Source organism: Amblyomma americanum, chromosome 8 (genome assembly GCF_052857255.1).
Source record: "Amblyomma americanum isolate KBUSLIRL-KWMA chromosome 8, ASM5285725v1, whole genome shotgun sequence".
Classification (NCBI taxonomy): domain Eukaryota; kingdom Metazoa; phylum Arthropoda; class Arachnida; order Ixodida; family Ixodidae; genus Amblyomma; species Amblyomma americanum.
In genome coordinates, this window is record NC_135504.1 from 94,670,344 (window position 1) to 94,742,432 (window position 72,089).

Genomic DNA, 72,089 nt, shown 5'->3' on the forward strand with positions numbered 1-72,089 from the left:
TGTTAGTTTTGTGTTATAGTGTGCGCGTCAAGTAGGGTGTATTAGATGTGCGTTTGTGTGGGTACACCCGTCGCCTAGTCCATTCTTTCGGTCCGAGTGTTCTCCGGAGAGATCCGTGACATAGACTTCCAGCGATGGTTTAGCAGCTATGGCGTTCAGCTCCTTGGCGCAGGAACTCGGGTTAAGTTTCTATCAGCGGTGGCAGCATTTTGATGGAAGCGAATTAATTAAACACCCGTGTGGTATGCAATGGGAGGGGCCGTTCAAAAATGCCGCGTGGCAGAAATTATCTGGAGACCTCCACGAGGTCGTGCTCCAAATCGCATGTAGAGCATTTTAGTGCTAATCCCCGCATACTCCCATATAACCACAAGCTAAGTTCAGACGCTTTACTTGTGTTCTAAAGCGTATATTAGTGGCAAGGCCAGGTATTCCACATATCTGGTGGTGGCCCGCAGGTGCACGTAAGTGACAGGTTATGCATCCACCCACTTTCAGTGGGCGAGCCAAACGGTTGAACGTAGCTGCAACTATGGCGCATTATCATCACTGCCGAAATTTGCTTCTGAACTTAGAAACAGCAGGACAACAAAGCATAGAAGCATAGAAGAAAAAACTTTACGGTGCTGGCCGTCCAGGAAAGTAACAAGATGTTGCACATGTAAGCATTCCGAAAATGATAAATTTCAGTCGCCTTGTTCTCCATCCCGTACAGGCTTCGCAGTTTAAAAAAAAACCTGCAGAAAGCTGCAAAACAAATACACACTGCGAGAGAAACAGCAAGCGTGAATTATTCTAAATATATGTATTGTTTTCTCCTGCAAACAGCATCACTCGTAGCCGTCGACGCACAGAATAGGTAACTTAAGTGTCAGCCGTACACCCGTCGCACCGCTTCGCTTGAAACTGCGGCTAGGGTGTGCGCTTCTGTAGCGAGGGGGGCGGTAGGGAACTGTGTGAACATTGATCTCTTTCTCAGGTACATTCCTTTCATTGTCATCGCTTATCTCCCTTCTCAAAAGTGCGCTCTGTGTGCCTGGTTGTTCTTGGAATAAGTATGAGCTTTCGAAGGGTGGCGCAATACCTTTTCGCAGTATGCATATAGAGTGCATCATAATACGCAAATTTGCGACCATATAATATAAGCGATGCAGCGATGGCGTAGAGGTAGAACATCCGCCTCGCGTGCAAGAGGACCGGGGCTCAAATCCTGGTGCCGCGCAATTCTCCACCGGGTTTAAAAAAAATAAAGTCCGCGTGTCGATGGAATTGCATAACCAGGCCTGGAGTGCGGCCTTATCTCGGTGACCAGAACCAACAACGCACTCTCTCACCAGAGCAGGATTTGGCCACCCTGGTGTAGTACCTGGCCACAACCTTCTATGATCAAATCAATTAACCCTCGGCCATCAGTTTCCAGCAGCTGCAGAGCAACTGACCACGGCGGCGGTCAGACCTGTGACGCAGCGGAGGGTGCTAAGAATCTCTGGCTCCGGACAGGCCGCCATTGGAATCTGAACCTGGCAACGTTTAACGCTAGAACTTTAGCTAGTGAGGCTAGCCTAGCAGTGCTGTTTGAGGAACTAGCGGGAATTAAATGGGATGTGATAGGGCTTAGCGAAGTTAGGAGGACAGGTGAGGCGTATACAGTACTAATGGACGGACACATACTGTGCTATCGCGGGTTAGAGGATAGACAAGAAATAGGTGTGGGATTCCTCATTATAAGGATATAGCTGGCAACGTAGATGAGCTCTACAGTATTAACGAGAGGGTAGCAGCTATAGTAATTAGGCTGAATAGGAGGTACAAGCTGAAAGCGGTGCAGGCCTACGCACCCACATCCAGTCATGACGACCAGACCGTTGAAAGTTTCTATGAGGACGTAGAATCAGCAATGAATAAAGTAAAATCGCAGTACACTGTACTGATGGGCGACTTCAATGCGAAGGTGGGCAAGAAGCAGGCTGACGACCACGCGGTAGGTGACTATGGGATAGGCTCTAGAAATAGCAGGGGAGAGTTATTAGTTGAATTCCCGGATAGCAATAATTTACGGATCATGAATACCTTCTTCCGCAAACGAGAAAAGAGGAAGTGGACCTGGAAGAGCCCCAATGGTGAGATTAAAAATGAAATCGACTTTATACTATGCGCGAAACCTGGCATCATTCAGGATGTGGCCGTCCTCGGAAAGGTGCGTTGTAGCGACCACAGAATGGTAAGGTCTAGAATTAGCTTAGACTTGAAGAGGGAACGGAAGAAGCTAGCGAAGAAGATGACCATTAACGAGTTAGCCGTAAGAGGGAAAACACAGGAGTTTAGGATAGCGCTGCAGAACAGATATTCGGCTTAAACTGAGGAAGACGATCTTGATGTTCATTCAATGCACAATAATCTGACATCAATAATTACGGAGTGCGCAGTAGAATTAGGCGGTAGGACAGTTCGAGAGGATACCGGGAAGCTATCTTAGGTGACGAAAGATCTGATTAAGAAGCGCCAGAACATGAGGGCATCTAACCCTACCGATAGAACAGAACTAACGGAGCTATCAAAGTTAATAAATAAGCGCAAGGTAGCCGACATAAGGAATTTCAATATGGAGAGAATCGAGCATGCTATAAAGAACGGAGGTAGCCTAAAAACAGTGAAGAGGAAACTAGGCATAGGTAAAAACGAGATGTATGCATTAAGAGACAACCAGGGCAATGTCATTAGCAATATGGATAACATAGTTAACGTAGCCGGAGAGTTCTACACAGACCTGTACAGTAGCCAATGTAATCAGAGCGTTAATGAGAAAGACAGCAGTGCACAGCAATGCGTCATCCCGCCAGTAACGAAAGATGAAGTAAAGAAAGCCTTAGAAGCAATGAAAAGGGGAAAAGCAGCTGGGGAGGATCAGGTAACAGCAGATCTGTTAAAGGATGGAGCGGACATCGTGCTAGAGAAACTAGCCACGCTGTATACACAATGCCTTATGACCTCGACTGTACCAGAAGCTTGGAACAATGCAAACATTATCTTAATTCATAAGAAGGGAGACGCCAAGAACTTGAAAAATTACAGGCCGATCAGCTTACTATCCGTTGCCTACAAAGTATTTACTAAGGTAATCGCTAATAGAATCAGGGCAACGTTAGACTTTAATCAACCAAATGATCAGGCAGGCTTTCGTAAAGGATATTCCACAATAGATCATATGCACACTATCAATCAGGTGATAGAGAAATGCGCGGAATATAACCAACCTCTATATATAGCTTTCATTGATTACGAGAAAGCATTCGACTCAGTGGAAACCTCAGCAGTCATACAGGCATTGCGTAATCAGGGGGTAGAAGAGCCTTATGTCAAAATACTGGAAGATATATATAGCAGCTGCACAGCTACTATAGTCCTCCATAAAGTCAGAAATAAAATTCCAATAAGGAAGGGCGTCAGGCAAGGAGACACTATCTCGCCAATGCTGTTCACCGCATGTTTGCAGGAGGTATTTCGAGGTCTGAATTGGGAACAGTTGGGTATAAGAATAAATAGAGAATACCTAAATAATCTGCGATTTGCTGATGACATTGCCTTGCTGAGTCACTCAGGAGGTGAACTGCAAATCATGATCAGTGAGTTATACAGGCAGAGCAGATCGACGGGTCTAAAAATTAGCATGCAGAAAACCAAGATAATGTTCAACAGCCTAGCAAGGGAACAACAGTTCACAATTGGCATCGAGAGCCTAGAAATTGTGACGGAATACGTCTACTTAGGGCAGGTAGTGACAGCTGATCCGGATCATGAGAGGGAGATAACTAGAAGGATAAGAATGGAGTGGAGCGCATATGGCAAATTCTCGCAGATCATGAGTGGCAGTTTGCCAATTTCCCTCAAGAGGAAAGTGCACAACAGCATAATCTTACCGGTACTCACCTACGGGGCAGAAACGTGGAGGCTAACGAAAAGAGTTCAGCTTAAGTTAAGGACAACGCAGCGAGCCATGGAAAGAAAATGATAGGTGTAACGTTAAGAGATCGGAAGCGGGCAGAGTGGGTGAGGGAACAAACACGGGTTAATGACATCCTAGTCGAAATCAAGAGAAAGAAAAGGGCTTGGGCAGGGCATGTAATGCGAAGGCAAGATAACCGCTGGTCCTTAAGGGTAACGGAGTGGGTTCCAAGAGAAAGTAAGCGTAGCAGTGGGCGGCAGAAGGTTAGGTGGGCGGATGAGATTAAGAAGTTTGCAGGCAAAGGGTGGATGCAGCTGGCAAAGGATAGGGTTAATTGGAGAGACATGGGAGAGGCCTGATGATGATGATAATGATGATGATGATGATGATATATGCGAACTTATTAATATCATACCTATGGTGACCCCTATAGAAGAAAAGCTGAAAAAGGTAGTTTGAAGATGAATTTTCTATATATTTATATTTGAGCCAAAGTAATCGCTCCGGTTATCGTGGTGTGGGTTTCTCCTATCAGAACACTTTTCTTTATTAATAGTTCGCAGGTGCATGACTGACAGTGTGAGTGCGGCAAGCGATCTCGGCCACTTTTCTTGTTGCGAGCATTGTCTTCGAGTCTATAATTAACACATCAACCTGGTTGACTGAAATGGTGGTTATCGCATGGGAATTAAGCGCATTCGGTAGAACTCTAGTTAATAGCTTATAGCTTATTGACCTCATTTTTTTAAATGTTGCGCTAAAGGGCTACAAAAAAGAACCAACATGAAGCTTTCATAGCTTTGCCCTATTTTCACAAGAGAGAAGCAAGAGTGTTGCTCCAAAAAGCAAACAAGAAAATACCTTTTGCGCTCATCAGGTTCTTCCCCGATGTCTACCTTACCGACAACTGGGCGACAAATGATGACGGCGACATCTAGGTGCGTCCTTATTTCTCGGTGCCAGCACAGGATTTGAAACATTAAGGACCGTGCTACGACATAAAAAAAAACCACTCATAAGGACGGAAAACTCTAAAAAAGGGCATACAACGATGTTCAGTTGGGTACGTTGCTTATTTTGTCCATCTTTCTGACGGGCTTCCCTCTAATAAGCCTGTATAAACTGGCGCAGATTTCGACTGGGTCGTGCTACGAATAGTATTTCTTTTTTGATCATGCGTTACAATTACCGACCACTTTTCCACAAAATATCAATGCTATCCCTTAAGAAAACGTCTAATGACTTTGTAGAAACTTAAACTTTTGAAATTATGCTCATATACCTTTCTCATCACTTTGTGTTGCCTATTATTGATGTATTCCATATGGCTTTCAAAAACAATTTGGCCACCGTGGCTCTAGTGTGTTCCTAATTAATGCTTTTGTGATGACTGGTTCTTGACTTTCTGATGTCTTACTGGCCGTTGCAAATCATGGAACAAATATTTAGATGAACAGCACAAAATAAGAGGCAAATTTAAAAATCACCGCACAAACAAAAAGAATTCGTTGCAGGGATTCGAACCAGCCACATTATGATTCCTAACCCACTCTGCCAACCACTGCACGACACCACCAGCCGATAAGCAAGACGTTTTTTGGCATTATATGTAGGGCTGCAGTAAGTTCCTGCCCTTTCCATTACGTGTAAATGCAGCAGCAGCAGCTATACGCGTGCACGTTAGAACAACGCAGTTTAGCAGCTCCTTTCAGGCCCGTTGGGAGTGCAACATATTCCGAGGATTGACGTGCAGCGCACTTGCCGTATCGAGCCTCTAGGAAAATTACAAGTCTCCGAACAAACCTAATGTCCGTCTTATTCTTTAAGGGCTAATAATCCTTGCTACCGACCACGGCTTATTCTTACACCCTAGAACAGACAGCATTGCGGGGCAATAATTACTGGAACAATGCGCTATAGCAGCGTCACAACCTACGAGCATGGCAGAGACACACATCCTTCGCATCCAGATAAACATTCCAAAAATGTAAACACATGTATGCGACTGAAGATCGAGAGACTGTGAAAAAGGGAAAAAAGAATAAAAAGTAATTATAGATAGGTGCTGCCTTCTGGTTTATTTTTTGTCTTGCACATTGGTACAACTCATGTTTGTCACTTTCTGGTTGCGTTCTTCCTTGCACTGTTTTTCAGAGTTAAAATGTTCGCAGAGGCGTGGACTTACGCTCGCTGTTTGAACCTCGATTGAGCGAGCCTTATTTAGCTATTGATTGCTGTAGGTACCTTAGTGTGATCGAGCCTATATTTTGCACTTTGCCGTAAAAAGCCTGAGTTCTTGCTTACACTCTTGCTGGTAACACGTTTGTTAGCCACTCATATGAACGCCACCGTGGGCTACGTTCACGGCGCCGGATAAAGATCAGTGGTAAGAGCGCAATCATCTGGAAACTAAAGAACAAAAATAATGGAAACACTAAGCCCCATATCGCTAACATCATGACTGGGGAAACTACGAACGGCTAATACAGAAAACACTACAGAGCTACATCGAGGACAGCCACCTTTTCCACCCATTTGTGATTGGCTTCAGAGCGCTCTTGCCCACAGAAGACGCCTTCCTTCTCCTAAAGGAAGAAGTCTTAAACAACCTTCCAAAAGGCTGGGTTGAACTTTCCGTGTAATCTACAAAAAAAAACTATCCTCAAATAATGTTTGTTTTTTCCAGAAAACCTTCACTGGTCAATGCCACACCTCAGACTACCCTCAGTGTCACAAAAAGATACAGCCCATCACCCTCCTCCTCACTATGCCTTGACGCTTGGTCAATTTCATTCATCCATTCCCTTGTACGTACCAAAAAGGATGCATGAAAAAACGACTTTTTTATGTTTAATGACATGAGAGATTCATGTAAAGTGGCATCTGAGTCTTTTGTGGTGTATTTCTGCATGGGGGTTATTTCTGAGAAAAGTCACTCGAGTGGTTGATCGCCAATGACATAAGGAAGCCTTCTGCATCATTGCAAAGAGTCTCTGCTGAGTTTTTAATGTTAAGAGACATCAATACCTGACTTCCTGGGGACTCTGTAATGTGTCACAATAAATGCATGAGCATGACACCTTTAACTCAAGGCTCATTTTTGTAAGGGTGAACCAGCTAGAACAAGAAAAACATAAGCATTGATTGTTACCAACAATGATCCCGTTTCGTTTACGTCGACCGCGAAAGTGTGCATAAAATGCGTGATTCTGGCCAGAAAACGCGCAGCATGTTTCAGGAATAGAACGTCGGGCTAGGGTATTATTGCTAACATTGAGCCTTCTTTTACACTTTTGATAATAAGTTACAAGCTCTGCGCTACCGCGGAGACGTAGAAAACCACCCTATTTTTCTTAAGAACCATGAGTTACAATGCCGAAATGTCTTCTGCCTAACTTCTGACCTAAGCAAATACTCCTTGTCCGGCCTAGAGACAGTATACAAAAGAAAATAGGCAAAATAAGGCACATACAGACCAGTAAAATAAACTTTGTTAACTTCAGGCAACTTCCCCTGCAGAAGAATGAACTGGCCTTCTTTGTAAGAGCAACCTTAAACATTATTCATGTGATTTTGCGTGTCGCCGGCTCTATATTGTCACGTAGAGGTGACTGCAGTCCAGCGAGGAGGAAGACAGCGAAAATGGCCACTAAACAAAACTCTTTATTTGGGCTTACTTGCGTGCAAAATGGACAAACACTTGCCGGCGGCGTAGCAGCAAGCGTGCTTCGAAGCGGTCGTCGAACAGAGTGCCCGACGCTCTCTGCCGTGCTCAATTTAAAGCTGACAGCGAACTTTCGAGATAAGGCGTGAAAAATTACATCTTTCTGGAACAACTTAGAATCGGCTCCGCCTGGATGCGATCAATCAAGATCAATCTGGTGGCATCTTGCATTGCAACCAAAGCTATAAAGTGGCGTGCCGGCAGCTTTGAAGAATGAATAAACACTGCAAAATTTTGCGGCATTCCTCCCCTCTCAAAGAAGCGTCCACCCGGTGCTTTATCGTACGCGGCATCGCTGGAATGCAGTGATTTCGTCCGGGACGACTTTGTAGCTTGTAGCGACTGGAGTTGGTTCGCTGCTGCTTTTGATCCGTAATCGGGCAAGTCTTCGATCTTCTGCGCGTTGAAGGTAAGCGACGAAGTTGAGGTTATGTTCTTGGGCAACGTTGGGCAAAATTGCGCCTAAATTTGTCGTGGCCTCCCTGCCATGGACGAGCCGCAATTGCGTCATGTGGGTGGTCTCCTGCACTGCGGTGTTTTAGGCGTAGACGACGTAAGGAAGGATGACGTCCCAGGTGTTGCGTTCAGCATCGACATGTATAGGGAGCGTATCGGCGGTTGTTTTGTTCAGGCACTCGGATCAGTCCGCTGGTCTCCGGATAGTATGCAGTTGTCCTACGGTGGTTGGTTTGGCTGTAACGCAGGATGGCTTGCGTCAGTTCTGCCCTGAGCGCCCTTCCTCTGCCCAAGATGCACACATAGGGGGCGCCGCATCATAGAAGAATGCACTCCGAGAAAAATTTTGCGCCTTCTGCTGCTGTTCAGTTAGGCAGGGCTTTTCCCTCGGCGTAGTGGGCCAGGTAGTCGGTCGCTATGATGATGCACTTATTTCTACGGGGTTCAACGGGGTTGAGAAATCCTGCTGGTCGGGTGGGAGGGGTCTTTCGTCGCTAATATACTGGGCAGGTTTTCACATAATGCGCGACATCTGCAGACAGTTGGAGCCAGTAATACTTGTCTTGGATGCGATGGACGGTGCGAGAAAACTCGATACATCCTGCTGTCGGCTCGTCGTGTGAAGCCTATTGAACTTTTTCGCGCTTTGCCCTAAATATCGTTTTCCGCAGGGCAAGGGGATATTATATACGACGTCTTTTTTGGCACTTGCCGGGTCTATTTCTGTGTTTCTTGGTTCCGGCACTGCTGTTTCCGCTGTCACCGTTCATGATACGGCACAACCTGCCCAGTTTATTGGGTGCCGTCAACACCACCGAGACACCATTTTTTTGTCCTCACCTTTTTGAGCCGGTGTGACAACCCGTGCAGGTGCGGTACATCTGCCCGCATCTTGTTGGGCTCACACCTAGCAACGCCGCTAGAACGGTCCCCCTTTATTACCAAAATTAAGAGGCCTTCGGCAACAGATTCAATCAGTTCATTCGGGTATATGGACTTACCCAGCCTGGTCACCTGCTTTTTAAAGCTGTCGAGGACCTTGTGGGGCCAAGACTTCGTCAGGGCACCACGCATGCCGTTTCGCACTATGCCTCTTTTCACTAATTTTGAGTGGGCCGAATGAAAAGGTAAAATATCTTTTTTGGTTCTGGGCTGATCTATCCAGCACACATGAGGCCTAGAGAGGGATATTCACATATCCAAGAACTGCAAACGTTCATCAAGGGGAAGTTCATACGTGAACTTCAGCCCTAGCGCCCCTTCACGGAAAACATCCAGTACGCTCTCCACTGCTACCGTCACCGGCTTCTCTGGAATCGATTGAAACGATATCAAATAGTCATCAACGTATCTAAACACCTTGACAACCCTGATGTCGCGAACTCCTTCTAAGCCCTTCGCGATACGCCTGTCACAACATGCTAGATAAATCTCACTCAGCAAGGGTGCGATGCACGAACCTATGCACACACCATTGTTCTGTGCATCAGTCACACCATCGTTCTGCACAAGTTAGCATTGTAACGAACATAGGTGGACTGAAGATAACACCCTACCATAGCTATAAAATTGTCAACAGACATGCCACTAGCATTCTGGAAGCCGAACGGATCTGACTCTTCAATCCTTTTTATGTTTAACTTTTAGATCCTCCTCGTTTTTCGTTTCTTTTTCGCGCCACATTAAAGCACCCTATCAATTTAGATTCCACTTATCTTCTATTCCTAGATGTCTTCGGGGTGCTCCCGAGTGCATGTGCCTTGTTCATTTTGTTCCATCAAGCTTCATTTTCTTCATCGTCACTTGACGCGACGGCAACTGATAGGTGGTGCTGGTGGCTCAGAAGGAAAGTGTATAAATACTGTGTTTCAAGTAAAAGATCCAGTTGCAAGTCTAGCGTGTGTCCTGTCTCTTACTCTTGCTTTGGTCCCTGTATGTGTTTGTGCTAGTCAATATATTTCACTGATAGCGAAGGCATCGCGAACGTCGGTTTGTTCGTCGAGGAAGGCAATCGCCGTTCCTTTCAGAACGTGCTGGTATTCTTGGATGAAGTTCTTCAGCTGCATTTCAGCTCGTCCATTGCACAAACATGCAATGCCTTTTGTGATGCCGATTCCTCGCTCTAGAAGCAACGCCCTCTTCCACTCGATGAGAGCTTCCATGTTCGTGGCATCCATGGCACCTACGGTAACCATGACGCTTGATCGAGGTGGGACGATCACTTGTTCATCCAGGACACTCAGAACAAGATGCTGCTCCACGGTCATTATTAAAGGGATGGCTTTGTCCGTGGAAAGCGCGACGAGCTTGAAATGCAGGTCGGTGATCGCCTGTTGATCATTGAGGAAATCGATGCCGAGTGTCAAGTCCCGGGAACATTGTTGTAGTGCTACGAAGGTTGCAGGATAAATATGTCCCTTGACGATCACTCCCACTGCGCATCTCCCCGATGGCATAATGAGGCGGCCTCCGGTGGTGCGAATTTGTGGGCCGTCCCAGGCGGTCGTGAGTTTTCTAAAATGCGCTTCGAATGTTACATTCATCACCGAATAATAGGCGCCCGTGTCGACTAGAGCGGTAACTTTCCGGCTGTTGATAGTCACTTCGAAATCGTATGTCCTGGCTATTGTATTGCACGTCGTCCTTAGCGTTTGGTCGCGGTTTCGTCGCTTATGTGAATCGTAGGTGGGCGTGTCGTCAAAGCTTTTCTGGGTGGCGGCCTAGTTTTGAAGGCGGTTTGCATCATGATCGAGGTTGTCTTTGTGTCCGGCGTCAGTGTAGTGGGTGCCGCGTCTTCATGCAGCGTGGTCGGTGGAGAATCTTCGTCGTTTCGCTGGTGAGCAACCTCAGCTCCTAAAGGGGCTTTCTTTAGTTTTCCCTGTTGCGGGGGTGGGAGATCTTCCGCGACGAGCCGCTGCGGAGCTGCGCCTCGACAACGCAAAGCTTGGCGTGGACGTTGACGGTGACCGGGAGAGACAGCTAGATGACACGTACTCCTCTCGACGCAGGTACTCGTCGATATCTCGTGGTCTTCGGGCGGGGCGGGGTCGTGGGGCATCAATTGAGAAGCCACGCCAGCTCATTATTTTGTAGGGACAGTGCCGAAGAATATGGCCTAGTTCCCCGCAATGAAAGCAGAGAGGGCGGCGATGGTCAGGGGTCCTCCAGAGGTCCGATTTTCTTGTGTAAGCTTGCAACTGATCTGGGCGGGTGGGTGACTGGGATCTTTGAGGCGGTGTATACGACTCCTGGCGGTGAGTGGGAGGATGCATTTGGCTGCGCACTGTGGCGGTGTAAGTAATGACCTGCGGTTGTGTAGCCGTGGAGGAAGCGGTGCCAAGTGGCTGTTGCACTTCTCGCACAAGATCCATGAGGGTCGCTGCTTGAGGCTGTGGGGAAGTTGGCAGCAGTCGTCACAGCTCTTCGCTGACGATTTCGCGGATAACTTCTCGCAAGTTGTCGCTGGTGGTGGTGGTCACATCCGAACGAATTACAGAGAAATACGCAGGGCGGTTGTACTGCCGAGCCTTGACGTCGGCGGTCTTCTTGCTCGTGCATGCCTCTTGCATAAATTCCTCCACGGTTTTTGCCGGCTGGCCAAAGATGCTGGTTCAGACTTGTTCTTTTACGCCGTGCATTAAAAACTAAACTTTCTTTTCCTCGGTCACCACGGGGTCGGCGCAGCGAAAGAGGCGCTTGATTTCTTCCACGTAATCGCGTACGGGCTCGTTCGTAAGCTGAACCGTGGACTCGAGGAGTCCTTCGGATCTTTCTTTTCTCACTACACGGGTGAACACCTTAAAATGTTCCGTCTTGATTAGATCCACATCGTCAGGGGCCACTCGTGATTTTCGTACCACGTACGTGCTGAGCACTCCAATGAGAAAAAATACATGTCCAATACATGTCTTGCCGCATCACCCCAATTGTTGAATTATGCGACGCGCTCAAATTCGTACAACTATTGTTCGGGGTCTTCGCCAAGAGATCGATGTAAAGTTGGCGGCACCCGCGGCTCCTGCAGTATGATCGGGGTCGACATCTTTGGTGAAGCTGTGGTGCTCGCAGCAGCGTCTTTTCGTTCCCTGGTCGGGTCTGGCACGTTCGCGATCTCAGGCGGCTCTCCCTAGAGATTTTGACTGGTTCGGTGAACTGGTGGCCTGTCCTCTGGTGCGAAGCGCAAAGGACTGGCGTCACGATTTGAATGATGTGTCTGGTGCATTGACGGCCACCTCGCACATCCACCAGATGTCATGAAGTGGTGACTGCATTCCGGAGAGCAAAAAGACAGCGAAAATAGCGTCTAAACAAAACTCTTTATTTGGGCTGACTTGCGCCCTCAATGGACAGGAACACTCGCCGGCGGCGTAGCAGCAAGCGTGCTCGGCGGTCGTCGAACAGAATGCCCGCTGCTCTCGGCCGAGCTGTATTTAAAGCTGGTAGCGACCTTTCGAGATAAGGCGTGCAAAGTTACTACAACATTCTGGAACAACGCAGAATCGGCTCCACCAGGATGCGATCAGTGTAGAGAAATCTGGTGGCGTATTGCATCGCAAACAAAGCGATGAGTGACGTGCCGGTAGCTGTGAAGAATGAACAAACAAAACTACAAAGATTCGCGGCAATATAATGTTTAAGGAAGTCCTCAAACACCAGTTAGTATCCACCGCCCTCCATATTTTATGTTTCTTGCCCCTCGTCCCTTTGAGCGCTTGTTTTCCACAGGTCCGTAGGCTCTGCCTTTTTGGGAGCTCCGCAATAGTTAACCGCATGTGTTGAACGCGATATGATGCGGGGAAGATAAGCAGCAGAAAAAAAAGAACCTGTGAGTAATCAAACCAGTTATTGAAGATGTTTAGAATACACGAGCTATGGTAACGTGAATCAGGAGACAAACTAGGACTAGACTCCGTTTCATACATCAGGTGCAATGCTGTGAAGGGTATGGAAGTAGTGCGCATGAAAACATAAAGCCGAGAGTGTTACTCCGCGCTTGTTCTGTGGCCAAGTGGTCTGGGACATGTCAAAGCGACAGTGTGTCATCAGCCATAGGAGCACATTTATTCACCATCATGAGAATTATCTCATGCACTAAACCTGCAGGCACAAGATTTACTGTTTTTCGCTCCGCACTAGGAAGGTACTACTTTTTGGTTATGCATGCTGCAGCGCAGACAAGAGCACTAGCTTTGATAGTGCCGCGAATATTTGCAGTGTTTGTTCGGTTTTTCAAATCTGCCGCCACACCACTTTATCGCTTTGTTTGCGACGCGAGACACGACTAGATTTATCTCGATTGATCGCAGTCAGGCAGAGTAACTCTTTGGCAGCCTCGTCCGCCAGCCGCCAAAAACAGTAGAGGAATTCATGCAAGAAGCCTGCACGATTAAGAAGACCCTCGACGTCCGAGCTCGGTAGTACAATCGCCCTTCCTCTGCCTGTGCAATCCATTCGGACACGCCGGCCACCGCCGGCAACAGCTTGCGGGAAGTTATCCGCGAAATCGTCCGAGAGGAGCTACGCCGATTACTGCCATCCTCCCCACAGCCACAAGCAGTGGCTCTGAAGATGTGATACGGGAAGAAGTGCAACAGGCACTTGGCACCCCGACGGCCACAGAACCCAAGGCCATGACGTACGACGCTGCAGTAAGGCCTGCCCAGCCCCAACGACAACCCCCACGTTTTCCCCGAGATGAGCCACTTGTTCCACAACGCCGCCTCCCAACCCCCGCCCGCCCAGCCTATGACCGACGCTCAAGCCCCAGGAAATGCGACGCCTGGAGGACTTCTGACAACCGGCCGTTGTGCTTCCATATCGGTGAGGCCGGCCATATTCTTCGTCACTCCCCGTACCGACGTATCGGTCTTCGAGGATTTGCCGTTAATGCCCCACAACCACGCTTCGGACAACGACCGCAGGAAATCGGCGAGTACCTGCGTCGAGACGAGTACACGCCGAACCGATTTCGCGCTCACCATCGCCGTCAACCTCGCGCTTTGCGTCACCACGCCGCAGCTACACAGCCGAGGTACGAGGAAGGTCTCCCAGCCGCCGTAAGGGAAACTAAAGGCAGCGACCTCTGGAGGTGAGGTTGCTCACGAGCGAAACGCCGAAGATCCTCCAACGACCACGCCCCATGAAGATGCTGCACCCGCGACGCCGCATGAAGAACCGACACTCGCTGTACCGACGCCGCCACCCAGAAGAGCTTCGACAACACGGCCCACCCGCGACTCGCATACGCGACGAAGCTGTGACCCGACGCCGAAAGCGACATGCAATGCAAGAGCCAGGACCTCCGACTTAGAAGTGACTATCGCCGTCCGGAAAGTTACCGCTCTAGTCGACACAGGAGCCGATTACTCGGTGATGAATGGAACATTAACTGCGCAGCTGAGAACAGTCACAACGGCTTGGGACGGCCCACAGATTCGCACCGCAGCGGGCCACCTCATTACACCATCAAGACGATGCACAGCGCAAGTGACTGTCAAAGGACACACCTATCCTGCGACCTTTGTTGTGCTACCGCAATGCTCCCGCGAAGTGATCTTGGGTATGGAGTTCCTTAATGAGCATCAGGCGACCATCGACCTGTTATCCAAGCTGATCACGCTTTCGACGGGCGAAGCCATCGCTTCGATGAAAACTAGGAAAAATCACGTTGCCATGAGTATCCTGGAAAAAGAAGTAAGCGTCTCATCCCGTTCAAGCGTTATCGTGACCGTAGGCGCCACGAAAGCCATTAACGCTGAAACCATCATCGTGGACAACATGCCGTTGCTTCTAGACCGAGTAATCAGCATCGCAAGAGGCATCGCACATTTCCGCAATGGCCAGGCCGAAGTACTGCTGACTAACTTCGGCGAAGAATACCGACACATTAACCGAGAAACGAAGATTGCTTTCTTCGACGAAATATCCGACGTACGAGACTCCTTCGCCCTCTCCTACCCCTCCGCAGAAGATTCGCCTGACCAGGAGAACTCGCCCACTTTCGACTTCAACCGAGCCCTGCACCGGAACAAACAAGACAAGATCCGAAATCTGCTACAAAGCTACAGTGAGTGTTTTTCGACATCGCCAAAGGTGCTACAAACGCCAATTGCCAAGCATCGCATTATAACGGACCAAAACGTCCGACCTCTCCGTCAGAGCCCCTACCGTCTGTCACCGCGAGAACGGAAAGGCATCCGGGACCAAGTCTAGAAATGCTTCGCGACGACGTCGTCCCGCCTTCAAGCAGCCCTTGGGCGGCACCGGTTGTTCTAGTGAGAAAGAAAGACGGCGCACTTCGATTCTGGGTGGATTACCGACGCTTGAACAACATAACAAAGAAGGATGTCTACCCCCTCCCACGCATCGACGACACTGGACCGCCTCTGCAACGCCAAATATTTCTCATCGATGGACCTCAAGAGCGGCTACTGGCAAATTGAGGTTGACGTAAAATATCGCGAGAAGACAGCATTCATCACTTTGGAAGGGCTGTTTGAATTCAAGGTGATGCCATTTGGTCTCTGTTCCGCACCAGTGACGTTTCAGCGAGTGATTGATACAGTGCTGGCAGGCCTGAAGTGGCAAATTTGTCTAGTATATTTAGATGACGTCGTTGTCTTCGCCTCGAACTTTGACGAGCACCTCAAAAGACTTCGAACCGTTCTAGACGCCATCAAGTCGTCTGGCCTAACCTTGAAGGCAGAGAAGTGCCACTTTGCCTACGAAGAGCTGCTGTTTCTAGGTCACATCGTTAGCAAGGAGGGGGTACGCCCGGACCCGCATAAAAAAGCTGCTATTGAACAGTTTCCACCGCCGGCCGATAAGAAAGCAGTGCGCAGATTTCTCGGACTGTGCGCATATTACCGACGATTTGTGGAAAACTTTTCGCGCAGCGCCGAGCCCCAGACCCAACTGACGAAAACAGACGTGCCGTTTAAATGGGAAGTGCCGCAAGCAGAAGCCTTCAAGGAACTTCAGCGTCGTTTACGGTCCCCACCGATCCTCGCGCATTTTGATGAAAACGCCGATACTGAAGTTCATACCGACGCAAGCAGCGTGGGCCTAGGTGCCGTTCTTGTTCAAAAAAGCGACGGGCTGGAGAAGGTCATCGCATACGCTAGCCGTTCCCTTTCCAAGGCCGAGGCTAACTATTCGACAACTGAAAAGGAGTGCCTTGTCATTATCTGGGCCACGTCAAAATTCCGCCCCTATCTGTATGGATGACCATTAAAGGTGGTCAGCGATCACCACGCGCTGTGCTGGCTCGCCAATTTGAAGGACCCCTCTGGCCGACTCGCTCGATGGAGTCTGCCTCTCCAGGAGTTTGACATCACCGTCGTTTACAAGTCCAGACGCAAGCACTCTGACGCCGATTGCCTCTCACGAGCTCCTGTAGATACACCGCCGCCGGACGACGATGAGGACGCCTTCCTGGGACCCATCAGCCCCAGCTCTTTTGCCCAGCAGCAACGCTCGGACCCCGACCTAAAATGCCTCATCGAGTACCTGGAAGGTAAGGCTTCTTCACCCCCCGCTTCATTCAAGCGAGGACTGCCTTCCTTATGTGTGCAGAATGAGCTACTCGTGAAGAAGAACTTTGCAGCGAGCAAAACAGCCTACCTCCTTCTTGTACCTGCTTTTCTCTGCGAATAAGTTCTACAGGCTTCACACGACGAGCCGACAGCTGCACATCTCGGGTTTACTCGCACTCTCCGCCGCATTCCAGACAAGTATTACTGGCCCCGACTGTCTGCCGATGTCGCACACTATGTGAAATCCTGCCGAGATTTTCAGCGACGAAAGACCCCTCCCACACGACCAGCAGGATTTCTGAACCCAATTGAACCTCCCTCAAGACCCTTTCAGCAGATTGGCATGGACTTGCGTGGCCCTTTTCCAACGTCAACATCTGGAAATAAGTGGATCATCATAGCGACCGACTACCTGACCCGCTACGCCGAGGCGAAAGCCCTACCGACAGGAGCAGCAGCACAAGTCGCCAAATTTTTCGTGGAATGCATTCCTCTTCGACACGGCGCCCCCGATGTGCTCCTCACGGACAGAGGAACAGCATTCACGGCGGAACTAACGCAAGCCATCCTGCGTTAAAACCAAACCAGCCACCGGAGGACAACTGCATACCATCCGCAGACCAACGGACTGACCGAGCGCCTGGACAAAACCATCGCCGATATGCTCGCCATGTACGTCGATGCCGAACACAAAACCTGGGCTGTCATCCTGCCTTACGTCGTCTTCGCCTACAACACCGCAGTGCAGTAGACCACCCAGATGACGCCTTTTAGGCTCGTCCATGGCAGGGAGGCCACGACCACTCTAGACGCCATGCTGTCCAACGTTACAGAAGAAGAGAATGTCGACGTTGCCGCCTACCTTCAACGCGCAGAAGAAGCTCGAAGGCTTCCCGATTACGGATCAAAGATCAGCATCGGTCCGACGCCAGACGCTACAACCTACGAAGACGCAACGCGGAATACAAGCCAGGAGACCAAGTGTGGGTGTGGACGCCCATTCGCCGCCGTGGATTGAGTGAAAAGCTTTTGCGCCGCTATTTCGGTCCGCACAAGGTTCTTCGTCGGCTAGGTGAACAGGATTATGAAGTCATCTCTGACGCAATGGTTGCCTCCCAGCGACGGCGCGTACGACCAGAAGTTATTCATGTAGCCCGTCTGAAGCTGTTATATGCGCGCTAAAGACCGCTGCATTTCCATGCTGTATTTTCGCAAGATCCGGTTTTTTCTCTTACTAGTCGCATTATTTGTATTAATGCATCGGCCGGGTCGATGCTTCTTTGAGAGGGGAGTAATGCCGCGAATATTAGCAGTGTTCGTTTTTCAAATCTGCCGCCACACCAATTAATCGTTTTGTTTGCGACGTAAGACGCCACTAGATTATCTCGATTGATCGCAGCCAGGCAGAGCTGATTCTACATTGTTCCGGAATGTTCTAGTAACTTTGCACGCTTTATCTCGAAAGTTCGCCATCAGCTTTAAATAGAGCACGGCCGACAGCGGCGGGCATTCTGTTCGACGAACGCCGAGCACGCTTGTCGCTTCGCCGCTGCCGAGTGATTCAGTCCATTTTGGGTGCAAGTCACCCCAATAAACTGTTTTCAGTTAGAAGACACTTTTGTCTGTCTTCATCGGTGCTTCGACTGCCGTCACCGCTACGTGACAATAGCGTTGCACCTCACCTATGAAACGAATTGAAGGTGTGAAGGCCTTGACCAATAGGTATACAGCTGACGCAGAAAAATTCTGCCGCCTTAACGAGAGGTTGGCAGGTATCATCATTAGAGCGAATATCAAATAAAACAGGAGGCGGCGCGGTCATACGCGCTTACACCCAGTCATGATGAACACTTAACCGAAAGCTTCCATGAAGGCTTGGTATTACCCATGCGTAAAGTAAGAACACAGTACCCAGCTGATGGGCAACTTACTTTCAAGGTAGGCAAGAATCAGGCTAGAGAACAGGCAGGTGGTGTCTGCGGCATGGGTTGTACAAATGGCAGAGGGCAGTTGGCCGACCAAAATAATAATAATTAACGCATCACGAATACCCTCCTCAGCAGACGAGTGAGCCTGAAGTTGACGTGGAAGGACCTCAATGCCGCGACTAAAAATAAATTCAACTGTATACTGTGTGGGCATTCTGGCATTGTGTATAATCCGGAAGGGACCGTAGGCTGGAAAGGTTCAGAATTAGCCAAGGCTTGAAGAATGACGCAGGAAACATGTAAAGAAGAAGCCCATCATCCAGCTAACACCAAAGAGAAAGTGGGGGACAATAATGACGGAGGCAGCAGTGTAGGCTAACTGGACATAGTGCGGTAAGGAAACAGTACACGTAAGCGATTTTCGCACGCTAGCTAGATCTCTGCTTTTCATTAAATGATTTTTTGCTCTCTCTCCTTACAGGCGATCAGGTAACTGCATATCTTTTGAAGGAGGGGACGAGTGCCAAAGCATGACCAATTACCTATAGGGCTAAAGCAGAATATTCCGTATAAATGTTCACATGCAGTAAACCAAACTAACGTCAACTGACCCTAAAGGAAACCCTTGTTTACGACAGGCAGTGAAGCGGCGGCAGTGGTTAATGAATACCTTTGTTTAGGGCAGGCAGTGACCGCATATTGGGAGGCCGAGATTGAAATAGCCAGGCGAATAACAGCTGTTTTTATGTGCACTCAACAATTGGAAGCTAACGGAAAAAAATTGAATTCAAAATTGGTTTTTGGAGAAAGAAAATGGCGCAGTACCTGTCGCATATCGGCGGACACCTGAACCGCGCCATAAGGATAGGGATAAAGAAGGCACAACGAGAAGAAAGGAACAAATAGGTGCCGTAGTGGAGGGCTATGGAATTATTTTTTACCACCTGTGGATCTTTACCGTGCACTGACATCGCACCGCTCACTGGCGCCTTAGCGTTTCGCCTGCATCGAAACGCGGTCGCCGCGGTCGGGTTCGAACCCGGGTACTACGTACCAGTACCTGAGCACCCTAACAAAAAGAGCTGAAATGGAATCGGGGACAGCGCAGCGAGTTATGGAAAGGATATTGGTAGGTGAAACGTTACAATTGGAAATTAGCGCCAGGGAAGAAATGCGAGCTAATAACATCACAGTCGAAAGAAATAAGTGGAAATGAACATTGCAAGGGCATGTAAAAAAATAACTGATCGCCTTTTAGGGTCCCTGAGCGTATTCCAACAGAACGCAAGTGTAGCAGGGGTGGCATAAAAACAGGTGGTTGGATAATATTAGGAATTTAAGAGGGAACAGGTGGGTGCCGTATGCACAGGAAAGCGTTTTCTTTAGATATATGGGTGAGGCCTAGCACTGTGGCTGTATTTAGGTTGTTGAAGATAGTTTCCAGGAAGCAGCTGGGAGTACAAAAAATCTCGAGTACTGGGGGACACCATGACAGCTGCCTCTTTTTCCGCATTTATTTCTACTAAGCGAAGCTGGTGAGAGAATTTTGATAAGCATCAGTAAATATATAAGTGACCACCGGAGAAAAATAGCCTCAGGCGCAGAAGAATACACAAAGAAGTTAGTGGAAGGATAGATGTGGAATCCGCGATCAAAAATACGCGGCCCACGGCTCTCGTGCAAGGAGCGGCCGCGGGGCCGCACCGCGGCGCTGCTACCTCCGTAGGGCGCTCGCTGCGAGGGTGCACACAGTGACGACAAAGCTTCGCCCTCACTCTCCCCTGTGTCCGCCACACGGCTAATGAATGTCAAGTGCGACGTTCAGCTGTTTCGCGGCTGACGGTCAGTATGAAGGGGCGCGTCTCCGCTTTGCGTCGTTTGCCAGCCGTAATGAAGGGGAGTGCGCGCGGTTCGCCGTTGCCGCCTCGATACTGCTTCGCTCTCGTATGCCCCGCGCGCCCATGCGTCGTGAGCCTTCGTGCACGGGCATTACGGTGCTCAGTAAATAGGGCAGAACAAGTTATTGTCGCGTCAGAACCTCGGTTAGTGAACTCGGTGAAGCCCTGTTTTGTTTCTGGTAGTGAGTTACTCGTAATTTCGTTGCAACAGGAACGCGCTTACTTTTTTTTTAGCTTGAAATTAACGATTTTAAGGGAGCAATCTCCAGCTACTAATTAGGGTTAACCCGACCAAGCGCCGGGCGCTGGAGTGCGGCGTACACGAACGCTAGACCCGAGTAAGTATGGCATGCGAACCGAACTCGGACGCTTCGCAGGCAGATGCGCTTAGTCGAACTGCCAAACGCGCGCCTGTCGTAGCCGATCTGTGTATAGGGAAGATGAGATATTCGAGTAGGCGCTGAAAGTCATACGCAGCACGCATTACAGAGCCCTCTTTCGTACTGGCCGCCAGCCGCGAAACAGCTGAACGCTGCACTTGACATTTATCAGCCGTGTGGCGGCTCAGGGGAGAGTGAGGTCGAAGCTTTGTCGTCACTGTGTGCACCCTCGCAACGAGCGCCCGACGCAGGAAGCAGCGCCGCGGTGCTGCCCCGCAGCCGCTCCTTGCACCGGAGCCGTGGGCCGCGTATTTTTGATCGCGGCTGTACGTTGGAGTGAAGCGACGCATAATGAGCGAATTTCTCACTAAGACTGCTGCTGTTATCAATATGCCTAATTTTCTAAGTGCCATCAGCTTGATGCAGGCTAACGTACGAGTAAGGCAGCGCAGAGATTGCTCCTAAATGTTCAGATGTTGTATTGGGGCTTCACAGAGAGCATTGGAATCTGCGAAACTTGAGGTAACCACGCAAGTGGAAAGGTAGTGGTTATGGACAGGAAACAATGCTGATGTAGTGGCGGCGCGATACGTAGTTAAAACATATTGCAATTGTGCTCTCAGGTTAGCGGTGGAGCAAAGAGAGTTTTTCATTCACCTTAGAATTAAGAAGCCGGTATTGTGCTTAAATATGCAAATACAACCATAATATTTACGTTTCCGATTTGGTAAAATAGTTCTTCTTACTGATCGAAAACAATTCAGCTTTCTATATTTGAGATATATTTGGAAAAATAAGGAAACCGAATAGATTGCGTACACTGTTAGGTTTACTAAGGGATTGCTCACATTTAACACCTTGAATTTGAGACATCCTGCAGAGATAGGGCAAAAATATTTCAAAATATAGCTGCGCAAGAAACTCCGTATAAGCATAAACTACTTGCTGCAAAAGATTGACGCTTCATTAAAATCCTGAATAAAGCTTCACATGTCAAGTATTTGAAAATAGCTTCCTATTGAAGCGCTCTACTGAACAGCCAGTGTTACGCTTTCTGCACATTTCGCTGATAGCTCCATTACATATGAGCGTCCACCAGAGCTGCCTTTGCGCTAAGCTGTCGACTTCGGGCAGATTAGAGTAAGCATTTTTGGCTCCGTCTGGATTTCTGAGGTGTGCGGGATGCTTTCAGTGCACTAGCACTTATAGTGGCCATTCCCACATTAGAACGTTTTTTTTTTTTTTGGCGATTTGTTTTTGGCGAAGTGTGCCATGAGGCATAAGTTGAGCAAAGGGAAAGAATTGCAGGAGATATAAAGTTAAAAGAAGGATTGAAGACCGGTTGCGCTGAGGTAGTCGCAAAGGTAGCCGATGAAATGATTGTTCAGAGTCCACTTCACATAGTCGCGTTCGCGCTTCCACCGCAGACCCACATCCCAGAGGAGCCGTTTTCTAATAGCAGCCATCTGTTTGTGTGAAGCCGGTTTTGTGGCAGGCTTCTCATCTGGCCACCGTGTGGTGGGCAACCTGACCACAGTGTCAGGTCTGGAGAGCTTGCTACGAAAGAGCAACCTGGGTCTCTGCCCAACCCAAGCTCAACTGCCGTAGAACCTGTTTTGTGCCACTGAGCCACTGTTCCCGTGCCTACCCAGTGCTTACTTGACAAGGTAGAGCTCGTGGTCACCTTGCAAGAACGTGCTGCGCCACTGCTGTGACGCCCACCGGGCGCCTTACTTGTCACGCTGTAGCCGGTGGGCAGGTGAGCAGTGGCGCAATGGCAAAAGGCAGGTGCTATTGCTGGTGTTGCCATGCCCTCCTTTTCTTTTTCACTAACATATGGATGGGGACACTAACATAACCCCATCTGGCCTAATACCCAAATCAACTGAGTTTTTCATTTTTATTTTTTTTTGGGCCGCATCTAGCTGTCTATGTAGTAGAGATGTTAACTTCCGCGATCAAAAACACACCTACTTAAGCTCACCAACGTGATGCCTTTCTCGTTTCCCTGCTGAAACGTACCATATGGGCCGATCGTATGGAATTATGGGAATATGGAGTCTATAAATTATGAAACAAACATATGGAAGTCCATATCTTGTCCCTACGGTGTCGTTTAACATTACACATAACTTCTATACGATTTATATGCAGTGTGCTTGACGTCTTATGTAGGCCGTAAATTTCTATACGTACTTCAATGCAATACCGGATCTCAATGCTCCATGCTAACTCCATAAAATTTCTTATGAAAGCGTGTAGATTTATGGAACTCGACGCATGGAAATTTTCAGTAAAGTTCTTAGCTGTGGTTTGCCTTTCTTATGTTACATCTGCGAATGGGAGTTCTTATGCTATCTTAACTTAGGCATGAGCATTCCGCTAAAGTTATAACAAACCTATGTTCCTAGCCTAGTTGGTTGGCAATCATTCTGAGAAAGGCAGCACTGGTGGTCAACGGAGAAGGACAAGAAGTGCACATCTTGTCCGTCGTCCACCAGTGTTGAAAATTGAAAATCGGTTTTGTGGAAAATAAATGGTGCAGTAACTGTCTCACATATCCCGGTGGACACCGGAAACGCCCCGTAAGGTAAGGGATAAACGAAGGAGTGAAAGAAGAAAGGAAAGAACAAGTGCAGTAGTGGGGGTCTCCGGAATAATTTCCACCACCTGGGGATCCTTAACGTGCACTGACACTGTTGCTTTCTTAGTTTTAGAAAGCACAGTTAGGCGCGAGCCCAAATGCACTGGAAATTTAAAACAGGCTCCGACGAAAAGAAAACCTCCGAATGCGCCGATTTATGTGCACATTTATTGCGCCATCGGGAAAGGCATGAAGGAGGTAGTAATAGAAGAAAACGAAACGGCACCGGAGTGGCGGACTGCGACTAAATTTCGTCCATCTGAAGTTCTTTGATGCGCGCTGACATGTTACAGCACGCGAGCTTGATCTGCATTTCGTCGGTTTTAAAATACAAGTATTGAGACCTAGAATAATGTCACTGGCTATATGTTACGTCAGTGTGCAAACACGGGAAAGGAAGCCTGGAAAGGGTCCCTGTCGATTTTGGTTGGGGTTCTTGGTGGCCGCCGATCGGACAGGCTGAACTGGGTCGGGATTGTCTGTCAACTGCTGGCAGAAGCAGTGCTATGATCCCGATTTGAGGACGCGACGTTTTGGGTTTTGGCTCATAGGTAGTAAGCTATGCCGACAAGAGATATTTTATTCCGTCTATTGTCACGAAAAAAGTGGATTATAAATCCTTCTCCAAAGTCTTTGAAGAGCCTGTCTCTTCTTCAAAGATGCGCACTAGCCCTCCAGAAAGTACAGGTTAGTCACGAATTCACTCATGCGCATCGTTTCCGGTAGTTATGGCTAGAGTTTTGACTTCCAGAGCTTCAGCTCATCGCCAGGAGTAGGAAACTACCACAATCATTGTCCACCTAATGTCGACGTCAGTGCCAATTCTTCCCATAGCAGCTGGAGGAAAGCCAGCTACAGCGTCGTGCCATTGGGATGGCAATGGTATCAAGCAGAAAACACTTCATGCCTGAATGAGATTCGAACCACTGAGTGCGAAAACAGGGCCACACCGCTTTCCGGCGTTTTCAGACATTCGCCCACTTCTGGTCTCCCTGGTCCTGCTTGCATTCAGAGGAAATATTCATCTTTAGCCATCAGCTCTCCTTGATTCAACAGGGTGTGCTGATGTGTTTGAAACAGGAACTGCCCGGAGTTTCCTACCCCGGTCTTGGACGCTGTGGAGACATCATCACACAGTTGTGACGGCTGAGGCATTAACTTTAAGAACCGACAAAACAAGCTTGCTTTATTTGTATAAGTTATGTTGTCCCAGGGAACGTGAAGGAGGTTTGAACACTTGCTTGAAGTTTGATATATTGCCACAAGACTTTTCGTACACCTTCAAACAATTTTTCGGTCTTCCGTTCTGCAGCGATTGAGGAGTGGCAAGTACCCGGCATCCATTTTCTGAAGAAAAAAAAAACGTATGCGCCAACCCTATTGTAAAACAATCCGATGTTGATTTCATTACAGTATACGAGCGCAGCGAGTGCAATTGTAGTCTACTAGGCGTGTGCAAGTAGTAATAACAATATTACTCATGTTTATTTCAGCCCAGTGTGGCACAAAGCGTGAGGGAGCGCAGTAGAAAAGCTGTAGTAATAACGCCTTCAAAAGTCCGCTGGACCCCGCAGAATTGCAACGGCAGCTTCACATTATCAGTGCAATATTAAAACAATCCCAAAAATTATATTCTAAAATCAACAAGAATTTGCAGCAGACAACATGAGGTTCCCCACAAGGGTGGAAAAATATTCTGAAATTTTTTTTTCAGCAAAAATCGTGACCCTTATAATGCGTGGGTCAAATGCACATAAAGTGCCGGTGCCCCGAAAGTAAAACGGATCATTAGCCAACCTTGCCTGCGCAGTTGATAATGTGAGGATAATTATACCAGTACTCGTCGGAAAGATTAACTGCATGCGCCCATGATGTATTCAATCAATCTGCCGCTGCAGCTCACGGCAATCGGAGTTTGTGCACTCGTGCTCCGTTTTAATTTGGAGTACCTATGTCAGCGACGTAACCCCGTAATTCAGTAAGGAGGACAGACTCTTGTAAAATTTTTGATCTCTGATATCCAATGGGTACAATAAATGGAATCCATAATTTGAGTATTTGTTTTCCTCATAATCTCACGCATACCATTTTCGCTTACTAGTGCTCAATTTTTTTTCCTTGTCTATCGACGGGTATTCAATTTAAATAAAAGTTGCTTTCATTTTATTTCCCCACCGCACCAAACAGTGTACACCCACATATTAGTAAAGAGATAAGCGAAACTAATCTCCCCACATACAACATTTCCTGTAGCTAAGAAACCAACGTGTGTGGCTATGAGCTAAGTTGGAAAGAAACTTCTGTCGCAAAAAGCTGAGATTTTTGAAATTTAATCAGGGCTGACAATTTGTTTTTCATCTTTTCAGTTAACATATATTTTTTATAGGTTTGCCAAACGCATAATGTTTTTTACGCTTTCGTTTAAAATGTGTGGCATTGAAGAGGGCCTGATCCGTTGTGATCACTGCCAATTCTTGTATTGCGCTCAGAAATTCTGTCTCTTATTGAGATGTCTCGGTTCTCATTCCATATATTTTTCGTGGGAGGCATGGTTACAAGATAGTACATGTATAGTTGCAGGCTGCGCTCACATTCAAAAGAAAACTTCAAAGAAATTAGCCCATAATATCATTTTAGATTTGTGGCAGCTGCCAAAAGCAACATCTGCAGGCATGACAACTGGCTAAGCCCTTGTCTTTTGGATGCAGCATTAAAGAAAATTTAAAGAGAAAGAACTGTAGAAGGAATTAGAGACCACCCGTGAAGCTTTCTGTGCGTGTATTTTGTAAAGTTTGATCCTGTTTAATCCTAGAATATCTGAAACGCGTTCCAGAGAATTTTAAATCGTTGTCCTCAAAAGCTGCCTTTTGAGTTGTACCTTTCCTAAAGCAATATATGCTGTACCGCTTTGAATTTCTTGCTTAAACACAGCAGTGACTTCAACAAAACTCACTGAATTGCAGAGTTTAACGATAATTGCTTTCTATTAGTTAGTCAAAAAGGGGCAAGATTGCCAACAGTTATGAAAAAGTTATCATTCTCACTCCAAACATGCGTGATAGGTGCGCGCTTCTCACAGTCTGAAACTTTTGCACACAAGCCATTTTAGGCAAATAGTTGCAAACATTTTTAGATAAAAAATACCCAAGTAAATTGACAATTCTTCTTCGTCTAATTTGAAGATTCTTTGTAAGAATTAATTCAGCGAAATTATTGTGTCATATTTTATCGCGCACAATTAACCGATAAAATTATTGCTCAAACGTACTTCGTTACGAGTTACAAAGTTTCTCCCGATTTAGACGGTAGAGGACCAAAAATGTTAGCCTTGTTAGTGCAGGAAGAAGGTTTTGTGCAGAAATATGCAACGTTCGTGGTTTTGTTGTAATTCTAAATTATTGCCGAGCTTTGAAAATGCGCTTTGGTTTAATCTTTTTGGTGTAAGTTGTCGAAAAATTCATTTCACAGTTAATTTTCTGCGCAATAAACAGTGCAACAATACACTGAAGCTATGTCTTTTTATTGCGTAGAAATCAAACAAACTATTTCATTCCATTACTTTGGTATGATTGGCTTTGCGGTTGTCAGAATATCATATTTATGCTTTCACAGCAGATTCGCACCATCTCTATAACTGAGCGCCACCCTCGCTCTGCTGTATTAAAATTTCATTGTAAACCAAAGTGCAACCGTGTATATTAGCTTATAGCAACAAATAGGAAAAAATACAGGCAATTTTTTTTTCAGGAGAAAACTACACCACGCAATGCATTTTCTCCGCGCAGCCGACCTTTCATATCACTTTTTGTTCTGCAAATTCAATTTCCTATGAGCGAACTTCTCAATATAAGATTACATATTCTTTTTATTTCACATGTATCACGAAACTCAAAACTGAGAAGAATCATTTCCTATCAGTGTTGCATAACCAATGAACCCGCACTTTATTTACCAGGCACGCGACAAAGAGCTCTATGCTATGATGGCAGTTTTGTCGAATTAGATTTTCTTCGACAAATTTACGGCCTGGGTAAATTTAGCCAGCACGACGCTTGCAATAAGTGTACCTTAAGATGTGCATAAATTCACTTTTTGGCGCATGACATTTGCGTTTGAAATACACATTTGTCAATAGCATAAAGATATTACTAGAGCTTTCATTATCTTCCATTTATCAGTTCCATCGAGAGAGTTAAAACCAAAATGGAAATAAATCTCTTTGACAATATTTGGAATATGGACTGATGCCAGTTTCTTTGTTCTGTCTGCCGCATGGTTTGAGGAGAACTGCAGAGTCCGGAAAGCAGCGGAGAGCCATTAGATGGGGGTCCTGGCTAATCACGGTGATGTAATGCGGACTGCAATATTTCTGGACACATGCGTCTGTGAGACTACTTATTCCATCATCTAAATTTTGCCATTCCGCACTTCTGTAATTCAGTACATTACACAGGATTAACACATACCTAAATATTCGTGTGGTACACGAAGAATTGAGCAGGTTTTGTAGTCAGAGTAAATCAATGTAAAATTTATTCCGATGTCTTTCTTGCCTGCAAAAAAAAAATGTTTATACTACTTTCAGTATGCACTACGACAATAATTGCATGAAACAACCGATTCACGAGATTTTAAAGCATTTATGTTTTAAGGCTTAAAAGTGGTTTGAAAGGATTTTTCTTAAAAGGAAAGGGTTCGTCAAGGCTGAAGCCATGTCGTTCGCACCGAAAATTAAAATATGTTTAGCATTAGACCCCTGTCGATCATTCTTTGGCTGTCACGCAGCAATGAACCGAAATGAAATATGAAAGGAAAACTGAGCATAAATGTTCTTTGGGACACTCAAACAAAATACATAAAAACCTAGCTAATGTCACTATCCTAGACAAGTCTTTACAAAAGACTTCTCCATAATTCAACTCCATAATGCATCATGCACAGCCTAAGGAATCAAGGTGAATCTAGACTAAAAGGAAGTGGAAACCAGACGAAAACGCAAGAAAGAATAATAAATATTAATATACTTTTACACATTCTGTGATCATCATAGTCGGATAATTTCACACCAGCCGCTCCCGAAGAACAGTTCACTCACGCGGACTACATCAGTCTCGGTATATATAACAGTTCCTGCGAGCATATCTTCTTGCTGCGTTATCTTCGTAAAAGATTTTGCACCCTCTCTTTTCAAAAGGCGATCCAAATTAAAACACATGTTTGCACTTTTCAACGAAATTTATCATTATTTCTCTCGCGAACAAGCGATACAGTAGCTAGCACTGCCTCGCAGCATGGATGCCTACACCTGCACACATTACTGACGATTGGTTTAAGTGGCATGGCAAAATAAATTTTTGCCAGATACCCGATTTCCTTAAATCTCGGCTGCAGTATCCAATGATGTCAAAAATGAGCTTGGTTTCGTAGGATTAAACATTCCTCTATTTAAACACCCTGCACTCAAATAAAGCATGGTATACTGCTGACGTTCAATAAATATATTGAACTGGATCGCAAGGCTGTGTAAAATACTAAATAAATATTACCTTTTTTCGAAATGGTAACTCCGTTGTAGAGAGCATGATTTCTTTTATGTTGTCTTCTTAATTCAGCTGATGCAAAGAAGGTTCCAAAAAACCACGCAGGCTTTTTCCTGTTTAAATAAGTGTGTGTTACTTAAGGGAAACCTAATTCATGAAAAGAGGAAATGTTTCAAAGGCAAATATTTTCAATTTTCAAGGAGTTGTTATGAACGATGTAGAACAAAATTCTTGAAAGGTAATATACGCAGAAAACGAAGGAAAACAAAAGGAAGTGTTCCCAACCATATACTAGTGTCCGTTTTCGTTTTGAAGGGGATACCCTCTTAGGAGAGAAGGAGTGTTCAAATTTTGTGTTGGTTTTTATTTGGCCCTGCTCTTCTAACGCAGTCAACAATTCCCAATCCCGCGAAGTTCAATTGACTATGCTTTATGACTTAATAAATACTAGCGCTTCAAACTAAGAGCTGCATATCTGAAAGAACAGTGCGTCAACAAGCATACCTAGCGTACGTTAAACTGAACTTCAAATATGTCACGTTTCGACTAAGTACTCGTTATGAAATTACTTTCTATGCCAGAAAAACAAACTCAATTTTCGTAGCGCGGGGAGCTTGGCTCTCTTTCCTGTTCAGCTGTAAATGGCAACTAAATTGGGTATCCCGAATTCTTTTGCAATTATTTTAAACCTAAGAGTCAAATTGCACCAACTAACATTTCAACAGTCGTCGTGCAGGCGAAGCAACATTTCCCTTATTTTAAAGATCCTCACACCTTGGGTATACGCCTTAGGCCCGAGTGGACAAAGAAAAAAAGAGATTAAAACCCCACACAGTATAAAATAACAGGAAACAATTTTCTACATGACTACGCTAGCAAAAATAAATACATCCGTGCTGACTGTGGAGCACCGCTGTAATTGAGAATTATATGCTAAATGGTGATACCCAAAGCAGAAAATGAAATAAACAAGGCTCAGCTTATCCAGCGCCCCAATAAACGTTTTGTATGCGAACTTTCTATAAGCACGCCACAAAACGTCTCGGTCTATAGGTTTACAGACTCTGAATTAAGTGAGTTCTAATCTCGGAACGATTTCTATGGTCAAAAGTCTATACGAAGCAGCATAACGTATCTTGACTTTTTGAAAAACTAACACTAGTGTATTATTTTGCAGTTCAGTACTACAATAGATAATGCAGTTGCATTATATTGTCCAACATTTTATTTTTATGCTTTTAAAATGCATTCGAGTATCGTGCAAACTGTTGGAACACCGTAAATAAATTCGGCGATTTCATAGTCCGCTTTTTCATAGAAAATCTAAGCTGTTTATATCTACATTGTACCCTCAAACAATTCCGATAATGAAGGTTAAGGGGCACAACACATGAATTCAAATACACAAAAAAATTTGTGGTACAGCACGAAAGACATTTCCTTTGATACTGAGGGCGCCCTCTTCGTGTCATGCATCTACAGGCATAGATTCCGAAATGGCTGCGTTTGTAGCATATTTGCGTTGTCGCATTCACTTCACACAGCTAGCTAATCCAGTAAAAAAGAATCCAGAAACACTAGGTGCGGCCTCGTAAAATGAATAAAAAGAGAATTAAACCGCAACAGTAACATGGCAACAATGACGTTTCCCTAGGTCCCTCTGGCTCTGAGGCACCTACCTGTAAGCGCGGCTTTAATTGAAGGGAGAGAAAGAAAACGAACGGAAAGGAAAGAATCTAATGACGGAGGATATGCATAAACTACTAAGCCTTAACGTCGACTGCATGCCGGACCAGTTACGGAACGCTTGTCACGGTCCAAATAAGACGCCTAAACAATTATGTAACGATGAGAAGAACGCTCCGGGGGCACTCGGTTAATTCTTCAATAGCATGCGCGCCCTAATAAAAATGATTTAAAACTTAGAATTCTTAAGGTACGATTTCATAGAGCAAGATTTTATTGGTTTACTACTGTGTACACCACGTGCATAATGAGGATTTCTTTCACAGCAATTCCAAACGTTACCGTTTCGATAATGCGCTTTTGCATAGCTTCAATGATGGCGAACAAAATGTTGTTTGATCACATTTTTACCAAACAAAGCCAAAGTGAATTGCAAACGACGATGAATCAGCTGTTATAAAGTCAGCTCCTTGACGACAGCCATCATTAATACATCCAATTCTGCTCAAAAACCATTGGCGTTGATATTTTATGCGCATTTCGTGGGTGCGTACGGCAATCCTCTCTGCACATATCCCGTTTACATCATTCTCCGTTGCCTGGCCACATCCACTAAACAAATGAAGAACCAAAATCTCATTATATTCAGTACCGCTCTCCTCATTCCAGTTTTATAGCTTAGAAATATTTAGTCAACTTGGTTCCCCTTTAATTTCCGCGAGCTTTTTTATTACTTACTTGCCATTCTTCATGCCGTACTTCGCGTAAACAACTGTAGTTAGAGACACGAATTGAGTTTTATAAATTGCGGTGCTATCTGTCTCACTGTCACTGTAGTTGTAGTTCACCCCGTAGAGCCGAAGGGAGACCAATGTTTTACACGCCTGAAATCAATATCACACCAAATGGTAACGTTAAAAGCAGTCATAATAATTACGTCCTCTTTGTATACGCTTCCCATATTTGAGCGAAAAACATGCGATTGTTCTTGGGTAAAACAACAAACAAACAGCACAGAACCATTCCATTGTCTACAGCATCCCTTTGAAATGTGGGAAGAGCTATGTAGGACAAAGCGCTAAACAGTGTTTGAACGACCGCCTCCGAGGACATTGCAATAATGTGTCTGAATGGTGAGGAGGGTTTCTGGACTCACAGTGTAGGAAATGTAAGAAAAACGGTAAGATGAAAATGATAGCGATTCAGATGAAGAGTTTGTGCGTCAGCCTGCTTACCAAGAATTCTCTGTTACCGCCCAAAACCCTTGCCAACTCCTCGATAGATGATAGAGGCTGAAATGATAGACCGGTTGGGTTGGTCATGCGCGGCCAAGCAACCTATTGCTGTTACTAGTAAGGAACTGCTATATTTGAGGCAACACAAGAATATGTCCCCTACTGCGCATGTGTGATAATTGCCTGGTTTTTCAGCTCTAAATTCTAATCCGAGATTCGAAATAAACTGTTTCTAGTTATCGCTCGTGTGTTCCATGTGTCTTCCTTGTACCCTCGTCCTTATCTGCTGCGTACATTTCCATCATGAATCACCAACATGGCCAGACTGCCACCTTAGCACAGAACGCAATGGTTTGGTATGCCATGAAGGCTGCAAAAGCAATTTTTTGGCTCTGGGAGGAAATTGAAGCCTTACTGCGCAGCCGAAATTCGGTGCATGCTATTTACGAGAACGTTCGCGTTCTGTGTGATGCCTGCACTCGGTAACGACCCCCCTGTCTTGTATATTATTCCGAAGTACTCAGCAATTGCATCCATCCCAGCCCATAACGCGACGTTAAGCCCGACAAACGCGACGTTAAACCCAAAATACCAAATACTTCGCAACCTGCAAAATAGCAGGTGAAACCTCGGTGGTGTGATGATACTCACGGTGAAGAATGAAATCAGCCACCTCTTTCTAGTTTGCTCTGATTTTTCAGCGCAGTGCACTCAGGTATAAGGGCCTATTGGGCAAGTTGGTATGGACTCATTGCTATGGAACAGCGCGCAGCGGCGACAGACAAAAATACAGAGGATACTGTGATGACCCCCATAATGCGCAGGTCCACACGGGACGGAGAGTCAAAGAGACACCGTATGGCTCAGTTTAAACAAACAGGTATATTCAATAATTACACGTGATTAAGGTTATACATCAGAGGCTGGGGCGTCCGAGCTTACGTGCCGACGACTTCATGGGGGCGATGGAGTGGCTCCGGAGTTGGGCTCGAGCGTTTGCTGGCAGAAGCTGCACGCCGTCGGGCTTCGGCGCTGAAGGCCCTCTTGGCGAACGATGTCGTCCTCAGCTCCGACTCGACTGCATCCGTTTACATGTGCTTTTAAGCACTTGATTAACAAAGGACTAAGGGCGGTCATTTCCAGTGGCCCGCCCAAAGCATCAATTCTCCAATCCAAAATAACATGCGAGATGGGGACCACCCCTTGGGTTGGGCTTAGCCTCGAACCCAGAGTCTGTTAACAATACAAACTAAATAAACAACAAAAACGCCACCACTCTCTCTCAAGTGAGAGTATACACAGGCTCTCTCTTCGGAGCTAATTCACTAGCGCCTGTCTTTCCACATTCTTGGCGAGTACTGCCTGTCCGCCATGACAGGTGTCCGTCACGGCCCTTCTGGGAATGCGCTTTTGTTCACGAGGCACGGCGGGAAGCTGTGGGTGCCTTCCCGGCGATAGCCCACGTCGAAAGGGGAAGGAGGGAAAGAATGTTGTCTTCGCGGTAGCGCATAGCGTCGGCTGTGGTACGGCGCGCTCTGGCCCGCTGACAGCTCCCTTGTCCTGGAATGTGCCCGGAAATTGGGGAGGATAAAGCCTGTTTCCCCGCGGCGGCGGCGGCGGGTCCGGTTGTTCTGGTCGTCACTCAAAGAGCATGGCTGGGTAAATGATGATGCCGCTGTCATCTGGGTCTCCGTCTACGCCGCGCCGTGGAACGTGGAACCTCGCAGCACACAAGGAATGTCACACTCGCTCACCCTCCAGAAGAATGTTCTCCGAACATTTGAGTCCCTGCAGCTCCCCTTGTCTTTCTGAATCGCCTCGCACAGTGCGTCCGACAAAACACTTTTCGCTGCACTCAACACCACTGCACAACACCAATGCCTCCGCTGTCATAACTGGCGTCTCCAGGGGCAGCACTGATCTTCTTTTACAGATAAACATGAAACTCAGCACCCAAGCCTCTCCTTTCTAGTCCAAACTGGACGAAATAAATTTACCACAGTTACAAAGGAGCTCCCACTTCTAGCACGATCACGGCACAGACAAAAATATAGATAACGAAAGGAAGTAGGACAGGTTCTGCATGCGCTCCGCATGCTCTCCTGTGAAGGTGTTACTTAATGACAGAAAGGTTTAACTATTAACTCCGATAACTTAACACATACGCATAGAGCAATGTTATGAGCTGCGGCATTACACAATTATAACCAGTTCACAACTCCGCTCTGTTTACGCCATTAGTCCGACTTAGCTTTCCGATTTCGCAGCGGATATCGGCCTTCATGAGTCATACTAAGTAAGTCTGTGCCCCTTTGTCTGCTTTGGGACTCGCGAGGGCTCGTGGCAGGAGCCTCTCCTGGCGTTATCTGCGCGGCAACCTCGCGCGCTTCTTCTTCTAGCAATGCATGAAGTAAATCCGGTGGCATTCCGGCCGTCACCTCGGGCGCCTGCCGAACAAATGCAGGAGAGGGCGTTTCTTGCGAACTATCTGCGCGCTCCGCTTCACTTCTGTCCCCATCAAAATCCGCGCTTTCCCTTTCCTCATTTCGTGAATACTGAACCGGTGCCGACTTGAGGCGATTTGCGTGTATCCTTATCAAACGCCGGTTCACGTCTCGGACTCTGAAGTTTACCGGAGAAAGCTTCTCGACAACCTCGCACGGTCCTCTCCACTTCGTCTGGAACTTACGAGCTAGCCCAATCTGCCTTTGGCAGTTTTCAATGTACACGCTGTCCCCCACATCAAACGGCGCGTCTCTAGCACTGCGATCGTGCACCTCCTTCCTGCGCTTCGCCGCTTTCTTTAAGGACTCCTTTGCGATGTCCCTCGCCACTTGCAAGCGCGATTCTAGCTCAACCTTATAGTCGTCCAGTGAAGCGTATGGGACACGACGGGGGCCCTCTGGCACTTCACTAGGCTGGTCCGGGTCTCGGCCGTAGAGAAGAAAGAATGGCGATTCGCCCGTGCTCTCGTGTGCTGCGGAATTGTAGGCAAACATTGCATACGGGAGCCACAAGTCCCAGTCCCGCTGGTCGCGCGAAACAAAATGCGACAGGAACCCGGCCACGGTTTGGTTCAGTCGCTCCACCGCGCCGTTGCAAGCCGGATGGTACGGTGTTGTCTGCTTCTTAGCGATCTTAAGCAGCTCGCAAACTCTCCTCATTAGCTGCGACACGAAGTTTGTTCCCCGATCTGTCAAGAGTTGCCTCGGGGGTCCATGTCGGAGCACGATCTGTTCGACAAATGCTCTTGCAACCGTGTCTGCCTTCTGATCTGGGAGTGCTACCGCTTCCGTGTATTTTGAAAGGTGATCGACAAATACTAAAATGTACTTGTTTCCGGAAGTGGTCGTGGGCAAGGGGCCCATTATGTCCATACCTGTCCGCTCGAAGGGAGCCGAAACCTCAGGGAACGGCTGAATTGGAGCTGGTCTTCGTCCCTTGGGTGTTTTTCTTTCGAGACAGGAATGACACTTCGCACAGTAGTCTCTAACATCCTGTCGCATGCCACTCCAATAGTACAAACGCTCCACACGCCTGCGTGTCTTCGCTACGCCAAAATGACCGGCGCATGGCGCATCGTGAAACGCGCGAAGAACCCTTTCTGTCCACGACCGAGGTATGACGACTCTCTCCCAAGCGGTTTTCTCTGGTCTCTCTTTCCTGGTTGGCCTCGTGCGCCGACACAGGGTGCCGTCTTTGCCAATGAAATAACCTAGCTGTTCGGGGTGAGACGGTGCGCCCTCTAAGCTTTCGATTATTCGCTTCAGGTCAGGATCTTTGCACTGCTCTGTGCGTAATTCGGCGGGGTCGACTACGGGGACAAACTCATCTATAGCTGCCACGGCAGCTGTGCGGCTGAGTGCATCAGCATTCAGATGTGTCTTTCCTGACTTGTGCTCAACTTCAAAGCAGTATTCCTGCAGGTGTAGATTCCATCTAGCGAGTCGCGAGCTAGGGTCCCTGACACTCATCACCCATTTCAGAGGATGGCAGTCTGTGACTAGCTTGAATTTGCGGCCGTAAAGGTAGCATCTGAAGTGCTTTACTGCCCAGACAACGGCGAGGCACTCCCTTTCCGTAGCTCCGTACTTTTGCTCTGTGGGGCTCAGCTGTCGGCTAGCAAAAGCAACGGGATGTTCTTTGCCCTCGATAACCTGAGATAGCACGGCACCAACTGCGAACTTTGACGCATCTGTGGCCATAACGAAGGGCAAACTAAAATCCGGGTGGCGCAACAGCGGTGCACTCATTAGCTTCCTTTTCAGGGCCCCAAAAGCATTCTCCGCGTTTTCGTCCCAGCGAAAGGCGACATTTTTGGCTGTTAAGGCGGTGAGCGGCTTAGCGAGCTTGGCGAACTCCTCTATGTGCCTTCGGTAGTAACCGATCAGGCCGAGAAACTGCCGGACCTGGCGGACGCTAGTCGGGGATGGAAAATCCGAGACACACCTTAGTTTCTCAGGGTCCGGTCGCACGCCGTCAGCTGAAACAACGTGCCCGAGGTATTTCACCTCGTTTTTGAGGAATTGGCACTTAGAGGGCTTCAGCTTGAGTCCCGCTGCTCTTAGTCGCACCAAAACCTGCTCAATATCGCGCAAATGGTTATCAAAACTGTCACTGTATATGATAATGTCATCCATATACACGAAGCACAGCCTCCCCAGAAGACCTGCCAGGATAACATCAGCGGTTCTCTGCCAGACAGCAGGGCTGTTGGCCAGACCCATCGGCATTCTTTTCCATTCATAATGCCCTGAGGGCGTGTTGAATGCCGTTTTCTCGGCATCTGCCGGATCCACTGCTATCTGCCAGAATCCCGCCGCCATGTCCACTACCGTGAAGTACCTGGCAGAGCCCAGCTGAGAAAGCGTCTCCAGTATATTGGGGATGGGGTATGGATCGATGCGAGTTACGGCATTTAGTTTGCGGTAGTCCACTACCAATCGATACGAGCCATCTGGCTTTTCCACCAATAGTGCTGGTGCTCCCCAGGGTGACTTTGAGTGTTCGACAATGCCGCGATCAATCAGGTCCTGCACCTGCCGCTCCATCTCCTCACGTTGGGAGTAAGGAATCCTGTACGCACGCTGGTAAACGGGCGATGAAGTGCCGGTTTCTATCCTGTGCTTTATAACGCCACAGCAGCCCAAATCCAGGTTGGACGCGGCGAATACCTCCGAGTAGTCGTTCAGCAAACCAGCCAGAGCCTCCCTCTCCCTGGATTTTACGTGAGAAAGATCGAACGACACCTTTGGAGCAGCCGAAGGACTAGCATGCTCTACAGTTGCGAGTACCTTATCGGTGGGCTCACGTTGCTCTATCGCAGAGGTGAAGAAAGCCAATGGTTTGTTCTTGGGAAGGCTCAGTGGCTGCTGGCTACAGTTAACCACCCGTAGGGGCACTCTGTGGGCGTCATTAACTGTCACGAGGCACGCGGCTGCCTTCAGGCCATTGCTGAGAGAGTCGACCGGCTCAAGCACTCCCACGGCGCCGCTCTCTACATCTGAAGGCACAAACGCGTACAAAATGTGCTCCGACCAAGGAAGGACGACCGCCTCCTCGACCAGCCGGACGGCAACCCGCGAATATACCTTCTCCAATGATCCCACTGTTTGACGGGTGTCAATATCGGTAATGCGAATCTCAGCCCCTCTCCTGTTCAAAAACGGAACTTTTGAGCCGCCCGCATTAACCTCTTCCTCAGAGAATGAGACTACTACCTTCCCTTTTCTCAAAAAATCCTGCCCTAATATACCTGACACTCCGTTTGGCAGAGACACCGTGTCCGGGCATACGTAGCAGGGGTGCTCCAATGCAATTCCGCCGAGAGAGAAGTGTAACCGGTAGAGTCCACTTATGCCAAGAGGATCCCCCGTTATGCCTACAAATTTGGTTGCCATGCCACCAGACGCTTCCAACACCTCGCGGTCCCCCTTCCTTCGAAGCGTGTTAAAACTGCTCTCCTTAAGCAATGTCACCTTTGACCCCGTATCTATCAACAATTCCATGCAACAACCATTTAACTTGCAACGCACAACAGGGCATGCCTCGTCGGCCACACAAACTACCACCACCTCATCATCTACTGCTCCCTCCCCACGCTCCTCAGGCTGGGGAGGACTAACTAGTTTTTTGTCTCGGTATCTGGAGCCCCGCTGTAGGCTTGCTTAGGGCGTGTCTCGCCTGCTTCTCTTTGTGGCTCCCCACGGCGCACGTTTTGGCAGAACCTGGCGATGTGTCCGCGACCCTGGCAAGCGAAGCATACGATTTCTTCAAAATCTCGCATACCGCGCTTGTTGCTTTGTGGCGGTCTCCGGTTTCCAGCGAATGGGCGCTGTTGAGCGCGCGCTTCAACCTGGCATTCTACCTGCTGAGATAGCAGCTGTTCTAAGCGATCTAACCGCTCTGTCAAGAGAGCAACCTCAGGGTTGAGCACCGCTCTCTCTATGACGCGTACTCTCGCTGCGGCTGTCGTTAACGCCTCATTTTGTTCCTCATCCAATGCGGCCTCCACGGCTTGGTCGAAATTGCTCGGCTTGCGCGAGAGCACGAACCGGCGCACGGGGTCTTGCAGACCAGCCACGAACAAAGCGGTCATTTCCTCTTTAAGTAGATCCTCCGCGTATTTCTTCCTTAGCTGGTCTCCTTCCTCCTCCCTGCTTAACGTATCGCGTGCTAGGCGCTGAAGCCGCCACGCAAATGTTCGCACGTCCTCCCCTACCATCTGTCCGGCGTCACGGAACCTCTGTACCCGCACGTGACGTGGTTCAGTGTCGAAATGCTCAAACGCGAGCTTCTTAAATTCCGCAAATGATTTTGTGGATTTTACTTTTTCGTCTCGCCATGCAAAATCATGAGCAGCTCCTGCCATCTTACACCTCGCCATTCCCAGCATTTGAGCATCGGACCATCCCCCCATTTTCCCAATCTCTTCTAGCATGGAAAAGAAATCGCAGATTGGAACCCCCGTCTTATCTCCCGTAAACGTCGGAATGACGCTTCCTAATGCCAGCATGCTTGCTCCGAGCGACGGCTGTGGAGTGGGAGCTCCCTCAGATACAGTCATTTTTTTTTCAAGCCCTCCGGTGCCTCAAGCCTCTCAAATGGGGGTAAAAGTCCCACAATCAGTCCCGTGATTCCCTTTTGATTACAATTTTGAAGTCATGAATGTCGCAGCATTCAGAGGACATTTGCTTTTGAGACCCCACTCCTGACACCAGTGTGATGACCCCCATAATGCGCAGGTCCACACGGGACGGAGAGGCAAAGAGACACCGTATGGCTCAGTTTAAACAAACAGGTATATTCAATAATTACACATGATTAAGGTTATACATCAGAGGCTGGGGCGTCCGAGCTTACGTGCCGACGACTTCATGGGGGCGATGGAGTGGCTCCGGAGTTGGGCTCGAGCGGTTGCTGGCAGAAGCTGCACGCCGTCGGGCTTCGGCGCTGAAGGCCCTCTTGGCGAACGATGTCGTCCTCAGCTCCGACTCGACTGCATCCGTTTACATGTGCTTTTAAGCACTTGATTAACAAAGGACTAAGGGCGGTCATTTCCAGTGGCCCGCCCAAAGCATCAATTCTCCAATCCAAAATAACATGCGAGATGGGGACCACCCCTTGGGTTGGGCTTAGCCTCGAACCCAGAGTCTGTTAACAATACAAACTAAATAAACAACAAAAACGCCACCACTCTCTCTCAAGTGAGAGTATACACAGGCTCTCTCTTCGGAGCTAATTCACTAGCGCCTGTCTTTCCACATTCTTGGCGAGTACTGCCTGTCCGCCATGACAGGTGTCCGTCACGGCCCTTCTGGGAATGCGCTTTTGTTCACGAGGCACGGCGGGAAGCTGTGGGTGCCTTCCCGGCGATAGCCCACGTCGAAAGGGGAAGGAGGGAAAGAATGTTGTCTTCGCGGTAGCGCATAGCGTCGGCTGTGGTACGGCGCGCTCTGGCCCGCTGACAGCTCCCTTGTCCTGGAATGTGCCCGGAAATTGGGGAGGATAAAGCCTGTTTCCCCGCGGCGGCGGCGGCGGGTCCGGTTGTTCTGGTCGTCACTCAAAGAGCATGGCTGGGTAAATGATGATGCCGCTGTCATCTGGGTCTCCGTCTACGCCGCGCCGTGGAACGTGGAACCTCGCAGCACACAAGGAATGTCACAATACACAACAAAGCGCTGGATTACCAATTGAGGTTTATTCGCAAAAACATTATTTTAAACATCGCTGTTCTGCACGCCAAGGGTTTACACAGTACATCGAAAAGGTCAAGCACTCGTTAAAATGTCGCTGATCTGCAAGTGATCTGGTTATACAACATGTGTCAATGGTCAATAAAAATGAAGCAAAAACTGTCAACAAAAGTAAATTCATTCTCATGCAAGGTCAAGGTTGTGCTGCTAACGCGCGAGTCTTCCGCTTTTCTTATCTGAGACGCTTCTGCAAGGTCTCGGGTTGCTTTATCTCGGAGCCTGAATAACACCACAGTCCTATTGAGAAATGGGGAACACCCTTCGCATGTCTTGCAATGGTTTGCTAGGGTCGCCGAATTGAGAGCGAACGGAAATGCTCCTGTATTCGATTATTGAGGCAACAACTCGTGTGGCCTATATATGTTGTTCAGCACAAAGCGGAATGCTCTAGACTACACCGATCACCACCTTAAACAGGGCTCCACGCATGCTCCAATACAGAATAACGGCTTTCGTCACAAGCGTGCCATGACGCTATACTTAAACAGGTGCGGAATACTACATCCCGTATTGCTTTATAACTCAGCTCTTCTGTGGGCTCAAGCGCAGATGTGGCCAACGGTTCCTTTGAACAGAAAACAAAACTTGTACGCCGTATCTAGATCCTACTTGTTTCAAGCGCCGCCGCGGTGACTGAGTGGTTACGGCGCTCGGCTGCCGGCCCGAAAGACGCGGGTTCGATACCGGCCGCGGCGGTATAATTTCGATGGAGGCGAAATTCTAGAGGCCCGTGCACTGTACGATGTCAGTGCATGTTAAAGAACCCCAGGTGGTCGAAATTTCCGGAGCCCTTCACTACGGCGTCTCTCATAGCCTGAGTCGGTTTGGGAGGTTAAACCCTCATAAACCATAAACCACTTCTTTGAAGCGATGTGTCATTCTATGGACGTAGGGCACCACTGCACAATTTCGTTTTTCCTTTCGTTCGGGTTCAGGGGCGCTTGTGGGACCTTTTCTGGCGCGTTTCAGCAAACTCTCGCCCACCGACGTGAAGACAAAGAGCGAAAACCCGGCGCTTATTCATCCCGCAGCTTGGGTCTAAAGGCTGTTTTGAATGGCGAGAAAGCATCGCTTCGAAATCGCCGACCCTAAACACATAACCGCAATGCTTGTTTTTACAAGTTTCAAGTGAGCAGACCTGTAGTCGAGCAATGGTTTTGCTGTCCGGGGATCGTACGCCCAGCAAGCGTGGTCATTCAGAAAACCTAACCGAGGGTCCAGCGTGAGTTCCAACGGGAAGTTCCAACATGAAGGACAGCCCCACCATACGCTCCTTAGGAGCCTTCAGCGCATCTTCATGTAAATGAGGCGGAACACTTCCCTCGACAACGACAAGGTTATCGTCCACAAAACGGAACACGCGAGCATTTATCCATTTCAGGCCAGCGACGACATGGCAGTCGGCCATAGCTAGAAAATATCCCTTAAACAGTGGGGCTCACCGCAGCGGTGTCCCAGTGGTTGAGCGTTGAGCATCCGCCTCGCATGCTGGTGGTGCGGGGTTCCATCCCCAGTGCCGCCGGATACCCACCAGGGATACATTGGGTACAATCTTTCCCCTGGTCTGGTGCTGGGATTGGTTAGGGTGAATTGATGGGGAAATGGGTCTTTGACCCCACCTTGTGAAGTCGTAAATACCTTGTTCCATGGCGCTCTATGTCCATAGGTGCCCTTGCGCCATAAAAATTCATAATCATCATCATGGTCATCACCTTAAACAGGCCGCCACGCATGCTCCAATACAGAATAACGGCTTGGTAATACGCGTGACATGACGCCAAGATACGAATGTTTAATTTAGGTAAAAGGCCAGTAACTGCGAGAAAGACTCAAATGATATTCTACACTGGCTTCTAAACAAGCATTTTATAAATTGTCATTGATCATGCACTCTCTTACACAGTGAAGCAGAGCGGCCTTGCGGGAGCAAGTAATAAAAATCGACCACATCAATGCTGAAGGCGTTATACCCGAACATGGCTATTTCTTGCAAAAAAAAAGGTGCTACTTTCTCGGAATTGTTGACCCTGAATGAGTCTTCGATGTGCAACTTGTTCAGATGTTGCTGCAGGTGGAAGAAAATTTCATGTTGCCACGTTCTATTTTCCGAAACTATTGCGCCAAAGGGCATGCACGGCTTGTGAGACTTGATCGTGAAAAATACATCAAGCTTGAGCCGCTCCGTCTTATCCATCCTAGTGGAAGGGCGTTCGAGATACAAGTCCTCATTCAGGAGCCTCGCCTTCTGTTTCTCATTTGAAGGCCGAACGGAAAGTAATACATAATTATGAAGACTTGAAGCATTTTGATTGAAACGTTCCCTATTTTGAAACCGTAAACAACCCGAAAATTCTCAACAACAACGGGCCACAAGCCCTTATCTGAGAGTAAACGCAAGACAAGACCCACGTGACACACAGTCTGGTCCTGTGGCCCTGCGCATGCGCACCCGCGCATTCCGAGACGCGTCGCGCACGCTTCACCTCATTCGCTTGGCTGGCCAGCGGCCACTTTAGAACAGGATTGAGAGATGGCTCGACGCCGAACTTTGTTGTTTCCTCTGCTTTCTTGTGTGCCGTCTTTGCGCGCTGTTCCGTAGCAATTCACTCAGGTATCGTCTCACTTTATTAATGTTAGAGAAAGAAGCAAAAATATGAGCTTCGAAGTTTGAGACATGCATGATGTGCATTAAACAAACTGTTAGGGGCTGTGAAACATCTGCATATAGCATCTTTAGGATATTGGGCAGCCATCACTGAGACAAAAAAAAGACATTCGCAAGCCAGAATAACGAGGAGAAACTTTTTCTAGAGAATATACTGAAGGATACACATGTGCAAAAAGCCGGTTCATTGGGCTCAAATATGAACATTTAGAAGCGCTTCAATGGCTGCATAGCCACAGCTGGCTACCCTCTAGTCTCAGAAGCAACGTCATTCTAAAGAAATAATCAGCGCTGCATCCAAGAGAATACGGAACGCTTTTCTCAGTAGTTTGCTATCAAAGAATTTGGCAGGTGATTCATGATGAAACACCAACTAGCCCAGCTTTCCGCCTTGAATCTATCACTTCTCAGACTGCGAACTCCAGCGTGGAGAATATAGGGAAGTGCACGTATATATATATTAAAACTGGCCTTCGGATTTGGAATCTTCAGAGGCTGGCGCTTAACGAAGAAGACGACGAGAAGCGCCGAACGCTATATCCCACGAACATGCTCTGGACTCACGGCTGCCTCTGGTCTGCGTCTGGACTGTACCGCTGGTTATTCGCGACGCTGTGCTTTGCAAGACGTTCCTTATTACAAGTGGTGGAGGTTCCAACGAACCTCTCGCCCTGGAGCTTCGCACACCCGCATTGCCTACCGCCTCTGCAAAGCCCGCGACCGTCACCCAAACCGCTTCACCGCTTCCGTCGGCTGACTTCTGTTCCGAGGCCGCGCGGCAGCGTTTCCCGGCCATCTTCAACGGCTCAGATAACTTGTTGTGGAGGATTGGTTGGCATCCTACGAACGCGTAAGCGCACACAATAAGTGGGACGATAGCGTCAACCTCACCAGCATTGTCTTTTATTTGAGCGACGTAGCTAGTCTCTGGTTTCGAAACGACGAGGTTGACGTCTCAAGCTGGGCAGCTCTAAAAACCAGTCTGACAGAAGTCTTTGGCTGCCCAGCAGTGCGAAAGCTTCGCGCCGAGCAACGCTTGAGAAGTCCGGCCCAGCAAACCGGTGAAAACTTCCCCACTTATATAGAAGATGTCGTCGACCTCTGCAAGCGTGTCAACCCTTCTATGACCAAGGCCGACAAGATCGGACATATTATGAAAGGCATTGAGGACAATGCCTTCCAGATTCTCGTCGCCAAAGATCTCCAGACTGTCTCCGGTGTCATCGGCTACTGCCAAAGCTTCGATGAACTGCGCAAACCGCGCCTTTCTACCCGGCGTGCAGGCTTTCAGGAGGCCACACTTTCTAGCTTCGCTCTCCCAGGTGACAGTGCTCTGGACCGACAGTCGCCCCTCCAGCGCATCCAGCAGTTTGTACGTGAGGAAGGCGCACGCCAGCAATCTTTGTCTACCTGGCCGCCTACGCCTGCGCCTTCGCTCACTCCCAACCTACAGCGTGTTATCGAGGAGCAGGTCGCTGTAGTCCTGCCACCTCCTCCTCAGACACCCCTGATCGCGGCTCCTCTCACGTACACCGATGCCGTGGTGTGGTCGCGGCCCTCACCTGCTGCCCCGTCCTACAGGCCACCTACCCGGCAGTTAGAACCCCAGCGACCTCCAACCGCACTTTACCGTCCGGTTGCCCGCCCCCGATCACAGCCCCAGCCACTGAACCCCTGGCGCACACAAGACAACCGCCCTATTTGCTATTCCTGTGGCGCCGTTGGCCACGTGGCTTGTTTATGCAGCAGTCGTGACCACCGTCTCTACGATTATAGGCGTGAGCCGACGTACGACCTTCCGCCGTCGTCCTCGAATGCGTCACACGAGCTGCCTCCGGATTCTTCTTCTCCTTGTTACCCTCCCCGCTGCCACCGCTTGCCGTCTCGTGGCCGCCGTTCCCGTTCTCCAATGCCCCGCCGCCAACCCGCCGTCCACGCGGAAAACTAACGGCCGCAGTTCCGGAGACAAGAACTGCGTCACCAGCGACACACTCAAGACTTGTTTCTGTGCCTGCCAATATTATTACCGTGTTCGTTGAGGGAGTTGCCGTCGAAGCACTTGTTGACATTAGCGCCGCAGTTTCCGTTCTTAGTCACATACGCTGTCGCTGACTCAAAAAAGTGACTATGCACCTTCCTGCCGTTTCTCTCTGCACCGCCAGCGCTCAGGACATTCGACCGTTAGCCGCCTGCACCGCCCGCCTGCTTATCTAGAACGTTCCCTACACAATCGAGTTCGTCGTCCTCGCCCGCTCCTCTCATGACGTTATCCCTGGTTGGGACTTCCTCTCCTCACATCACGCCATTATTGACTGCGCTCGTGCTCAGCTTAACTTGTCGCCCTACAGTGACGCTCCCTTGGTCGTACCCGGTGCTGCTGCCGCTACTGTGGTCATCTCAGACGACACAGACGTTCCGCCTTTCTCTTCAGTTCTGGTGCCTCTTGTGCTGATCTCTCAGATGCAACTGTCACTTATACCCCCTCTTTATGATGCGCTGAGCAGAAGTCTGTGTGCTGTCTCATGCCGTGCTGACAATTGTTCGTGGCTCAAGCGCTATTTATGTGGCCGACCCGTTCTCTTGCCCTACCACTTTACTCCGTGGCCAAACGCTTGGTAGTGTTTCCTCTCTCGATCCCGCCTCAGCATAACCCCTCGTTGATTGCACCGCCGGCCTTCACGTCAGCGCCATTACGCCTGCTCCAATCACAAATCAGTCGTCTGTCGATATTTTTCACCGTTCTGTCGACGCCGCCTTGACGTCTACCCAGCGAGACCAGCTTATCGCCGTTCTGCACCGTTTTCAAGCTTCGTCTGACTACCAGCAACCTTCCTTGGGCCGCACCACCACCGCTACCCACTATTTTGACACTGGAACCCATGCCCCTCTGCGCCAACGTCCGTACCGCGTGTCAGCCGCTGAGCGCCGACTCATTGACGAGCAGGTGACCGACATGCTCAAGCGCCACGTGATACACCCGTCACAAAGCCCGTGGGCATCGCCAGTGGTCCTGGTCAAGAAAAAAGACGGTTCCATCCGGTTCTAAGTGGACAACCATCGTCTGAACAAGATTACACGCAAGGACATTTCCCCTCTCCCCCGTATCGACGATGCCCTCGACTGCCTGCATGGCGCTGAGTTCTTCTCTTCATTGGACTTACGCTCCGGTTACTGGCAGGTGCCGATGGCGGAGGCCGATCGCCAAAAACTGCATTCGTCACACCCGACGGGCTCTATGAATTTAATGTCATGCCCTTCGGTCTCTACAGTGCGCCCGCTACATTCGAGCGCATGATGGACATCATACTACCAGGGCTCAAAGGGCACACATGCTTTTGTTATCTAGACGACGTTGTAATTTTTTTCCCGGACTTTTCGTGTCACCTCCAGCGTCTCGAGGCTGTTCTTCGCTGCCTAGCCGACGCTGGCCTCCAACTCAATTTGAAAAAGTGCCGCTTCAGAGCTCGGGAATCTGCGGAGGCTGGCGCTTAACGAAGACGACGAGAAGCGCAGAACGCTTCGTCCCTCGTGCGTGCTCTGGACTGACCGCTGCCTCTGGTCTGCGCCTGGACTTTACCGCTGGTTGTTCGCGACGGTGTGCTTTGCAAGGCGTTCCTTATTACAATATATATATATATATATATATATATATATATATATATATATGTATATATATATATATATATATATATATATATATATATATATATATATATATATATATATATATATATATATATATATATGCACACATAGGAATTAAAATTCACAAACAAGTGTACCCTGGACGCCAGATCGATTCCAGCTAGGCACCGCCACTGAAAACCTTTCCCAATGCGGTAACAGCATCATAAACAAACTTCAACCTACATTGTTGTCATGTATCAAGAACACCGACTAGTTCCTCTCCAAAGTTTTAGGTCTCTTTATCCCTACTAACTCCTTGCTTGTAACTCCAGACGTTGCGTCACTCTACACAAACATGCCACACACTTAGGAAACTCAGGCAGTACTTAAGGCTTACAACCGGTCATTACATGGCAAATTAATTGACAGCAGCACACTTAAGTCTTTACTCAAACTGATTCTAACAATCAACACTTTCGAATTCGACGACTCCCATTACATCCTAATTAGCGGCACACTTATGAGAGCAAGCATAAAGCCAATTATGAAAATATTTTATGCCTATCTTATAGGAGGACTTTCTTGCAAAATGCTGTTCCAATGCACTTTACAAGAATCATTTCGTTGACGATATTTTCCTAGTTTCTCCGCACAGTGAAACAGCGCTTGTAAGTTTTATTACAGCCTTTGACAGTGCTCAACCATATATCAAATTTTCGCACTACTACTCGCACTGAACACTGAAATTCCTGGACGTTACAGTCACGGTTTCTCAAAATCAGCTCGTCACCAAGCTCTACCGGTAACACACGAATTCTCAGCAGTATTTTCATTTTGAGGGCAGGCAAGATTGGCACTGCAAAACGGCCATCCTTTACAGCCAAGCACACCGCTTTAGGCGCATCTTTTCAAGGAAGTATAACTTCAGATCTAACTGTACAGAACTAACAGGCGCACTGTTGTAACAAGCAAGCCCCGAATAAATGATTGAAGATGCCGTAGACAGAGCAGGCACACTGTACCGCGAAGAGATTGCCAAGAGCTCCAATGCTACCGACAAATCTAGCCGCACGAATCTAATTCGAACACACACGGCTTCTATTCCAAACGTATCGCACATTCTAAAAAGACAATATAACATGCTCACCCTAAATTAACGCTGCAATTCTACTTTTACGGAACCGCCGCATGTCGTGCAATGACGAAACAAACATTCGCGCCATATTAACTTCGTCCTAAATTCGAATTCTTTTAAGCGCGGGCTGCGCATCCTGCAGTTATCCTCTTTGGCAGGCCTGCGCCCTGATGACACCATCAACCACTGCCTGCACCTAGCCTCTGACTTTTTCATTAAAATGAAAGGTAACTTTAAGTGTGACAGCTCGAACGTGGTATACATTCTTGAATGTTCGACGTGTCAGCTTCAATGTATCTGACAAAGAGAGACCCGCTTCCGAATAAGGTTCAACAATCATCGTGCACACTCTAAATCTCCACCCAATTTCCCCTTGTCCAGACATGTTAACATTGCTCATCACGTATTTAGCAACCTGAAAATAACTACCTTAAATCAAACTTCTCCATGCATCATTTTAGAGAAGTGCCAGAGTCCCATCTCATATATGAGTTCAAAACAGCTTCCTCGGGACATAATGAGGTCGGAAGGAAACTCAGCTGTGTATATAACCAATGAAATACATAATTAAATTCATAATTGAGTATGGCAAACATTCTATTCTCTGTTGTGAAGGAACCCCACAAAACAATTTTTAAATTTCTTTTTGCAAGTTGTTTTCACAGTCTGACTACTTTTTATTATTTACAATTTTTTTCTATTTCCTCTTCTTTACAGTCATTATTTTTATTATTATTTCCACCTGTCCTACACACACTCCGGTTAGTCACTGGGTGGAGTTGACGCGAGCCCAAATGCAGGTCTATTGCGAGCAACAGGAAGCAAGGGCACAAAGCAGCAGGGTGCAGCCTGGCACATTGCCTCGGTTCTTCTGCTACCCTTCATCGCGCTTCTGGCCAGACATGCACATGCCTGTGGCAAAGATGTCAAACGCACCATTTCTAAGTAAAGTTAGGGATGACTCCGACGACATAGTCGTCAGGGCCTTGCCTTACTCTAGTGCTCCTGTATATGCACCCGCATGGGCATATATAGAAACACTACCTTACTCAAGGCTCGAAGACCCGTATCCCCCTTCCGATTAGTTATAACTCTTCCCGAAAACTGTCCGTCTGACTCAGCACCTTCCTTCAATGAAAGCAAGCACTTATCCGATAAAGCAAACGTGTTTTGTTCAAGGCTTCACCCGCTACGGACCATGACTTTATCGGAAACTCCACGAGAATGGAATGTGTGTTTGCGTGTTCCACGGTTTTGTGCTGTGCGTGTGTGCGTTTCTGCGTTTTGTGCTATGCCCGAATTACGGCCACTGGACACCCATCTCGACTGTGACTCCTTACGCACCAAGCGCGTAGGTGCCTTTTTTTCTTTAAGAGTCGGGGTGGGTGGGCGGGTAACTCGTGCTCACTGTAGTCGCCGTTTTCCAACCCCTATAAATACTGGTCCGAAATAATTTTGTAGCACGCTGAAGACATCCCTGTCTAAACGTCAGTAAATCCTTGTTATGTGTTTAGCTGTGTGTCAGTCTTCTTGCTTATTTATTTATTTACCCTCAAGGATGTCAGGAATTACAAAAGGGAGTGGGAATTGCATGCAAGCACAAAACAAAGTCAGCAGTCAGGAAATTAAACACAGCCGCAGCACACACTTATATGAAATCGATAATAGCATTACGAAAGAAGCATTACACAAAACAAACCACAAAAAAGACGGGCTAATTAAGTAAACATAGTTACAATCCCACACTTATGTAAAATCAATAATGGCATTGCGAAAGGCAGAAGTATCATTAATTTCAGCAATATAATGGAGAAGGTGTATCAAGATGACACAAGTTCTAGAATGAATTTTGAAAATATGTGGGACAAGAAGGGATCCAAACTTTGTGGCGGTGATCACCGCGAGCTGAAATATACGATGTTCCTTTAAATAACTTGTCCTTAAGATAAAGATTCTGATAAATTTTGTGAGAAGAACATAATGCAGCTATTGACCAGAGATTGGAAAGAAGCGGGAGGGAAAGGTTAGCTTTCATGGCAGTTAGACTACTAGTGCGATAATAGTTGGAAAGTGTGAAACGACGACCGCTGTTTTGAACAGATCCTAAGTCAGAAATGAAAGATTCGACCCCAGGGTTCCTGACCAATGCAGCATCTTCCAGTTTAATGTGGACCAATGTTTCGTAAAGCAATATATTTTTAATGAACTCGGTGCCGACGAAAAATGTCTGCGAAGGCATCCAAGGATGCGGCTGGCGCTTTTACAATGTAGTCAACATGAGTTTTCCAAGAAAGGTTAGAAGAGATGTGAACACCCAGATATGTATAAGACGACACAGTCTGAAGAGTCATGCCATGGACATAGAAGGTAGATTGTGTAGTAAGTAGACGAGAATTGGGGAAATTCTTGCATTTAGTAACGTTTAGCTTCATATTGCACAACTTACATCAAGTGATAAAATATTTACTAATTATCTCCATTGATCAAAACCACAAAATTAAAAAAAAATACCATATTCTTCTTGCTTTCTGTGGCTGTTGGCTTCGCTAATAAATTGCCTGAACAAATCAACATAGATATTACTGCTGGCTGAACACGGAAACCGGAAGGTGGAATTAACACAGCGAACATTGTGTCTCGAAGAATAAACAATACCCGCGCACGCCAAACGTGTAAACGGCTACAGGTGACGAGAATTCGCAACGAACCGCCGCGATCGCTTAGCAGCTAGCGCCACCCAGTGCGCGGCGCTGAGAGTTCTGCGGGATCGCTCCGGTGCAGCCGTCGTTGCAGACTGCGTAGCATAGCATGAAACCGAAGGCAACACAAGAAAAAGCGTGCGGACGTTTGTTTCGACAGCACTGCATGTTCTAGAGGGATGAATTCGGAGGGCCTTTTTTTTCGTACAAGAAATTTAACATAGCCCCGCGCACTCTTGAAAAAAACACGCACATGACGTGAAGAAGCAAGTGTTGTGCGCCTTTGAGATCAAAGCGAAATGCACACTACCAACAATAAAGACGCTGCAATACTTCCTCTTAATAAACGCTTGAATTTTCCGTGCCTACAGATTTCGCTGCGTTTTATCTGTTTTAGCACAGCCGCGCGCACTTCCAATGCCGAAACGCGTGGTTGACAACCAGGCAGACCTCTCCTGTTCCATTAAAGTCCCTCCTCCTCCTTGTTACCGTTGTTACCCCGTGCTTGCCCGCATTTGCCGTGTGGTCGCATAGGTACCGTAATTATCGTATTTCCCATATGAGAGTGCTTAAGCTTCCTCCTGCCGACACCAAAACACTCCCGGTATTAAGCGGATGCAATGCAGCAAGAAAAAAAAATGATCGCTATGTTGCAGCTCAGTAGAGGTGTGAGTGCCTGAAAAAAAAACTGGAGAATTTTAAAAAAAAACGTATGTTTTTGCATGGTCGAGAAGAAGAGAAAAAATGGCAAAAATTGCAAACGGACTCATCTGCACAGTCTCACCTGCCTACGCACTGTAATAGTGGGTCACAACAAGCTGTTAGAGAGAGCGCCGAGCATGCAGAAGTGCCCCAAGTTGGCAAGGTTGACAGCAAACATGCTGACCCTAGACGTATAATGACACCTCGAAATTCCCCTATCGTCGTTAATGTAATGTACATACGAAGCTGCACAACAGGATTGCGGGAGAGCGCGAGCAAAGTACAGATCAGGTGAGTGTTCCGGTATGGAATGTACTTGCAGGGATTGCAATGTGTTATTCTCGATATTGATGCTTGCTCCTTTCAGAGGGTCGATGGAACATTTGCAGCAATGATTGTCAGATTGTGGTTTCGAAATATTCCATGTTTCAGCGAAAGTAGCAACAGCATATTTTAGAGGATGTTCACTATACTTATAAGACATTCATCGCAGCGGTTTCTGAGTGATATCAAAGCGCCGTTAAAACATGGAATTCACGACATTATTCTTTTTGGCCATAACTCTAGCTTCAATGCATAATAAACCACGCAGAAATGAATAATGAGTTCAGCTCGCATGCAAAAGAAACTGATGAGAATCTCAACAGAAAAACACACATCACGTTATAATCAGAAAATCGGTGACCAATATAAGTCACAAATCCATCAGAAACTGCACGCAGTACTCATCAAAAATACATAATGAGTGTGTTTTCTAAATCATTGAGTCAAGTATCGTCACCAGATGTGCCGACAATCCAGCAAAGAAAACCGACGGGCCAGCCAGGCTAGAAACATGCTTTTGCACGTCTACTCGGTTTAACTACCACTTTTTTATCCTAGAAGTCCGTGTCGTTATCGGAACAGCGCAGAGCGATAGTAAGTCGGGCGTTTTTCATTTGTTTCTCATCGCAAGCAGAAAGCTTCCCACATGTTCTAGAGTGGCGTGTGGGGAACCAATCTGCATTATATTTGTGTTCATATCTTCGTGATCTGGCAATTGACCAACCCCAGTGCTCCTTATGCAATGTTTGCCGCAAGACAAGCGCGATCAAGCCACTGGAGCTTTAAAACCTACTTCCTGATGAAATATCGCATGTGCAAGCCTACGCAATAGACAACGAAACGACCAATCAACGGAATGTGTTTAAAGTAAACAAGCTCAGCAAATTGAAAACGCAGTAGGGCCCTCCTCCACGGTCAGTTTCCAGCCCTTGTAGCTCGCGCGGCGGCGAGCTATGCCTAGAGCAGGTGCGCTCCTCTCCGCGAGTGGCGCCACCGTGGGTGCAGGAGCTTCGTTCGCCGATTGCCTCTAAACAACCTTGTGCCGTTAATTTCGCTCAAACTGTGGTATTTTTCTGCAGCAAACATTTAGCAGTCCCCTTGCCATTAAACCTTATAGATTGTGGTAATTTTTTTATTGATCCGGCTCTTCAGTTTACCCAATCCTTCCAGAGATGGCAAAGCTGCTGAAGAAGAGACCCTATCTTATCGCGCATTTGTTCAAAAAATTTACAAGCCAGAAAGATTTACTCCATATGCCACTACCTCCGGCCCTAATCCGGTGTAGGTGGTGTCGTCATAGCTGCGGCCGTTATATACCGTGATAAAAAACTGGACACTTGGTCGTTTTTTAAAGGAGGTATTATGTAAGGTGTCCGTGACTCAAAACTGAGAAGTTCATCGGAGAATAGCCGTTAATAAAAGGAAGTACTTATGTTGATCTACATCCGGTCATCAATGGAATAGACACATGATTGGGAGCCGGGTGTGCCACATATATCTATGTTACTTCGTTTCAAGGCGGGCGACCTTCGTGGTCTGGATTCGCTCGCGTCTGTCATCCGTACAAACTAACGGCATTAACTTTGAAAAGAGTACAATAGACTAACAACAAAGCCAGCGTCGTGCTGAGTAATTATTTGCCGGTGCTATACGAAGTGCACACAGAATAGAAACACTTCTCACTTCTCTCTCGTCCAAGTAAAAACTGACAAGAGCGGTTCACACCTCACACGGAGGGAGGGAAAAGTCTTAGACTTACAACCCCGCGGGCCATGCGCACAGAATTTGTCCACAACACATATTTAGGACAAAGCCTTTTTCTCTGCCTGCGTGATTAAGATTACACCATCACTAATGCGTGTGCGAATACTTTATATTTTTTTTATAGGCTATCGTGATGACGCCATTTATCTGTAAGACATTACCCTTCAAAGCTTTCTTGATAAAAATCGTGGGGTATTCGGCATTTTACCTTTCGCATATCTTGAACATTTATGTCGATGGGGATTTCCGATGCCTCTGTGTCGTTAGGTGCGCGTTCAGAAGAGGCTAAATAGGCGTCCATTATGTAAATTGCTGCCAAGAAAATTGTTGCCGTCGCTCGCATCCTCTTCATTTTTCCTTCTTGTCCTTTTATTCACTTGGGCATCAACTGCATTGGTGTGAGCGTGCGCCAGGAACAAGGCATACGATGTCTTCCTCCTTTCTTAATAGTCTGAAGCAATACAAGCCAAATTGTCTGAGAACGTCGGGTCATATTTGCATATCATTGAAAATCAGAGACTGAGCAGTAGGGAATTGCTACTTACGTGAGTCAATCAGTGAATAAAGTGGCACTCATAATATCTGCTTCTGCCATTTCTTCCATGCTGTTATAACTCCGCTAAAACAACGCAACCAGTGCTTCTCACTTTAGACCTTCGGCGATATATATGACATCACCTCTTATACCTTCTTTTACAAAGCAGTTTCAACTGCTCTCCGCCTTTCCCCTCAACAATGAAAACCGCTATGTGGCGTCATGCTGTCACCACTGAAGCACGTGATAAAAAGCAAGCCATACGCGCGAAAAGCAATGAACTGAGACAACGATTAGAAGCGACACAATAGCTGACCGGCGAAGAATTTCACTGGGCATTCATCAGTTGGATTTGACAGCGGTGCAGATATAGTGTGCTGCTTAATTTGGCTGGTTGAGCGCATTGCGCTAGGAATTCCCGTCCTGCACTAGCGCGCATCCATCTTTTTTTTTCTGTACGTGATTCACACCCAGCACATTGCTCATAATATAGTATATCATAGTGTTTTCGGAGTTGACATTGTTGTGCGGTCCTATATCCAGATGAGAACATTGCTGTTTATGTCATTAAACGAGACCATTGCGCGTAGAGACCACAATCCCACTCATACAGTGTATGGCTAGGTAATCATGTGCCATGTGCGTTGCTTAGCGTAAAAGCCACTCAGACGTCTGCAGGGCGATCGCCCTGAGTGCGTTAACGTTTCCTTCCTTTAAGCTCAGCCCGTTCCATCTATTCCCTAAACCACTCACAGTATAATCCAGGTGTCACTTGACTTTAAAGTTCTTACCGCGCAATATCTGTACTTATAATCCCCACACAAACGCGCACAAAGTGTCTGAGATAGGTTTCTAAGCATTTGGTGGCGGCTTCCGAATGCACATGATCCAATCAGCACCAAAATTTAAACACGAGCCGCAAGACAGGCGCTGTCCCGACGGGGTCGTGAGCTACAGCATGGAAGAGCTAGAAATGTAAGTAGCAGCAAGTCATCCAGAAATATGTCTCACTGTCAAACACGATCAAGTGCGAAAGGCACTCATATGCTTCACAAGTGGTTCGGCGTATACGAACACAACCCAGTAAACGCCAGAATAGCAAGACCTGAACATTTAGGATAGCAGGCTACGATTGCTACCTGTTCAGATGAATCCGTTCTTATGAATTTCGGCTGCTGATAACATGTTCACGACCGAATCGCCCGACGCTGACGAAGGAGTTTGACGAACATAATGCTTTTCATCTGGAGAAAGTGGTTCGCCAAGAACATTGCCCGGCTCATTACCTCTCTCAGAAATTTTTTTCTGCAGAATTTTTGTGTTTTACTTGCGCACAAATTACGCATCACGCATCTCTATGACAGCGGTAGCTCAAAGAGCAACCTCTCGACGGAGCATGACGTCCGCTGCCGCGGTGGCTGAGTGGTTATGGCGCTCGGCTGCTGACCCGAAAGACGCGGGTTCGATACCGGCCGCGGCGGTTGAATTTCGATGAAAGCGAAATGCTAGAGGCCCATGTACCATGCGATCTCAGGACACGATAAAGAACCACAGGTGGTCGAAATTTTCGGAGCCCTTCACTATGGTGTCCCTAATAGCCGGAGTCGCTTTGTAACGTTGAATCCCATAAACCAAGCCAAACGAAATACGACGTCCGACCGTGCCTCTTCAACTCGACACGCTCTGATCAACTAGCCATGCGCGAAAAGACAAAAGCCCACACGGAAAAAACTGTGCACGCGAGAACACACAAAGGCAAAAACATGACAACGACTACGGTTTTTTATTAGTGTGTTTGACAAGCGTAGGAGTTCCTACTTTTGTGATTTGTCCTTTGGTGGCGCGAACTGCCCGAAGTCATCCTGGCGTCTGTTCCGCCCCACGACCGCAACACATGGCGGCTCTTCCAAGCCCTCATCAACCCAACGCAGACCCGCACAGAAACGCACAAGCAACTACACAAAGCCATGCACTCATTCCAAGGAAATACAACGCAGTTGGAACAGGCACTCCGGGATCGCTACCTGTGCACAACTCAGGACGGCCGCACATCGGCCTTTTCCTACGCAGGCAGGGAAAAGTCGGAGTTGGACAAGCCTTTCCAGCTTCACGATCTGCGGACCAGTCTGGCCATAATGAAGAGGGGCACCGCACCGGGCCGGGACAAGGTTACCGTCAAACTTTTGGCGAACCTTCCTTATTCAGCGTACCAGTGCCTTCTAGAATACATTAATGCGATCTGGACGGGGGAAACCCCACTCCCCATTGACTGGAAGACGGCCCTTGTCACCTTCATCCCGAAGGCCGGGAAACCAATCGACACGGACAACCTCCGCCCCATCTCTCTCACCTCGTGTGTGGGCAAATTGATGGAGACGATGGTACGGGATCGGCTGTCCGAATACCTCGAACACACCTTCGCGGACACCATGTTTGGATTTCGCCCACACAGATCCGCACAGGATGTCCTGCTCCAACTCGACCGCGAAATCTTGAACCCCATCACATACCCCCAAAACGACAAAATTGTCCTCGCGCTCGACCTGAAAGGAGCGTTCGACAATGTAACTCACGAGGTCATACTCACACACTTGAGTCAAACTCACTGCGGCATCAATACCTTCAATTACGTGAAGCAATTTCTCACGGACAGACTATCATACATCAAAATACAGGACCAAAAGCATGGACCTTTCCTGCTCGGCACGAGGGGGACTCCACAAGGCGCGGTGCTGTCCCCTCTGCTGTTCATCATAGCCATGATGCGCCTACCTGCCCTGCTGGGTGCCGTCGAAGGGGTACAGCACGCGCTGTACGCCGACGACATCACCCTGTGGGCTACGCAAGGATGCCTAGGGGACATGGAGACTAGCCTGCAAACGGCCGCCAGCATAGTGGACCGCTATGCCCGGGACTGTGGTCTGCAATGCTCCCCGCAGAAATCGGAATTCGTGCATCTGCGCCCCTCGCGCACATGCTCGACACAAATCAATCTCTCCCTGCAAAGCGGCCCCATTAACGAATCCAAGGAAATCAGAGTCCTCGGACTCTTCATACACAACCAGCGACGTTGCGACACAACACTCGCCAAGCTCCGGCAGGTGGGGGACCAGGTGGGCCGCATGGTCCGCCGGGTTTCCAACAAGCGCGGTGGGTTACGTTTTCAAAGACGCCTTACGGCTGGCGAACGCATTCGTGACCAGTCGAATCTTGTATTCGACTCCCTACCTCCACCTGCGGAAACAGGAAGAGGATGCTCTCGAAGTCATCCTCCGCAAAATCATGAAACGCGCGCTGGACCTCCCGGTCTCTACCTCTACCAGCCACCTCATGGGACTGGGGATGGTGAACACTTTCAGGGAGCTTCGGGAGGCCCAGCTCACCAACCAATACACTCGTCTCACAAAGACAGGGTCGGGTCGCCGCCTTCTAGCCCGACTTCACATCCAGCACACCCAATTCACAGAGGAGAGATGCCGCCTTCCCGTACACTGGAGACGCGCCCTCCACGTGCGGCCTCTCCCCACCAACATGTTCAAAGAGGACCATAATGGCAGGCGCCAGGCGCGGGCGGAAGCCTTGGACCGCCATTTTGGGAATAAACCAGGAGTCTTCTACGTGGACGCCTCCGGCCCGGACCCCAAGGGATGGTACACGGCCGCGGTCGTCCACGAGGGTAAAACAGTAGACGCCCTTACTTTCAAGGCCCAGTCAGCAATTCACGCAGAAGAGGTCGCCATCGCCCTGGCAGCCTCCGACTCCTCCTCCAAATACATAATCACCGACTCGCGAGGGGCTTGTCGAAACGTCGAGCAAGGGTGGGCTACTCCCCTGGCTTATCGCAGCTATCAAAATTGTAGCCGAGACTCCGATCCTGCGCATCGATCTATTATTTGGGCTCCAGGTCACCAAGGCCTCCACGGAAACGAAGCAGCCGACGCCGCCGCCCGCGCGCTCTCTCTCCGGGCGTTTCCCTCGGGACCCGACGATGACCAGGACTCCGAATTCAATCCGGTTTACACTTTTAAGGAAATATGCGATCACTACAAATCCACCCACCAAACTCTTCCCACTCCTTGCAAAGGGCTGGGGAAGGCCAACGAGCGGGTACTCCTGCGCCTGCTCACTAACACGATGCTGTGCCCGGCAACTCTAAAGCATTTCAATCCTCAATTCGACGGGCGGTGCTCTCACTGTGGGGAGGTGTCGGACACCTACCACATGGTGTGGGCCTGCCAGCAGAACCCATCCCCACCCCCTATCCCAAACCCCACCCGAGAGGACTGGGAGGCGACCCTGTCCGGCTGCTGCACCCTCCAGGCCCAATGGGCCTTAACGCAGCGTGCCCGGGCTGCGGCAACCGCCAATGGGGTGCCTGACTAGGCATCCCCACCTAGTGGTTGTAAGGGCGTGACCCTTCAGGTCACGGACCCCAACACCTCTCTCTATAATTAATAAATGTTTTTACCACCACCACCTGTTCGTTTGTAGTATAGATTACTCCAATAGGTTTCAACTTGAATATCCTCAATGGGGAGTCTCTTAAGTTTAATCATATGCATCGTCAAGCAGCCAAGAGATATGTCAGCGGAGAGCGCGTCGGACGGCTACATGCGCGGGGGTGTCAAGGCGCAGGGACCAATGGTCGCTACGTGGATGGCGCTGGTAACGCTCGGACCACTCCTGCGCTCTCCCACGGCACGGCGCAGGGTGAGCTGAACGGCGATTATTCCGCCGCCGCCGAGGCCCTTCCTTCGGTGACTCCATGCTGTGCGTGAAGTCACATCGCATGATCAGAAGACCGGAGTAGAAAACACGGGGTGGCACCACCGTTCACGTGAAGGTGGGGTCACTGTCAGATGAATTGCGACCTACAGGTGAAATCAAGATCAAGTCGCCATGAGATGGTTGCGTTTATATGGAGACGAAACGCAAAAAGGCGCCCGTTTGTTTGCGATGTACATTCACGTTACAGAGCCCCAAGTAGTGGAAATTTTTCGGAGCTCTCAACTACGGCGCTTCTTTTTCTCCTTGTTCTTTCACAGCCACCTCCTTGCTTTCCCCCAGGGCGTGAATAAGGTGCACACCGAGAAGTGAGAGAGTTACTGCGCGTTTCATTTCCTTCACACCAATTTTGTGTTTTCCTCGTCCTGTAGAGACCTGTGAGGAGATGATTTTCTACAAAAATTACTGGGTCGGATAACTAGTCAATAAGCGATGACAATGCGGTAACGTTAGGCTTTCTTCTTGCTTTTAATTGCTGCTCTTTTTATGTTCTCTTCGCATTTTTATAAATACTTGTCGTTTTATTTTGTTGCTTTTTACCTCACTGCTGAGCAAACTGCTGAATAACATTGCGGTGCTGTTTGTTGAATGATTCTTACTCATTTTTGTTTCTGCTTATTCGTGCCCAATCATTCTCATTTCTGCGGAGTCTTTCTTAGCCATTTACATTTGTGGTCAGCCACAGGACATTGATATTATTCATTAACAATTTTACACTCATTTTGGAGCGTTCTTCCCGGGATCGACACTTCCTAGTCCCTGACTCCTCTGCTCACAAGTAGGGTTTTTGCAGATAAATCTAAAGGTGTGCATGAGCCAACGCTGCACAAATAAAAAAAGTGTTCCCTGCAGCCCCTGGGCTAACACACTGCAGGAAAGCATCAGGGTTGATACTTCTAAGATCACAGTAACAAACTTTGAGCGTGAAATATTATGACGCCAGTCAAAATTCTCCTTCTATCGCGTGAACCGGGTTAAATCTTGAGCAGCTGCGACCAGCGGAAGTGTAGACAACGCACGCATGTTTACAGAGCGCGTAGTTCGCGCGGTCAGCCTGCTAGACAGCTTCAGAGTACGGGACGAGGGACTGTTGTGGAACGCGCTCATTTGAGAGAAGGGGCTGTCTACGGAACGGTGACGCAATGCAGGTGATAAAGTAGGCAGTGGAAGAAACAATGACGGTAGATTTGCCACAAGCATAACAGACACTTTTGGCAGTGCGCGTACAGCTATCACTACCGTACCTTGCGCCACCAATGCAGACGCGATTATTGGCCAAGACACGTCAGGCGTGCTGAACGTGGCCCTATCTGACGCCATCGGGACGGCCTTGGAAAGCATATGGCTCCCGCTGCCTAGTCTCTTTAGTACATCAGTACTTTTTGTGACGCCATGGGTATCTTCGCTCTCACAGTCTTTATTAAAGTTGATAACTGAAATCCCCGCCTAGCTGGCAGGACGGGTCTGGACGTGCGAACGCGAACCAAACGGACAATGTTTCCGGATAAGCTTACGTGAAAATGTAGACTGTGAATGCATTCCTGCATTAAAATCACGTAAGGACGAATAGTTACAAAGCCTAGGCGCATGCTAAGACTGAGACCGCCAAGCAGATCAGGCCCAACAAAGCTCGGTGTTCTAGAATACGGGTAATACGTCGGAAGCCTTAATTACTTGGCGAGCTGGTTATTTGTGTTCTAGCCAAAAACCTAGCGAAAACCAAGACACAGAACCAAGCGAAGGCACACACACACTGTCGCAGGCATTGAAAGTAATTCATTTTTGGCTTACCGATTTTCTTAAAGCTATTTTATGGCGCAAGCGCTGATAAATATGAAAAAAATCAAGTCAGATCGTCATTCCAACTCTGTTAAAAAGCACTACTCTTTATATGTGTTAAGGACACACTGGTCACTTATGCAGGACCACTCATTCTTGCATGATTACAAATGCTTCAAACTGTTCTCGCTCAAGCCTGTACTTCCCTCTGTCAATAATGCTCGTGTGGTTAAACAGAGGCGGACATTTGATACAATACTCACAAGCAAAGAGAGGTTGCTCGCTGTGCCACTCACAACTTGAAGCCTTTTCCTGGGGCGTTCATTCTTTGTCCAGTCTCCCCGATGTATGCTTCCCCATAATACATTGGGATTGATTACACAATTTCTACCGTACATTTTCCTACAGGACACTACCGCACACTTTCACAGCTGGAGATGTGGGTGCAAGGACCAGAAATTTTACGGGGGCAGAAAAAAACCATATCGACACCGAATTTCGGGACACTCTTTTGAGCCCGTGGAAAATTTTGTGGAAGTACAGGGTGACCTCAGTGTTTCTGGTCGCTTCAATTGTGCATGCTCAATAACTCGGAACCTTCATTTTTCTTGCCAGAGTTAGTTACCTGGCCAGTTAATGAGAACTTTGAAATATAAATTTATCATGAACGGGCCAGCTAACTCCTTCTGCAGACCATATTCTAAAGCTCTTTAGCGCAATGTGCTAAGAACAAGGTTTTTACAAACGGCTGAGACCCTGACAAGACCGTTAGGTTCCTAGATTTAGAACTAAACCTTTTATCTGATGGACGCATGTGTCTTAAGCATGCTTCCTGGCCTCAAAGTGCGTTATTCCTTTATGAATCTGCCCACTCTAAGATTGTTAAAAGTAGCGTTGAAAACCTGTCTTTTATGAATGCACAGGAAAAAAGTTGCCCACATAATATGCAGTGCCTTGCCGAGCAGGTGGTCCGGCTAAAAGCTTCCGGTTTCCTGCCTTGTTTGTTGTATATAGGCAGTTGATGAAACTTTGGCATGAAACATGAAGGTTTCAGCAAATTCCTCAAGCCCAATAGAACTGACAAGAAAAATTGAGGTGATCCCGTGCTTCCATAACACTTTCCACGGGCTGAAAAGGGTGTCTCAAAAATTTTGTGTCAACATGGAGTTTTCAGCTCCACCGCTTTCTGGTCGCTGCGCCCGTATCTCACGCTGTGAAGGAGAACAACTCTGCAATTCCAAACACAAAACGAAGTTAAAAAAGTGTGCGGTGGGCCAAGTATATTGTATTCCCATTTCCTGTGAGAAATTATACACCGGCAAAGTTGGGCAGTGCCAGAATGGAGGCCTCAGGGTACACGGCCACACGTTGCGAGCGGACACAGGGAGCAACCTCCCTTTACATGTGAAGGAGTCTAGAAAAACCTTCCCTCTGTTACCTCACAAATACATTTTTGCCAAGAAGACGTCCAGGAATGAGAGAAAACTGTTTCAAGTATTTCTAATATCATGAATGACCTGTCTTGCATAAGAGACCCATCTTTCCCTCCCACAGAGCAAGAATGGCGCTTTTGTTGGGGAGTGAATTACGACCGGACTTGAGGTTTTTGTTCGTATGTGTGCTTGCGCGAGAAAATGGCTTTATGTACGGGGATGAGCCAAATATAAATGAGTTGTAATTAGTCCAGCGTCAATGTGTGTATTCCTTCGTCTGGCCCTGTTCCTCGGTTTTCGATAGTTTTTTTTGGTAGAATATAAGCAATACTTCCACCCAGCGCAAAAAGCCGTCAGTTAAAACGTGCTTAGAAATCCAGAATGGAACGCGTCCCACCTATGCGTTTAATATTACGGGTACTGATGATTCCAGCCCCCGTTCGTTTTCTTTAAAAATCACAAGCACAGCCTCAAGTCAAACCCTGTGTTTCTCGGGAATGAACCGTTACGTTTTAGGAAGCACAATAAGGCTGTTATTCGCAACGCTAAAAACTACCATGAACAGGATGAAACTGAGCCTGCGTAAGGAAGCCCTGCCTTTCAATCTGAATCTTAAGCGCAACGTCAATGCGGTAATGGATACAGCTGTCAGGTTCCTCGTGGCTGCTTCTGCTCGCTCAAAATGACAGAGCAACAAAATTCCACTTATTACGCATTCGAACAGGGAATACTTTGTTCCCGGGTTCGAACCCGACCGCGCCGGCTGCGTTTTTATGGAGGAAAAACGCTAAGGCGCCCGCCCGTGTGCTGTGCGATATCAGTGCACGTTAAAGATCCCCAGGTGGTCGAAATTTTTCCGGAGCCCTCCACTACGGCACCTCTTCTTCCTTTCTTCTTTCACTCCCTCCTTTATCCCTTCCCTTAAGACGCGGTTCAGGTGTCCAACGATATATGAGACAGATACCGCGCCATTTGCTTTCCCCAAAAACCAATTATTATTATTATTATTATTATTATTATTATTATTATTACATTCTGTGTTGCTGAATTTTTTAAAAACCATACGGTTCTCGCTTTCGCTCCTAGCGAAGGCGGTTTACCCCAGAGAGAACATCAGTGACGGCAAAATACTTTTTAATCTATCTACCCCAAGATTTTGTAACAGAAGCACCGTCCTCATTCGAGAAGTATAGTACGCTGTAACTGATGACCAGGTTCTATGCATCGCCTCTACTTAAATAACCGCAGCACGACTGAAACGCTGCTTGAAGCAGCTGCGCTTCACATCAGTGTACGCTCGGCCTTGAGGATACATACCTTGCAGTTACGCGATGGAGTCCATTTGCGGACGCTATCCACCACCGATGCTTGTTTGTGGCAACTGGAAAGCACCCAACTCGTTATAGGGAGATTCAAAGAAAGACAAAGGAGGCCGCTCGATTGCGAGCGATTTCTTCAAATAGCAGCTAGTCGTCGCAAAGGACCGTAAATGAACATGAACCGCCAAACATTCAATCTGCTATCGATACCACAGATTATATGACGGAACTTCAAGTGAATTAGGAAGCCGCTTCTTACATTATGAGCTCGAATCATTATCCTATATTTATTTGTGTTGTGGATCTATAACAGCGCTGTAAAGAAAACTCGGGGCCTTGCCGAACTCAGGCGAAGAGCTGAAATGAATGAAATAATAGTACTGGGGCATACAACTTGACCTTTCGCACTATTCCAGTTGCCTTGTCTTAACTAGGGTCACTATCGTCACTTAGGTGTCACCTCGTGGGCTTTATTGGTAGTCGACGACAAATTAGGACTCACGTGATCACAGTGTCGGTGCCATAGAGATAATATAATGACTCTACAGGGAAAGCTGCGCAATGACTCACACCAACCAGCGCGCAAGGTATGAACGCCACTCTGATCGAACGATTTGTGCGTTGCCAGCTGTTTAGACAACTGCTAAATCTCGGAAAAAAACGAAGTTGGAACCTGGCTACGTAATTTGTGGGAAGATGCCAGCATGCAGTATGGCTCTGCACTGCTGTAAACATGCTGCAAACAACCGCAAAATCGTCGCGTTTAGAGCATTTCTGATGGCAAGCGAAAGTTTTGCGGACTAAGATGGGGGAGAATTTTTGCTGTGAATAAGGTCCCTTCTTGCAAATCTGGAGTAGAGAAGAGGAGTAACAAATATGCTTCTCTCTTACGTCACATAAAGAAGTGCGAATACTGCTTGGTTTGTTTCTCAACAGGTACACAAATGGTAGCAATGATACGCTAAGCAAGCTTAGGAAATTCGTTTGCAGATGGCATGGATATGGACTGCCCACTCAGCACTCGTATATCAGTGTGAATTCTTGCATTTGTTCATGGGGCAATAAAACCATGCGCAGAAGGTGAAAACAAAAACGCATTCGTTGGCGAGACGTTTTAAGCGTTTATTACTTGAAGGAAAAAATGTTCGGCCAACATGTCCCCGCACAGCCGTACAACTGTAGGTCTGCACGTTAGGTACCGAAGAAAAATAGAGCGGCATTGTTACATGTTACTTCTGCTGAAATATTCCGAGTTCACCGACTCCAGCTGCAGTACATTCGTTGAAATAACTTGACGCATTCTGCCTTCCTTTATTTCTGAGAAACGGTGCACTGCGCAGGCTCTAAGAATCTCGAGAGGAGTGAGCGCACTGCCAATTTCCTTATTGCTTTATTTTTTTCATAAAAATATGCGCCTGCATTCCAAAGGTTGGGTAACGCCGTCGGGTTGAAAACAAAAGCTGTTGAGGACATGAATCATTGTCATCACCAGTTCTCTAGTCTCATCCTGAACAAGCCTACTGTTTTTGGCACCAAGCTTTTTCCCTGCATTACAAATAAAAAAAAAACTATTTGGATGTGAGCATCGTTTACACTCTTTAAGGCTTTAGACACGTGGCAAGCTCTGCCGTCACCCTGACTGCGCTGAGTTCATTGAGATTAGTTGCATGTTTATTTGATTTTGCGGTTGAAAAGTATAGAACGCAGCCGAATTGAATAACACGGCATGCATGAAATGGAATGCCACGCCTACGAGCACAACATGATTTGAGATTAGGGCTCTCTGCTGGAAGAGCTCTTGTTCGTTCTGCTGAAAAGTAGTGCTCTAAGTTTAGAGAAGTTTAGAGAGTGGTAACACCACCAAAGATAATGGGGTCGCTAGGAGGTTACAGTGAAATGACTGCCAGGTGAATTGGTCTATATTTTCACCGTATTTTTGCAATATCTCCAAAGCCAGAATCCTACCTTTCCATTACCAAAAAAGGCTACCTACTGCTATCTGTTTGCTGCTTTAGTTAAAACACTCGGAACTAGCAGGTCATCTACGTTGTACACGTCTTTTGGGGAAGCTGTACCTAAAGTTCTATGCCATATCATGAAATAGGTTCACGTTTTTCGAGCGGAACTGTCCTGTGCACTGCGCTCGATTTAAGCAAAGACAAGCAACGGCTGGATGAGTTCAACTCCTTGTGGCCTGATGTTCGCGGTTATTTTAGTGAAACCAGGAAAGCATATTACAAGTATAGCAAGAAATTTATTTTGCTGAATAATCTCTGAATCTCGTATTACTCTGCTGCAGTTGCAGTGTTGCATATTTCATTCAAGCCAAAACTTAGTCAATGGTTCAGCATTTTTCAAGTTCCATCCTTCCAGGATTAGTTGTTTCTCCGAGAACGTTAGCTTTCACAACATACCACCATGACGGGCAAATTCTCAAACTGTGGGAATATGTATTTTGTTCAACATAGTCCGACCAAGAGTCATATTATTAATTATTTATTTGCTTGCCTAATATGTGATAATTCGCACTTCTAACGCTTTTTATTTTACGCAGATGAGAAGCATGCAAGTACCGAAGTGCTTAAGCGACCAAGTAATGCAAGTGTGCGACACTGCATGAATTCGCAGGAACGAGCCATTACAGACGACGACCTGCGCAACGGCGAACTCTACACATTGAGTGACAGGGTTAGCTGGACTTATAGGTCATTATATACCCTGCAAATTTTCTAAGCGCACTTGGTAGTAGCGCACTGCTCTCGAGTACGCTAATAGATTATTATCGCGTCTAACAACATTGATATTAGAGAGTTATAGCATAGCACCATCCACAATCCCCTAGAGTGATCCGCTTCCACGGGGCACCACTCATTATCATCATCAGCCTTACTACACCCACTACAGCATAAACCCTCTTCCAGCTGTGCCCACCCTATGCCTGCAAACTTCTTGATCTCATCCACCCACCTAACCTTCTGCCACCCCCTGCTACGCTTGCCTTTTCTTCGAATCCACTCTGTTACCGTTAGGGGCCACCGGTTGTCTTGCCTTCGCATTATTTGCGCTGCCCAAGCCCATTTCTTCCTCTCGTTCAAGACTACGATTAATTAACCCGCGTTTGTTCCCTCACCCACTCTGCCCGCTTCTGGTCTCTTAAAGTTACAGCTACCAGCTTTCTTTCCATGGCTCGCTGCGATGTCCTAACTTAAGCTAAACCCTTTTCGTTAGCCTCCACGTTTCTGCCCCGTTCGTGAGTACCGGTAAGATAAATCTGTTGTATACTTTTCTCTTGAGCGATATTGGTAAACGGCCATTTATAATCTGAAAGAACCCCCCATATGCGGCCCACTCTTTTGTTATCCTTGTAGTTATTTCCCTCTCATGGCCCGGATCAGCTGTCACTACCTGCCCTAAAGACGTATTCCTTTACCACTTCCAGCACCTCGTTGCCAATTGTGAACTGCTTTTTCCTTACTAGACTGCTGAACATTACTTTGGTTTTCTGCATGTTAATTTTTATACCCACCGTTCTGCTCTGCCTATCTAACAAGCGGCGAATAGCATTGGCGAGATGGTGTCTCCTTGCCTGATGCCCTTCCTTATTGAAATTTTGTTGCAGACTTTATGGAAGACTATGTTAACTGAGCGATTGCTATATATATATATATATATATATATATATATATATATATATATATATATATATATATATATATATATATATATATATATATATATATATATTCCAGTACTTCCACATAAGGTTCTTCTATGCAGACTCATTCCTCAATGCCTGTATGACTGCTCAGGTTTCCACTCAGTCGAACGCTTTATACACGAGCTGGTTGTATTCGGTGCATTTCTTTATCGCCTGATTGACAGTGTGAATACGATCTATTGTGGAATATCCTTAACGAAAGCCTGCCTGATCAAATGGTTGATTAAAGTCCAAGGTTGCCCTGACTCTAATAGCGATTACTTCAGTAACTACTTTGCATTCAACGCACAGTAAGCTGATCTGTCTGTAACTTTTGAACTTCTTGCCGTCTCCATTCTTATGAATTAAGATAATGTTTGCATTCTCGCAAGCTTCAGGTACTTTTGAGGTCATAAGGTACAGTGTGTACAGGTTGCCTCGTTCTCTTAGCACAATCTCCCCTCCTTCCTTCAACAGATCTGCGGTTACCTGATCCGTACCAGCTGCTTTTCCCTTTTGCATTTCTCCTGAGGATTTTATTACATCCTCATTCGTTAGTTTCTGAATTATGCATTGCTGTGCGCTACTGTCTCTCTTGTTAACGTTCTAATTACATTGGCTACTGTATAGATTGGTACTACTACAGGCACTACATGCGCGGCAGGCGCGCTCAGCTGGCGGGAACGTGGCGTTATCTGGCGCCCCCATCGCGGTCTGCTCACGCGCGATGGCACCAAGCGGAAGCGGATCACATTAGCTGTTTCCGCTAAGCTATAACTCTCTACTATAACAACATAAGCATCATCGCGGCTCCCAGCGTCGCTCATCCCGAGGTACACTACGAATTTCGGCTCCCCCTTTGGCTGTGGTGGTGGTCAACCCTCTCACCCCTTCCCTCCCCCTTTTTCTTTTTACATTATATTCCTCTTTACACATCCTATCACCACTTTTTTTGGAACTATTCCGATATATTTTATTTTACTTTCCTTTTCCTTTCTCTCTCTACCCGTGGTACAGCAGTGGAACGGGGAGTCCAACTCTTTGGACTCATCTACTATCTGTTCCCGTTCCGGTGCGAAAGCTATAGCTTTCAGTGGTTTTTCTGCGCTGGCTATATCCCGTTTCATACATCAGATGCAACTCTGCTAAAGCTAGCGCTCTTTTTTTGCGCAACCTGCTTCGGCGACACAAAATAGTGCGTTACTTGCGGTGAGCGAAAAATGACAAATGCTTTGCCGGCAGGCTTCTTGGATTGTCATAATTTGTCATCAGTGTGACAAAAACGCTCTTATTGAGAGACAATCGATCGAGATCTGTGATTTTGTTTTTGCGTTTGCCGTCCTTTTCCATTTCACGTTTGCGCTGTCCCCGCAACCCTGGCCGCGGTGTTTACTCTTTCCGGCTCCCTTTCACTTTTGAAAAAATGACGTAAAGCTCTGCGGCCCCCGCCACCTCTACTGTACGTAATTTCTCGAAGGTACTTACATCCAAGCTGTCAAGGCATGCTAAGCAAGTAATTGCAAATGTGTACTCCCATGCCAGCTAGGATCCGTTTTCTGGAGAAGTCTTTTCGGGAAGCATTGAGTGCTGCGAGCGAGGATACCAGTGAATCTCCCCGTAGCGTTGCCAAAATCAAGGCGGAGCGTCCGTGTGCGCCTTGGCGTCTCCGAAGAAAAGACCTGGCGACGTGAAGATTCCAAGCTCGCAAACAGTCAAGAATAACAGCTTCACAGTCCATGCCATCCGTCTGAAAGTGCACGCGAAGAGGGAAGTCCCGACACTGGACAGTGTGCTAAAGGCTGTCAATGAAGACGACAACTTGCCGAACATCAAGGAAACGACGTTGTGCAGGTTGATGAAGGACATCGGATTCACATCTGAAAAAAGGAAACGGAACCTTGCGCTGATCGAGCGAAGTGGCATCATTGCCTGGCGTCGCAGGCTCCTGCGGGCGATCAAGGAATTCCGAGGACAGGGCAGGTACGAGTCGATCCTTGCTTATTTTCTTTCGCAGCACGTTTAGACTGGCTTCATATAAAGATTCATGATAGCGTTGCAACCTCGCCGTCGTAACAATGAGTGTTGCTTCAGAATAACACATTTAAAAGCAATCGTCTTAACCGCGTTGCTGCTGCCGACCTTTTGCATAGATGGGACGTTAACGGCCAGTTTTGCGCTACGTTTGGGTGGGGCACGTGTCTGCATTGGCCAGATTTAATCGCTAAATCCCAATTGATGGGGCAAGCAAGAACAACAAAACTGTCGAAATATCGTAGCACTGCAATAGGTAGCGCCATCTCGTAGACCCCGCTGGAATGAAATAACACCCACTGTACACTTCCCGTTTCTCTGGTGGTGCGAGTTACTGACGCTACTGCTGCGAACGTTGGCAATTTTTGTTCGCAGTCAGTGCAAGTGAAGAGATTTCAAATGTTGACGAATTATTCAAATACCCCATACAAACATACAGCGAATATAAACGGGCTACCAAATGCCGCCTGGACGCGAAATATAAACCCGAACAAGAGAGCATTAAAGCCGAGACAGTTCTTTTTCTCGATTGTCTTTGAGCGGCTATTTGTGAGACAGTGGGCAGCGGTGTGTTTGTTGCAGTGTGTTGCCTACTTACATGCTTCAGTGCGTTTCTTTACTTACAAACATTAACTTGTGCACTCAGTTGTTTCGCATTCTTGGTGCATCATTCACCTAGATGAAACCTGGGTCAACGCAGGGCACACAAAAGAATACGTCAGGGAGGACAAGACTGTGATGACTTCTCAGGACGCCTAATTTAGAGACGACTCAGAGAGATGACTCATTTGCATGCTGTGATCACCTTTGTGTGTGTGTGTGTGTGTGTGGGTGGAAACGTGAAAATATGTGCCCATGTGGGTGTGCGTGTTGATCAGTCTACCTAGGAAAGAAAGAGGACTCATCGGCATGCTGTGACACGGCCGGACTGGAGTGGCAGCGGGGCGTGTTCTTGTTACGGCCTGCGCATTCGCCCGGCGAGCAAGGGAAAAATTTCTCAGCGCCTCGCGCCACCGCTAGCAGCGTGAGGGCGCGGCGGCGCTACCCCTCCTAAAGTCACTGACCCCTCTCTTCTTTGCACGCTGCCCCTGTAGCGCCGGTAGCACGTTGAATCACGGCTGGACTAGAGGCAGCAGCGTGCGCTTTTTCTTGAATTTGCGAGTTTTGAGGCATTCCGGCGTCGATAATTTATTCGTCACGGACTTCGTGCACTTTGACCTTTGTGTTAACATGGCACATCGCACCATGGTGTACTGTTGTGTTCCGTTTTGCAAATCTCGGTCCGGGAAGAGTCCCGGTGTTTCTTTCCATCACTTTACTAGTGATGCAGATCTGTGCGCTAAGTGGCTGAAGAACATTTCGAGAAAAAATCTCGTCATCAATGACAAGTCTGCATGGACTGTAGTATGCAGCAAGCACTTTCGTGACAGTGATTATGCTCCCGGATGTCGCGTCAAAAAACTCCTCCCAGCGGCTTTTCCGACTGTTTTTGAAGCGTACCCCTCCTATCTGGCACCTTGCTCTAAGAAAACTCGGAAATATCCCACAGATCGAGACCATGTACCCCTTCGGATACCAGTCAAGCGGAAAGCAGACGCAGCAGAATGTGAGCATGATGTTCTCAGCACAGGCAACGATGTCCCTGAAAAGCGCACGATCCTTGATATCAGCACACAAACGACAAACAACGCCACTCAGTGCGCTAGTCGCAACCTTGCAATGATCGGAAGACTTGGCTCGCAGGTTACGTATCCCCGTCCTATGTATACGAAGGTACTGCAGGATCTCAAACGAAAAGAAAGTGGTCAAGTACTGCCGTAACAGTAAAATCCATGCTTCGGTCAAGAAGATCGTTGCGTATTCGCGGGAAAGAAACAAGAAGGCAGTACTAAACGTTCTTCGTCGTAGTGTCTCTTCCTTTGCTGCAGACCTTACTAGGTTCTTTGAGTTGCTTCTCCACACCAGAGGTGCCCACCGCCCGAGACGGTTGCTTTGTTGGATGACCGCAGACTTCTTTTCCGCACCAGGGGTGCTCCGTCGTAGACGGTATTGCGATGACTTAGAATGCAGGCGTTAAGGAGAGTATGAATTGAGTGTATTATACGAAATGTTTACATTGCAAGCACTTTGATATACATGCGACAAATTGAAAACGGTAAAAAGGTTAAAGGACAAAAAGGTGGAACTGGCTAACACTAGGGGAGGCCCCTACTCGGCATAGACGAAGATACATTACATCTGACCTTAGCCCAGAACATATTCCAGGGCTCCGGGCCATGGTTTTAAAGACCTAAAGGCCCAGCCCATCCCTTGCATCACCCAATCACGACAAACTAATTCGTGATTGGTTTACAAACTGCATGGCACGCCTTCCAAGTTCGGCAAGGTTCAAAACCCTCTGCCTAAAATACACAGCAGGAAAAGAGCATCAAAATCGCTATAAGGAAAATAGATTTCGGGAATGGACCCTCGAAACGAGTGGCCCACCAGGTTTACGTGCCACGCCCAATACTTCCACAGTATGATTCGAACTCTCTCCCTCAGAAGAAAAAAAACACAAAAAACCACACATCGTACCCGCACGTGCAAGCGGTTTCCTTTGACTCTCGGTTTCCCTTGACTGAAGCTGTTCCGCAATTAGCTCTGTCATCGGACTACAGCGGGGCGCTTCCGCGGTGCAGCCCGTCTTATCGTTTTTATTTACGACCCTCCTTGACGAGCTTACTGATTTTCACGAGATGCTTGTCGCAAGGTCGCATCGCGTTTGGCCCCGTTCTGACGAGGGGACCGAACAATGCGAGGGATCAGAGCGCTTGACCGTCGCTGTCAGGGGCTCTTGACACCAAGGGCGCTCCTTTTCAGTGCAGCGCCCCGCCGCCGCCCCCCACCGAAGGGGAGGGGTAGAGTTTTAAAGAGGAGGCCACCTCAGGGAGACGACGAGCGGGCGACCGGTTCTAATGACACCGCGAGTCGTACGATCCCTTTACACGCCCTTCCCAAGATTTACCAGAGGCCCAAATGGCACCTGTAGAATCATAACCCAAGAAGGGATCGTAAACAGCCCCGAAACCGCCCACCGGGAGGGGAGGGGGGGGGGGGTTGGTTTTGTCAGCAAAGAGGCCCCTCGCCGTTCGCTGGGACCGAACAACATGAATATCCAGGTAACAAAAAGGAAGAGAAAAAAACATGCTCACTCAAATACACATGGTGGCATGCTTGCTGGGCGCCCTCAAACGGAGTCCAAGTTGCTAGGCTGCATCCAGTCCACCTACAACCACGCACGCACTCTGCCCAACACACATTCGCGCACAGAGTTCACTCTCGTGGCTGTCACATCGAAGTGGCAAGAGGGGGCCCTTCCCGCTCCGCTG

At 47.7% G+C, this 72,089-nt stretch overlaps 1 long non-coding RNA gene across 1 annotated transcript; it reads right to left on the reverse strand.

Annotated features, from left to right (window-relative positions):
* Positions 1-24,676: 24,676 nt before the first annotated feature.
* Positions 24,677-53,855, reverse strand: LOC144100556 (uncharacterized). The gene is made up of 6 exons (XR_013307728.1): positions 53,685-53,855; positions 53,348-53,590; positions 31,472-31,617; positions 29,054-29,160; positions 27,974-28,060; positions 24,677-24,854 (listed from the first exon to the last, which is right to left on the reverse strand). It is a non-coding gene; the product is annotated as an uncharacterized LOC144100556 (long non-coding RNA).
* Between the last annotated feature and the right edge of the window lie 18,234 nt (positions 53,856-72,089).